This window comes from Nicotiana sylvestris, chromosome 2, assembly GCF_000393655.2.
Source record: "Nicotiana sylvestris chromosome 2, ASM39365v2, whole genome shotgun sequence".
Taxonomy (NCBI): domain Eukaryota; kingdom Viridiplantae; phylum Streptophyta; class Magnoliopsida; order Solanales; family Solanaceae; genus Nicotiana; species Nicotiana sylvestris.
Genome location: NC_091058.1, coordinates 87,099,806 through 87,159,122, shown reverse-complemented (window position 1 = coordinate 87,159,122; position 59,317 = coordinate 87,099,806). Strand labels below are relative to the sequence as shown.

The 59,317-nt window shown below is 37.3% G+C and overlaps 2 protein-coding genes across 2 annotated transcripts; one reads left to right on the top strand and one right to left on the bottom strand.

The window, feature by feature from the left end:
* Positions 1 to 42,249: 42,249 nt before the first annotated feature.
* LOC104227315 (uncharacterized) lies at positions 42,250 to 43,558 on the bottom strand. The gene is made up of 2 exons (XM_009779540.2): positions 43,442 to 43,558; positions 42,250 to 42,690 (listed from the first exon to the last, which is right to left on the bottom strand). The coding sequence occupies exons 1-2, from the start codon at positions 43,556 to 43,558 to the stop codon at positions 42,250 to 42,252; spliced, it is 558 nt and encodes a 185-aa protein (XP_009777842.2).
* A 6,659-nt stretch (positions 43,559 to 50,217) lies between these two features.
* LOC138885195 (uncharacterized) lies at positions 50,218 to 51,860 on the top strand. Its single transcript, XM_070166105.1, has 2 exons — positions 50,218 to 50,825; positions 51,431 to 51,860. The coding sequence occupies exons 1-2, from the start codon at positions 50,218 to 50,220 to the stop codon at positions 51,858 to 51,860; spliced, it is 1,038 nt and encodes a 345-aa protein (XP_070022206.1).
* Positions 51,861 to 59,317: the final 7,457 nt, after the last annotated feature.

Sequence of the window (59,317 nt, the reverse complement as noted above, 5' to 3'; positions counted from 1 at the left end):
TATTATTACCTCAATTGCCATCACAAAATTTTGTAAATAAAAGAAGGAAATTTTATACCCTATAGAAAACCTTAGTTCCCCTATTTATTTTTAATAAATACCATTTAAAATATTACATCCTATAAATACCTTTTATCCTTTATAGTAAAATATCTAATTATAATTACATTCTATATTTAAGGCACTATATATGTTAAATAATATTTCTATCTCTCCTTTTTAGTATTTTCTCTCACATAATTACCGTATATCTGCTCTAAACACGTTCTCTCTCTTTTTGCATACACTCTACTCTCTTCTCCCACAAACCCACGTTTCATAACTCTTCTCCCATACAAATTCTCTATTTCTCCGCCATTATCAATCCCATATTCAAAATATATCTTAAAATTTGGTAAGTTTTCTCCTGGTAAGTTTACTTCTTCGAACTTTGATATCATTAATTTGGTTCTCTAATTTTTATACAAATTTTTCATAAATTTCTGAAACAATAACCATTGGTATTGTTTGCTCACCAGGAAGCTTTGGTTTTTCTCTTCAATGGCGGATTCAATGCCACACAAGATGATAACCAGAGGTATACCCACCAAAATTCTCAATTTTGATGGGCCCTCTTTCTCGTTGCAAATAACTCAAGAGGAGTCGGATTTTGCAGGTAAGTCAGCAACTACAGTTTCACAAAGAAGAACTAAATTACACAATGACAAGTCGAAAGAAGTCCAAGTTGAGAAATCTTCAAAAGAAACAAAAAATCCAGTTGTTTCAAAGATGAAAAAACCTATGAATGATTCTTCATGCGTCAATGTAAAGGAAGTCGCTGCAAAAAAAAAATATCAGATACACGACACCAAAAGGTAATTGCTATTGTATCAATATGTATTCAAAGAAACTTATATGTATTCATAATTATTCAAGTTATTTTACATGTACAATGTTGTATTTGTATGTATCTGGTTGTATTTAAATATATTTAGTTTTATTCAATTTCACATTTTTGTACTATTTGGTATTACTGTATTCAGTTGTATTTATAAGTATGTATATGTATTCTTATGTATTTTGATAGTTTGCAACTGTTCAATTTTCCAGTATGTTTTTAATTGTATTCATATGTATTCATCTTAGTTATTTTTTGTTTGCAATTGTTCAATTTTCCAGTAAGTTTTTAATTGTATTCATATGTATTCTGCTTGCTTATTTTTTTATGTCATGTGTGTTGTAGCTAGTTTTTTAATATGTATTTAGCCTTGTCAATGTATTTAGTTGTATTCGTATGTATTCATGTCAGATGTACTGTAATATATTCTGTGTATTCGGTTATATCTATACTTCTAAGTGTATGTAGTTGTATTCATATATATTCATGTAAGATTTACTATGAAATATGCTTTGTATTCAATTGTATTTACATGTATTTATTCTTGTTAAATGCAGAGAATTAATTTTTTTGTGAAACACCAGCCAAAATTTGCACCCCATATCAGTGTTTATACTAATACTGATATAGTCTCCCAGCTAAAAGAGAACCTTACTCCTGATCAGTACTAACAACTTGGCAATACTTGTTTTGGCTCATTTCTTCAAATGAAGCGCTGTGAAGTTCAACATCAACTCTTCAGATGCTTCATGACTCTCCAGTTAGAAGGCACTCCTAACAATGTATTTGCATTACACGTCAATGGTACTTCATTACATTTCACATTAAGGGAGTTTGCGATTGTGACTGGCCTCAAATGTGTTGGTAATGATGAAGATTTTGAGTTTAGTGAAAAGTTTCCTAACCGACTTATTGAGACTTACTTTGGAGGTGCTAATCTTGTCAAGAATGAACAATTGATGAAATGCTTTGCTGACAAGAACTGGGGTCCCGGCAATGATGGTGATGCCTTGAAGATATCTTTGTTGTATTTCATACACACCTTTATTTTTTCATCCGAGAAGAATAATACAACTATACCAAGGCTACATTTTGACTTGGTAGAGAGTGGGCGCTATTCTGAATATCATTGTGGTTTAAAAGCATTTAAAATGCTAACAAAATCGATTAGCATGAAGATGGATGTTGAGAAGAAGTATTACAGGATAGCTGGGATGTCACTAGCTATGCAAGTGTGGTTTTATGAGTGCTGTTCAGTTGTTGATTCCAAAATTGCACTCCGAGTTGATGACGTGGTCTCCAGAATACTCAATTAGAGAACCACCGGATATCAGCCAACCTTTGCTTATCTGATGAACGACATGTTCAATGACACCGGGAACATGGTAATATATAAATTGTATCATTGATAGTTTATATTTTAGTAATAATTAATAGGCATACATTTGCATATAGAAGTATGCAGTTGCATTCAGATACATTTTTGGTGATGTAATATCTGTTGTAGTTTCAGCTGTCATATTCTCACAAATATGCTGCATACAAATGCATCCAGATTACTCATACATTTGCATACAAGAGACTGCATTCATTTTCAGGGGATGCATACAACATAATATATTTGTATACAAATACATACAGATAGAAAATATTTGTATTATCAGCTGCATACAGACACAAAATACAGTTGCATAAATTTTCAGGGGATGCATACAACAATATACATTTGTATACATATGCTTACAGATATAAATACTTGCATACAGATTCAAGATACATGTATACAAATGCATAGGGACTAATAAACAGTTGCATACACTTGTATACAAATGCATACAAAAACTGTATACATTTGAACACATCTAATGCATACAAATGCATTCATATGCATACAACAATATATAGCTGTTGTAGCCTTCATTATTAATTCTTCATACAATTGCATATTATTTCCAAATCATTAGTGCTTCCAGATCTGCATTTGTATACAATTGCATTTTATATTCAATACAAATTTCAGTTTGTATTCCAGATCTGCATTTGTATGTTTCTAGTAAGACTTTGATTGTATTTCGTTTTTCAGATTGTTTACAAGGACATCAGTCCAAGCGATATAGAGCTTGCCATTATTCAGAATCCTCATGTAGGCGCCGATGTTGAGAAGAGACCTTCTCCTGCTCATTCAGACAAATTGGGAGATGATTCAGATGACTTTTCTCCTACACCCGAGCTTCAATGTAAGAAGAAACATGTTGCAAGTGTTGGTCCATCTTCATCACCGCCCCATAAAAAGTGCAAGGAACACGAAAGGCATCCTAACGAAACAGAATATCAACCCAAGATTCCTCCTGTTTGTGTATCCAAATTTGGACATAAAGTTTTGCATGACAATCAGCTGCAAGATTCCCAAAATGACGAAGTATCTTCTTTGAGGAAAGACCTAAATTCATTCAAAGAATACGTGAGTATTTAACTACAAATTAAACATTACAGTTTAATGAATAACATTCATATATTTTTGGCGTAATCTTATAATTATTTTTGTATTGTTAAGGTTGTGGGAGAGTTCAAGTCTCCAAGAACATTGATCAATGATAACTTCAAGAATCTTTCTGACCATCTTCAACAAAATCAGCAAACTGAAAGTTTACACCAGAGAAAGGAACCCATAGGGAGACGTGATGATGGCATTGACACAGATGTCGGAGATAATGTTGAGGTATACCATTCTTAACATATTGAGCATTTGTTTATATCTCCTGCTTGCTGTTATAATTTAATAATTGTATTTATAAATGCTGTATGTATTCGACTAGCCTTTAACTGCCTCACTAAACTGATAAATGCATCGTCCAACACATGTATTTAGCTGTATTCATATCTGTGTTAATCTTAATATGTAAATGGAATTAACTACTGTATTTAAACATATTCAGCTGTATTTTGATGTATTCTGATTTGTATTTCTTGAATATGTGTGATGTATTTCAAACTCTCATTTCCATTACCAAAATCTATTTTCTTACTACACTTATATGTATTTAACTGTATTGTAACATTAAGTTAATACACTAACAATGATACATACAACAAACAGAAACAAGTGCTTAATGATCAATGTTTGGAGTATAGAGGAGAGGGGAAAACTACATCAGAGGTGTCGTCCAACATACCATCTACTAGTCAAGAGGGTGTATCTACAGAATTCTATGTATCTCAATTTGAGCTGGATGACAAGTTTCTTCCCAGTCAAATTCTAGAAACTAGAATTGTGATTCACAACAATGCAAAAAAAGCTGAATCAACCCCAATACCATCTCATAGGAATCGGCGACCAAGTAGATGGTACTCTTCGCCTTATGAGTCCAACTTCGACTCCGCAGGTTAGTATTTTTGTAAAGTAAAGATTCAGCTTTCCTCAAGGTTTTTAAATTTAAAAGTCTCTAATCACGAATTCAATGAACAATAGGTACCTCAGTAAAGTTGACCCCCATTTTTGAAAAAAGACACCCATTTGAGGATGATTCAATAACGGGGCCACATCCTACGTTAATCATTTAGGAATACAACAAATGGGTTCGTGATGGTCTTCTCGCTAGACATGATCAGAGGCGAGTTTTCCCCCGGTATGTGTATTAAGTTTTTATATTTTTAAAAATGTATATAATATTTTTTATACCATACTTGTAGAAGTAATTTGGAAGACCATTACAAGAAGAACAAGTCAACATTTCATATACCATTGGATTTTGGAGTTGATCAAGTTACTTCAAAAAATTGGTTTTACCTTCTATCGTTTGACGGGAACCTATGAGATGACAACGTAAGTTTTTTTCCCCTAACTGACTAATTTTCTTTGAATAACAACATGCTGTTTTATTCAGCTATATTCAGCTGCATTATTCATTTGCATTCAGCTGTATTAAGCTGTATTCAACTGTATTCAAGCTATAGTTGTCACACCTCCCTTTTCACCTACACCCCGAAAAAGGGTATATGTAAAGGGAGTTTTTCTAATTAAAGGACAATCGAAACGGGATTTATTTTAAGAAATTCAGAGTCGCCACTTGGGAGATTTATGGTGTCCCAAGTCACCGATTTAATCCCGAATCGAGGAAAATATGACTCTGTTTAACAGTCCGCGAACCAGAAATCCGAGTAAGGAATTCTGTTAACCCGGGAGAAGGTGTTAGGCATTCCCGGATTCCGTGGTTCTAGCACGGTCGCTCAACTGTAATATTCAGCTTATTTATCTGATTTTAATACATGTTGAACCTATGTGCCAATTTTAGCTTTCAACCGCTTTTATTCAATTATTTTTAGAGAGAATTAAACGTCGTTTAAAATGTGTCTTTGGATTGCATCACATGAAATGCACCCGCAATCCTGAACATATTTTATTCAATGTTTTTGGGATTTGATTTGGGTCACATGAAATGCACACCCGAGTTTAAGAAGGTAAATTATTAAAAGCGCACCTAAAGTGACTAATGTGTTATTATCTTTGGGAAGGGCTGTGAAATTCGCTAAACGGCCCATCTCGAATTCTAAGTATTTTATTATAGACATTTAAGAGGACCCCGCAATTTATGCATTTTTGTTTAGCAGGGCTCGCCTCATTTATTATTTAAAGGCCAACCTAAAGCAATCTACAATTTTTTACTTAGTTTGTCTCTAATAATAACAGAAAAAGCTCTAATTAGTTAGTATTGTTCAAGAACTAATATACTTACGTCCTTGACTTTTATTCAAAATTTCAGTAATTACCTTGGGCTTCAAGTTCAGCCCAGTAAGAATAAAACACAGTCAAAACTCAAGTTGGGCTTCGGACAGACTTCATTCAGGCCCACCCTTGACATTCAGGCTTATTAACTTGCAAATGATGGAGCTATTTGACATTTATTCAAATCAACACTTGACATACTCATATGCTCATCTCAATAAAATTCAAAACAGCTAGACGTCTAAACCGACTGGATTGGATTTATATTCTAAAATTCAGATTTTTCTTATCTATTTACCTACTAGTGAACTTCTGGATATTACTAAAGGCAAAACAAACTGGGAAACGTGAATTGAATTTTAACAAAAATAGTCATGAATATAAACCTCAGATGAGCAGGCTAAGCAACTTAATTACGAGATTTTACTTACACTAACACGAACAGGTTAATAGCCTAACTTCACACTTTATTCACATCTAATCATCATACAGCTAAACTAAACTACTTAATGAAACGCAGATGTTGATATGAGTAACTAATCTACTGATCTTAGCTACTGCAATACAAAGTTGTTTGAGACGTCTCTTCAGCTTGAAATTAAAATTAATGTGGATATCATACGCTGATCTCAAAATCAATTGCAACACCCAAACTATTTCTGATTTTTTTTATTTTTTAAAACAAAACCGTTAAACTAAAGCAAGTTCTAAGCTATACTAAGGCTACAACTGGATAACCACAAATTAACAGTCCCAAACAGTCCAATTAGGTACAAATTACGCAGTCGAGTTTCATGTGAATATAAATCCAATTAGACTACACTACACAGTTACATATCATTAATATCTACTTAACTACAGATGTATAGTCATCCAAACATGCATCATCCAGTAAATAAATGTTTGAGTACTTTCATTTCATGTTCATCTCAAATCTACATCAATTTGAGTTCAAGTGTGCACCTGGAAATGAAAGAAGGAAGCAGAAAAATGAGGTATCAGCAGTAACCAACAGCAGCAGTAGTATTCAACACCTGAAAATGAACCAGCAGACTAATTTTGAAACCAAGGGATGTGATACGATAGTTAGACCCTAATTTCAATCTTAGTGAATCAGCAGATCTCAAACCCGACTCGACTTAAACCCTTTTTATTATCAGCTAACGAGAAATTGCTTCCATACTAGAAGAAAACTTCAGAAAATACCAAATGACTCAATGAAACAGTGTATTTTTCTGAAATTCTGCAATCGTTTTTGATTTGTTTTTTTCCTATATCTATTTCTGTGTATCTCTCTTCCTATATCTCTCTTAGAATCCCTTCCAAGTTTTCTTAGCTCTCTGCCCCTGTATATCCAGTGTATCCAGAGTGTATATCGAGTGTACACCGCTCTCTCCGCCCCTTCTTTTTTTTCCTCTCCGAATTTCCTAGCCTTCTACCCTCTTTGAATGTTCTCCCTCTCTCAGAATCTCTTCCAAGTTTTCTTAGCTCTCTGCCTCGGTATATCCAGTGTATCCAGAGTGTATATTGAGCGTATACCGTTCTCTCCGCCCCCTTTTTTTTTTCTCTCTAATCTGATTTTCAGCTCCCTTAAATGGGCATTCAATTAGTGTATTTTCCACTACCAATTCAACTTTTTATTTCTTTAATCATCCACTTAATTGTCCACTCAATTAGTGCTTTTAGTTAATTTGATAATGCAAATACTACCCTACCACTATTAGAAGCTTCTCAATTAGTAAATTGGCCCAACCAGATTTTCCTCTTCTTATTCTCAATGGGTTTGGCTGAGTTTTGGTTTTGGGCCTGGCTAAATTGGCCCAACCAGATTTTCCTCTTCTTATTCTCTTTTCCTTTTCAATTTTCTTTTCCTTTTTCTTTTCAACAATTAAAACTAAAATCCTAATTAATTATAAAACACCAAATTAACTTAAAAATACTAATTAATTCTAACTAATAATTATCACAAATAATTAAATGCCAAATTAAAAGAAAATCACACAATTTGACTAAAATTACAAAAATATGTTATATTTTTTTTTTTTCATTTTTGTAAAACATCTAATTATTAATTAATTCCAAAAAATGTAAAAATCAAATCTCAAATAAAAATGCTATATTTTTGTATTTTTAATGCATTAACAAAATTAAACATGCACACAAATATATGCAAACAATCAGGGAAATTACACAATAATTCCTAAAAATAACACATAATTAAAGAAAAGACCTTATTTTGGAAATTCTTTTGGAGTAATTCGTATGAGGCAAAAAATCGCGTGCTCACAGCTGCCCCTCTTTGTCCGGAAACATGAAGAGTTTTCGTGCAAAAATAAAGTGAGCGGATACGAGCGATTTTTGCCTGTTTGAATACTCCGTGGGGAAGCATTTTTGAAAGATTTGACCGAACCTCTGCTTCAAAGGTTTCCTACATATCCTTGGCTATAAAGGAATCAGGTCAATGTAGTTCGGGAAGTTTTGGTAGCTGGGACTACCATGAAGCTGCGGTTTTGTTGTTACTGCTGCTGCTGCTGCTAATACTGCCTACTGACCTCCTTATTACACCATGACAAAAATGAAGAAGCTAGACTAAGCTATAATCTATGTTTTACAAAGATTTATTTCCAAACTTGATCTTGTGACTGATGTTGCCTTGTCGATTTGTGCTTCCTCCGCTGTTTCTTTACTTCTGGCTCGACTTGTGGTCTTCCTTCTGATTTCTGCTGGGGATTTTTGTTGTAACCCTCCACTTTACTGACTTCAAACTTCAATGTATTCCTCTGTTATATGGGCGGGCTCCCAACTTCAAAACTTGAAAAATGTAAAGACTGAAATGTATTCCCTGCTCTCCAGGTGGGCTCCTGACTGCTAAACTTGAACTGCTTCTCCCTATTCTCCAAGCGGGTACCTGATTGCTAGACTTGAAATGTATTCCTTGCTCTCCAGGCAGGCTCCTGACTGCTAACTTGAAATGTATTCCCTGCTCTTTAGGCGGGCTCCTGAATTCAACCAAAATAGACGAAAACAAAGGAAATTTTTCTGCCCTAGTTTGAGTATCTGGGAACATATGTAAGTGTAAAACGAATCACATTACCAAATATCAATAAGAACTTGAAACCTAAAACTTGAATTGTACTCCCTTGTTCTCCAGGCGGGCTCCTGACTGCTGAACTTGAATGTATTCCCTGCTCTCCAGGCGGGCTCCTGACTGCTAACTTGAAATGTATTCCCTGCTCTTCAGGCGGGCTCCTGACTGCTGAACTTGAATGTATTACCTGCTCTCCAGGTGGGCTCATGACTGCTGCACTTGAAAGTATTCCCTGATCTCCAGGTGGGCTCCTTACTTCAATGAAACAGATAAAATAAAGAAAACTTCCTGCCCTCGTTTGGAGGTTGGGCACATATGTGAGTGTTAAACTGAATTATATTACCAAATATTACTAAGAATTTGAAAGCTAGGTCCTATTATCTAGGGTGTCCTGACAATTCTTACCTAAACGATAATTTTAAATCTAAGTTATATCTTCTAAAGGTATGACTTCCGCTAAATCTTGTTATCTAAGAGGGTCTTAAAGCTATCCCATTATCCAGGAGGGTCTTGAAAACTCCTAATTACATCCTATCTTAGACATGCAAACTTTGAAACCAACTTATATTCCCTAGGGTATATTCATGCTACTTATGATTGTTTTGATTTTTTTTTTTAAAACTAGGTCCCATTTTACATGAGGGTCCTGAAAATTTCCGACTAAATTTGGAAAAGGCGGAAAAAGATGGCGTTTCTACTTGGGGAAAATGTTGAGGAAACAGAAAATCATAATCATTAATCTGGGAAAGAAGAGAAGTCAGAATCTTTGTTCTCATTGGGTAATGTCCAAAGTGTATCTCAAACATACAAACTTCAAAGTTCCACTTATAATCTTCTAGGGTGCACTCATGCCAAATTCCGCTACTCATGATTATTTTGAATTTTAAACTAAGTCCTATTTTCCAGGAGGGTCCTAAGAATTTCCGCGATCAATTCTGCCTGGTACTTACTCTTCCTACGGATGATTTCGCAAAACAAATGCCATTTTTGCCCCTGTTTCAAATCAAAGAAAATTTCGTCAGTTTAAAACGTGGTGGTTCATCGTGGCATTCTTGCTGGAAGTGATTTTCTCTTTGCCATTCTTTGCTTCGTCCAACTGCCTTGAACTGATCGAAAAGATTGTTTTGACTCTGACTGATCCTTAACTGCAAGATCCCCAACTGCTATTTTCCACTCCTGACCTTTCTGCCTGAAACCGTACATCTCCCATGACATTACTGAACCATTCCACAGTTTTAACTTTTGCTTACGCCATAGGTCCCATTTTTCATCATATCATCTTTGGCATGTTCTAGCTGCATTTTGCTTTGTGCAATTCGAAACTGGTAGTAAGCTTTGAAATTCCTTCTTACAAGGCTAAACTTGGTAGAGCTTTAGAGAAGTAAAGTTAACAGTAATGAAATGCTAGGATTTTGAGAATAAAGAAAAGAATCCAAATTTGGATGACTATTGGAGACAGGAAAAGGGACTTATCTGAGCGGAATCACCGGCACCAATGATCATGGTATGCATTTGGATTAATCAGCCCAGTCTATTTAACCAATCTCCTTTCCAATTGTTTTACTTTGTTCTCCAAGATTTCCACAACCCAATTTTACTTTCTGCCAACTTACGGACCTCGTTCGACTTGCAGTGCCCTGAAGGGTTTTCACCGACAAACCTCTCTCATTTGTTGATTCCTCAATTACTTGTCGCCTGATGGTGCCCGTGAAGGTTTTCACCAATAAGACTCTCTCATTTTTATTTTCTCTCAGCTTTCGTCGCCTCATGGTGCCCATGAGGGTTTTCACCAATAAGACTCTCTCATTTTTTAATTTTTCTTACTTAAACTGGAGTGTTGCCCCTGATATGAATTCTCTGTACATTTCTCGACTTGGCATCTCTCAGAGAATGATCGGAAGGTCTTTATTTGGACCGTAATGTGGGCTTTTGGATGGGGTTATAAAGAAAGGGTATCAAAGCCTCAAAGCAATTTCGACTCGGGTTTAAAATTACAACTCTTGGAATCACATTTCTTATTACAAGTACAACTTCTGCCCCAGTTTCTTGCTTGGGGATCTTTGGATATTTTATTTTACTATGACCGAGCCGGGAAGCTGCCTACGTATCCTTAACAGGAATCAGGTCAAACGTAGTTCACACGTGAATTTCCTTGTTGTTATACTTTTCACTTCTTTTCTCTTCTCTTTTTCTTTTCTTTCTTTTTCTCTCTTTCTCGTTATTGATTCCAAAAGAGGGGTATGAAAGAAATAAATAAGGCTCAAAAAGGGGGAACAAAGGGTGAAGTGTTTAGATAGCAGAACAAATTGCCTTCGTCATTCCAATCTTCGAAATAATGCCAAATACAAACAATCAACAGTTATAACAAAGAAATCATACATAATATCTTTTTACTGCATCAGAATTGATAGTCATGTCTATGCATTTTCCTTCGATATCTGTTAAACATAGAGCGCCATTGGATTTGGTCACAATGAATGGCCCTTGCCAATTCGGGGCGAACTTGCCTTTTGCTTCAACCTGATGTGGAAGAATACGTTTCAGCACCTGCTGGCCCACTTCAAACTTCCTGGGACGTACCTTTTTGTTGTATGCTCTTGCCATTCTCTTTTGATACAACTGGTCATGACACACTACTGCTAATCTTTTTTCATCAATCAAATTCAACAGCTCCAAATGGGTCTTGACCCACTCATTATCATCGATTTCAGCCTCATCGACAATCCGAAGGGACAGAATTTCAACTTTCGCAGGTATCACTGCTTCAGTTCCATATACCAACAAATAAGGAGTCGCACCTACTGAAGTACGGACAGTAGTGCGATAGCCCAGCAACGCAAACGGTAATATTTCATGCCATTGCCTGGAACTTTCTACCATTTTCCGAATTATCTTCTTTATGTTTTTGTTGGCGGCCTCAACTGCTCCATTCGCCTTGGGACGATATGGGGTAGAATTGCGATGTGTAATTTTAAACTGTTGGCACACCTCTTCCATCAATTTACTGTTAAGATTAGCACCATTATCCGTGATGATCACCTTTGGGATGCTGAATCGATAGATGATATTTGAGTGGACAAAATCGACCACTGCTTTCTTGGTCACTGATTTGAAAGTTTTGGCCTCAACCCACTTGGTGAAATAATCAATGGCTACCAGAATGAATCTATGCCCGTTGGATGCTGCTGGCTCAATTGGTCCAATGATATCCATGCCCCAAGCAATGAAGGGCAATGGTGCCGACATCGTGTGCAATTCCGATGGTGGAGAATGAATCAAATCTCCGTGTATCTGGCATTGATGACATTTGCGCACAAAACTGATACAATCTCGCTCCATGGTGATCCATGTAGCAACCCCTTGGAGAGGGTACTACTTAGGAAAACAAATCTAATTTCCTACTTACAAATATTAAAAGAGATATTAATAAAAATATTTAGAATAATTTTAGCAGCGGAAGTAGGCCCATGCGAAAAGGTTGAAAGTGCAATATATATATTTTAAAATACACCATAATTTTATTTTAAATGAAATACAATGTCAAAACATTAACAAATTAAAGCAACTTCCTAACTGATTTATACAATCATTCAAAATCACCGCAAGTTTATATTGTACATAAATTTTAAACTATCGGGTATATATAAAAAACAAAGGAAACTAGTTTTCTCCTTTTCTACATATTTACAAGAGAAAGTGTAAATTCAGCATATTACAAGACTTGAGTTATTAAAACACCCTAATACAATAAAATAGGTTACAAATTCAAGCTACAAGATTTTGGTCTTTAAAATCCAACAAGCCTCCAAATAACATAAGTGTGACATATATATATATATATATATATATATATATATATATATATATATATATATAATGTATATCATGTATATCATGTACACGTCCCAAAACTATGCAAACCAAGGTGCATATGCAAATGTGATCTCCATAAATTCTCCCAAAGAGACTACTTCACCCTGGCCATCTTCAGATTTCATCCCGAACATTTCCTACGATAGAAAACAACTATCGCTAAGCATAAAGCTTAGTGGTGTATAAACTTTAGGCTTGGAGTCATTAAATTCTCCAATTCCCCTTTTCAGTCATAGTTAGCTCAATTTAACATAATTTAAAACAAGTGAACAAATATATCAAACATACCAATATCAAACTTTGAAGTGTTTCCAAATATCAATAACAATGTTCAAGAGTCTAGAAAGTGTATACTATCAATTTAAGGAAGTACACCAAATATCCATTTTTCGCCCAATATGTACGTCATGCCATCACACTAAGCATAATCAGATATCAAGATGGACCGAAGCCCCAAATCAAGTAGGGTCAAAACCCAATAGACAAGAGAATCAAGAACCATATTAAAAATGGCTTCCTAGTTCGTACTTAACACGGACAAGTTCCATAATTCAAGACGAACTACAAATTCAAAGTCAAGATGGCAAAAGATCCGAATCAAGAGGCATGTCAAGTGAGTGACCAAGTCACTGCCACAATAAGGACAAAGTCCTAACAAGAATGCAAAATGATCAAACAATCCGTACGAATGGGCGATTTAGCAAATTTCTTACAAGACTTGATATAATCTGAATATAACAATATAATTCGAAGACAAGAAAAATAAAATATCAGGTTATTTCAACATATTTCCAGCAAGCAAAAAGAGTACAAGTTTATACACAAACCTTGGTGTTTTACCACAAAACAGTTCAATCACAACTTGGGGACGTTCGAATCGTCTACGCCATAAACAAACCAAATCTGTCCACTTCCTCAAACACTTCCCCTTTGATTTTTTTCAAGGGTTTATATACCTTAAATACATAATCAAATATCTAAATAAGTTCAGTGATTTAACAAGTCAACTAAACATGATATAGGTGAAAATTACCCAAAAACGTTTGAAACAGAAATTCTGGACAGTATCACTGTTCCGAGTTGTGACTCAGTTTTGAAGATCTATACGGACAAACTAGACTTTATAGTCTTCACAAAAGTTGTATATCTATGTCTTACCGTTTCAGAACATCTTGAATAACCACCATATCAATTTTGAACAAAACGTTATGCTACAATTACTAACAGCAGTACATGGAGTATTTCAAGAACTGAAAATCTGGGCAGCACCTGTCCTGTACTTTTTAACCCCTTTTCAGGTATATACAAACAAAACTAGATTTTTCTTCCTTCATAAAAATTATAGATTTATGAAATACCTTTTCAGAAAGTCCTGGATCACTTAAATCGGAGCTCTGTACAAAAATATATGTAGAAAATACTAGTAGATGTCTAGTATAAAAACGAGTTTAGAAACTTACCAAAAGGAGCAACTTGATCTTCACCAAAAACGAATTTTGTGCGTTGATTTAGTAGAAATCCATGGTTTTTTTTTTATGAAACTTCAGCTTCTTGTTCTTACGGAGGAGAAAGAGAGATAGAGATAGAAAGATAGAGATAGAAAGAGAGAGAGGTAGATAGTTATTCTTCTTTGTTTCTGAAGAGTAGAAGTATAGGGAGTTTATGGACAGATATGAAATAAAATGGTTCCCCAGCTACTAAATATTCTTAGATAAATACAAAAGGTTGGAAACCCAAAACTTAATTATATACTATATTTACTAACAACTAGTCAAAATAATATTAAGTGTTACATATAGAAACACCATGGAACTTCATTGCCAATAGTAACACAACCTAAAGTAAGAAATTTTCATATATTGACCATTCTATATTTAGGAAGGGCAAAGTAAAATATTTCCTCGTTATAAAAAAGAAATGCTCAATCAAGAATGCAAATATTGTAAAAAAAATTTGAGGCGTTACAACTCTCTCTCCCTAAAAAAAATTTCGTTTCGAAATTTACCTTGTACTAGTCCCGAAAAAAATGTAGATATTGAACTCGCATATCCTCTTCTCGCTCCCAGGTAGCTTCTTTGCCTGAATGATTTCTCCAAAGAACCTTCACTAATGGGATTCTCTTATTTCTAGGCTCTTTTATCTCATGCGCTAAGATTTGGATTGGTTCTTCTTCATATGTCAAATCAGGATTAACCACAAAAGACTCAATAGGAAGAACATGAGATGGATCTGAGCGGTATTTTCGAAGCATAGAAACATGAAAGACGTTGTGGATCTTACCTAATTCAGGTGGCAAAGCTAGCTTATATGCAACCGGACCAATTCTTTCAAGTATTTCATAAGGTCCAATGAATCGAGGACTAAGTTTACCTTTTTGGCCAAATCTCATAATCTTCTTCCATGGAGAAACCTTTAAAAATACTTTATCGCCCACCTGATGCTCAATTTCACACCTTTTAAGATCAACATAGGACTTTTGTCCGTCTGAAGAAATTTTCAAACGATCCTTGATGATTTTTACCTTATCTTCAGTTTGTTGCACAAACTCAGGACCCACAAATTTTCTTTCACCAATCTCATTCCAACAAAGAGCCGTTCTACATTTTCTCCCATATAAAGCTTCATAAGGAGGCATGCCTATACTTGATTGGTAGCTATTATTATAAGCAAATTCTATTAGGGCCAAATGTTTGTCCCAACTACCCTTAAACTCAATAATGCAGGCTCGAAGCATATCCTCCAAGATTTGTATTACCCTTTCAGACTGGCCGTCTGTTTGTGGATGGAAAGCGGTACTAAAATTCACCTTAGAACCCAAAGCTTCTTGCAAGCTAGACCAAAATCTGGATGTAAACCTCGGATCTCTATCAGACACAATAGAAACAGGGATTCCATGCAACTTCACAATCTCATTAATGTACAATTCTGCTAAACGTTCCAGTGAGTAGTCCATTCTGATTGCCAAGAAATGAACACTCTTAGTCAGTCTATCTACAATGACCCAAATTGCATCATGATTTCTTTGAGTGCGTGGAAGTCCAGAAACAAAGTCCATCGTTATCCTTTCCCATTTCCATTCAGGTATTGACAAAGGTTGTAGGAGACCAGCTGGGACTTGATGTTCAGCCTTTATTTGTTGACATACCAAGCATTTAGAAATGAACTCTGCAATGTCTTTCTTCATACCACTCCACCAATAGTGCTCCTTAATGGTCCGATACATTTTAGTACCTCCAGGATGCATTGCATAAGGTGAACTATGTGCTTCAATTAAGATCTGCTTTCTCAATTCATCATCATTAGGAACACACAACCTATTTTTATAAAATAAGGTACCATCTTTCCTTAATGAAAAATTTGATTCTCTTCCATTTTGGACTTCTTCAACCCGTTTCACCAGCTTCTCATCTAACTTCTGTGCTTCTTGGACTTGCTCAAGTAAGACTGGCTTGACTTTCAAATTAGCAATGATAGAACCATTAGAATTAAATGAAAGGCAAACATTCATGGCTCTTAATTCAAGAAGCAAAGGCAAAGGACTTAGAGTTAAACTTGCAAGAAAATTGCGACTCAACGCATCTGCAACCACATTGGCTTTACCAGGATGATAATCAATCGTGCAATCATAATCTTTGATGAGTTCAAGCCATCTACGCTGTCTCAAGTTCAACTCTTTTTGTGTACCCAAGTACTTCAAACTCTTGTGATCAGTAAATATGTGACACTTCTCTCCGTATAAGTAATGCCTCCAAATTTTTAAGGCAAAAACAATGGCAGCAAGTTCAAGATCGTGAGTGGGATAATTCAACTCATGTGATTTCAACTTTCGAGAGGCATAAGCAATTACTTTCCCTTCTTGCATCAAAACACAACCCAAGCCACGATGAGATGCATCACTGTATACCACATAATCTTTTCCTTCAGCTGGCAAAGAAAGTATTGGAGTTTGTGTCAATAAGGATTTGAGCTTTTCAAAGCTCTCTTGACACTTGTCATCCCATACAAATTTGGCGTCTTTCCCCAAAAGTTTGGTCAAGGGAGAAGCTATAATAGAGAAGCCCTTCACAAACCTTCTGTAGTATCCTGCTAATCCCAAGAAACTTCTTATCTCAGTTGGAGTTTTAGGGAGTTTCCAATAAACAATAGCTTGAATCTTACTAGGATCAACCTTCACACCTTCAGATGATACAATGTGCCCTAAAAAAGCCACTTCATTCGGCCAGAATTCACATTTGGATAGCTTCGCGTAGAGTTGACTCTCTTTCAGAATTTGCATGACAATTCGGATATGCTTATCATGATCTTCTCTATTCTTGGAATAGACTAAAATGTCATCAATAAACACCACCACAAATTGATCGAGATAAGGCTTGAATACACGGTTCATTAGATCCATAAATGCAGCAGGAGCATTTGTCAAACCAAATGGCATTACCAAAAATTCATAATGGCCATACCTGGTCCTAAAAGCAGTTTTAGGAACATCTTGCTCCCTCACACGCAACTGATAATATCCAGACCTCAAGTCCATTTTTGATAATAAGCTGGCACCCTTCAGTTGGTCAAACAAGTCATCGATTCTAGGCAGTGGGTATTTTTTCTTGATTGTTACCTTGTTCAGCTGTCGGTAATCAATACAAAGCCTAAGAATGCCATCTTTCTTTTTCACAAATAAAACAGGAGCTCCCCAAGGTGAAATACTGGGACAGATGAAACCTTTCTCAAGATGTTCTTGCAATTGAGCCTTCAACTCTTTTAATTCAGCTGGAGCCATTCTATAGGGAGCGATTGAAATAAGAGTAGTTCCAGGGACAAGATCTATAGGAAATTCAATCTCCCTTTCTGGAGGCAACCCAGGAAAATCATCAAGAAATACATCAGGAAAGTCGCACACAGTTGGTATGTCCTTAAGACTTGGACTCCCCAATCGTGTATCGACTATATGAGCAAGATAGGCATCACAACCTTGATAAATCATCTTCCTTGCCAAGACCGCAGAAATAATATTAGATGTCAATGATCTTTCTCCTTGAACTACCATGTGTGAATATGCAGGAGTTTTAAATGTCACTTGCTTCAACCTACAATCAACCAATGCATGGTGCCTATGGAGCCAATCCATGCCAACAATAACATCATAGTCTCGGAAGGGCATTTCAAGCAAGTCGACAGGGAATACCAGATTTTGAATCATGAATGGACAATCTCGGTAAATCCTATTAACAATGGCCTGATGACCTAATGGACTCGTGACCAGCACATCAAAGTCAAGTCTCACAGATTTAACAGTGTCGGGAAATGCAAGTGATGAGCAAACATAAGAGTGCGAAGATCCAGGATCAAATAATGTAACAACAGATATGCCAAATAAGTGAAATTTACCAGCAACTACGTCTGGACCATCCTGGTCATTCTTCTGTCTCATAGCATAAACTCGTGCAACAGCTCTCGACCCACCAGCCTGATTAGCTACACTCGAACCCGCTGCTTGCATATTTCGAGGTCTAGCACTACTATTAGCTTGAGAATGAGTAGTGACAGGCTTTTGAACTGATCCTTCTGTATGTGTATAAGAAAGAGGATTAGGATTAGGACAATCCTTCACTTTATGATCCATACTTCCACAATTAAAACAAGCACCAGAAGCTCGTCTACATGCACCATAATGATTCTTCCCGCACTGTGCACAAGTAGGTGTATGAGTTTTGCCTTGGCCATAACTTGGAGTACTGGTAGTAGAAAAATTTGACTTATTCTGCTTATGATGTAATGATTTATGTGTACTCTCAGTCTTGGAATAGTCAAACTTTTCCTTTTTGGATGGACCGCCATATTCTGAATTACCCTTCCTAAACTTGTTTTCTCTCCTACTAGCTTCTTCCTTGTCAATTCTTTCCCAAGTAAGTGCAGCTGAAATCAGCTTGGAAAAATCATCAAGTTGTAAGATTGCCACTGATTTTCGAATGTAACCATTCAAACCTTCTTCAAATCTTCTGCACTTGTCTCTTTCACCATCAATAATACCTTTAGCATACCGAGAAAGCCTGAGAAAGTTTTGTTGATATTCTGCAATAGACATACTCCCTTGTCTTAAATTCAGAAACTCTTTCTTTTTAGCATCACAATAGACAGGGGGAACATATTTTGCACGAAATGATTTCACAAAGTCATCCCAAGTCAGCACCGGAGGTTTTGCTTTTGCATTTGGCACACTCACCCACCAATCATAGGCATCTTTTTGTAAAAGAGAGATAGCATACTTAAATTTGGCAGCATTAGTACACTCTAGTTGTTCAAAGACCCTCTCCATGCGCTCGAGCCATTGTTCAGCTACCGTGGGATCTGTAGTGCCTTCAAATTCAACTCCGCCCATTTTTCTCATCTTCTCAAAATTCATTTCACTAGGTTCTGACATTGTCCCAGCTAAGTGACGAAAGAATTCAGCCATCTGCTGGAATGGGGGAGTCATAAATGGAGTATTATGACTCATTGCTCTTGGATTACTGCCCATTTCATTTCCACTAACACGAGGATGATTTAGGTCAGGCAAGGGTTCCTCATTTCCTCCCTGAAGGTGAGGCATGGCATTATACTGGGTCTGACTTTCATCAACGGATTCAACAGCTCTATTCGAAGAAGAGGCCATATTAAAAATCCTATAAAAGATAAGATCACACTGCATTAGGGACATGTACATGATGCATATGCACACAAAATACAATAAATTAAATTAAACAAGTATGCAAAAATTTATAAACTCCAAGTCATTTTAAAGAAAGGAAATAACAACAAATACTAGGTACTATCACAACAAAACAAATCCTAGAATCACAAACCGTGGCTCTGATACCAAAACTTGTAGCAACCCCTTGGGGAGGGTACTACTTAGGAAAACAAATCTAATTTTCTACTTACAAAATATTAAAAGAGATATTAATAAAAATATTTAGAATAATTTTAGTAGCGGAAGTAGGCCCATGCGAAAAGGTTGAAAGGGCAATAGGCCCATGCGAAAAGGTTGAAAGTGCAATATATATATATTTAAAATACACCATAATTTTATTTTAAATGAAATACAATGTCAAAACATTAATAGATTAAAGCAACTTCCTAACTGATTTATACAATCATTCAAAATCACCGCAAGTTTATATTGTACATAAATTTTAAACTATCGGGTATATATAAAAAACAAAGGAAACTAGTTTTCTCCTTTTCTACATATTTACAAGAGAAAGTGTAAATTCAGCATATTACAAGACTTGAGTTATTAAAACACCCTAATACAATAAAATAGGTTACAAATTCAAGCTACAAGATTTTGGTCTTTAAAATCCAACAAGCCTCCAAATAACATAAGTGTGACATATATATATATATATATATATCATGTATATCATGTATATCATGTATATCATGTATATCATGTACACGTCCCAAAACTATGCAAACCAAGGTGCATATGCAAATGTGATCTCCATAAATTCTGCCAAAGAGACTACTTCACCCTGGCCATCTTCAGATTTCATCTCGAATATTTTCTACGATAGAAAACAACTATCGTTAAGCATAAAGCTTAGTGGTGTATAAACTTTAGGCTTGAAGTCATTAAATTCTCCAATTACCCTTTTCAGTCATAGTTAGCTCAATTTAACATAATTTAAAACAAATGAACAAATATATCAAACATACCAATATTAAACTTTGAAGTGTTTCCAAATATCAATAACAATGTTCAAGAGTCTAGAAAGTGTATACTATCAATTTAAGGAAGTATGCCAAAAATTCATTTTTCGCCCAATATGTACGTCATGCCATCACACTAAGCATAATCAGATATCAAGATGGACCGAAGCCCCAAATCAAGTGGGGTCAAAACCCAATAGACAAGAGAATCAAGAACCATATTAAAAATGGCTTCCTAGTTCGTACTTAACACGGACAAGTTCCATAATTCAAGACGAACTACAAATCCAAAGTCAAGATGGCAAAAGATCCGAATCAAGAGGCATGCCAAGTGAGTGACCAAGTCACTGCCACAAGAAGGAAAAAGTCCCAACAAGAATGCAAAATGATCAAGCAATCCGTACGAATGAGCGATTTAGCAAATTTCTTACAAGACTTGATATAATCCGAATATAACAATATAATTCGAAGACAAGAAAAATAAAATATCAGGTTATTTCAACATATTTCCAGCAAGCAAAAAGAGTACAAGTTTATACACAAACCTTGGTGTTTTACCACAAAACAGTTCAATCACAACTTGGGGACGTTCGAATCGTCTACGCCGTAAACAAACCAAATCTGTCCACTTCCTCAAACACTTCCCCTTTGATTTTTTTCAAGAGTTTATATACCTTAAATACATAATCAAATATCTAAATAAGTTCAGTGATTTAACAAGTCAACTAAATATGATATTGGTAAAAATTACCCAAAAACGTTTGAAACAGAAATTCTGGACAGTATCACTGTTACGAGTTGTGACTCAGTTTTGAAGATCTATACGGACAAACTAGACTTTATAGTATTCACAAAAGTTGTAGATCTATGTATTACCGTTTCAGAATATCTTGAATCACCACCATATCAATTTTAAACAAAACGTTATGCTAAAATTACTAACAGCAGTACATGGAGTATTTCAAGAACTGAAAATCTGGGCAGCACCTGTCCTGTACTTTTTGACCCTTTTTTAGGTATATACAGACAAAACTAAATTTTGCTTCCTTCATAAAAATTATAGATTTATGAAATACCTTTCCAGAAAGTTATAGATCACTTAAATTGGAGCTCTGTACAAAAAGATATGTAGAAAATACTAGTAGGTATCTAGTATAAAAACGAGTTTAGAAACTTACCAAGAGGAGCAACTTGATCTTCACCAAAAACGAATTTTGTGCGTTGATTTAGTAGAAATCCATGATTTTTTTTTGATGAAACTTCAGCTTCTTGTTCTTACGGAGGAGAGTGAGAGATAAAGATAGAGAGATAGAGATAGAAAGATAGAGATAGAAAGATAGAGATAGAAAGAGAGAGAGGTAGATAGTTATTCTTCTTTGTTTCTGAAGAGTAGAAGAATAGGGAGTTTATGGACATATATGAAATAAAATGGTTCCCCAACTACTAAATATTCTTAGATAAAACAATAGGTTGGATACCCAAAACTTAATTATATACTATACTTACTAACAACTCGTCAAAATAATATTAAGTGTTACATATAGCAACACCATGGAACTTCATTGCCAATATTAACACAACCTAAAGTAAGAAATTTTCATATATTGACCATTCTATATTTAGGAAGTGCAAAGTAAAATATTTCCTCGTTATAAAAAAAATGCTCAATCAAGAATGCAAATATTGTAAAAAAATTTTGGGGTGTTACAATCCAATAATAACCTGCTCGGAGAATTTTCTTTGCCAGCACATACCCGCTCATATGTGGTCCGCAAATTCCTGAATGTTGTTCGGACATGACAGTCGTAGCTTGTCTAGCATCTATGCATCTTAACAATCCAAGGTCTAGTGTTCTTTTATACAAAACTCCTCCACTTAAGAAGAATCCACTTGCCAGCCGTCGAATTGTTCTCTTCTGATCCCCCGTGGCCTACACTAGATATATCCCCATTCTGATGTACTCCTGGATATCATGAAACCACGGTTCGCCATCAAGTTCTTCTTCAATCATGTTGCAGTAAGCATGCTGATCTCGTACTTGAATATGCAGAGGATCGACATAAGCTTTGACCGGATGGTGCAACATTGACGCCAGGGTAGCCAAAGCATCGACGACCTCATTATGGACCCTCGGAATATGCCTGAACTCCACTGATCGAAACCGTTGACAAAGATCATGTAAACATTGTCGGTACGGTATGAGCTTCAAATCTCGTGTTTCCCATTCTCTTTGAATTTGGTGTACTAGAAGATCCGAGTCTCCCAAGACCAAGACTTCCTGGACATCCATGTCTGCAGCTAGCCTTAAACCCAAAATGCATGCTTCGTACTCAGCCATATTGTTGGTACAATAGAAACGAAGTTGAGCTGTAACACGATAGTGATGCCCTGCTTCAGAAATAAGCACGACTCCTATCCCCACTCCTTTCATGTTAGCAGCCCCATCAAAGAAAAGTTTTTAACCTGGTTTTTTGGCCTGTTCTAGTTCATCGACATGCATCACTTCTTCATCGGGAAAATAAGTTCTCAATGGCTCGTAATCTTCATCGACCGGGGTTTCGGCCAAATGATCAGCCAATGCTTGGGCTTTCATCGCGGTCCGAGTCACATAGATGATGTCAAACTCTGTGAGCAATATCTTCCACTTCGCAAGTCTCCCTGTCGGCATAGGCTTCTGAAAGATATACTTCAATGGATCCAAGCGCGAAATGAGGTAAGTAGTGTAGGATGACAAATAATGTTTCAATTTCTGTGCCACCCAAGTTAGGGCGCAACATGTCCTTTCCAGGTGAGTGTACTTAACCTCATAAGTCGTGAACTTATTGCTAAGATAGTAGATGGCCTGTTCTTTCCTGCCGGTGACGTCATGCTTCCCCAGTACACAGCCAAATGAATTTTCCAGGATAGTCAAGTAAAGAATCAAAGGTCTCCCTGGTTCTGGCGGTACCAGCACAGGCGGGTTAGACAAGTATCCCTTTATCTCATTGAATGCTTCTTGACACTCATCAGTCCACTTGATCGCAGCGTCCTTCTTCAGCAACTTGAAAATAGGCTCACAAGTTGTCGTGAGCTGAGCAATAAATCTGCTGATATAGTTCAACCTTCCTAATAGACTCATCACTTCAGTCTTGTTCCTCGGAGGGGGCAATTCTTATATGGCTTTGATCTTCGATGGGTCCAATTCGATGCCTCGCCGACTGACTATGAATCCCAACAGTTTTCCGGATGGAACACCAAATGCACACTTGGCGGGGTTAAGTTTGAGGTTGTACCTGCGAAGCCTCTGGAAGAATTTCCTCAAATCCTCGACGTGGTCGTCCTGATGCTTTGATTTTATGATTGTGAGCACGTGATTTTTGCCTCATACGAATTACTCCAAAATAATTCCCAAAATTAGGTCTTTTCTTTAATTATGTGTTATTTTTAGGAAATATTGTGCGATTTTCCTGTTTGTTTGCATAGATCTGTGTGCATGTTTAATTTTATTAATGCATTAAAAATACAAAAAAAATATAGCATTTGCATTTAGGATTGGATTTTTATATTTTTGGAATTAATTAATAATTAGGTGTTTTACAAAATGGGAAAGTCACAAAAAGTATTTACTTTGCATCTTTTGCATTTAGTGTCCGAATTGTGTGATTTTTATCGTTATTGATGTTTAATTTCGTGTAATAGTTATTATTAAGTGTCAATATTTTTAGTTAATTGCCAATTTTACAATTTAATTAGGATTTTTAGTTTTATTGTTGAAAAGAAAAAAATTGAAAAATAATAATAATAAGAGTTAAATTCAGTTGGGCCAATTTGGCCAAGCCCAAACCCTTACAGCCAAACCAGGCCAAAAACCAACCCATACCTGCCCCAAATCCAGTCCACCTGTGACTCAACCAAACGACGCCGTTTCAAGCGTCTCAATTTGGACCGTTGATCTCAACTGATCAAACGGTCCCAAAGCCTTGACCAAACCCGACCCCCGACCCGTCACTCCAATACCCGGACCGCCCCAGTACTACTCCAAACGACACCGTTTGAGTTAAGTGAACTAATCCGGACCCTCGATCTCTCTTGATCGAACGGCCAAGATCAAACCACCCCCCACTATATAAACGAAACCTCATACCCAGCCCCCAGTACAAACCCCTGTTCATCATCGTCTCTCAGAGACGAAGCCCTTCCCCCAAACCCTAGCCGCCATGGCATTCCTTTGCCTGAAACCCGACGGCAATGACGCCGCCGGCCACCAAAATAACACCCCTAAACCTCCTAACCACCCCCAATCCAAATCCCTTACCCGTTTTGCTCGAATCAACCTACAACTTCTCGAATCTTCAATCGAAGATTCGAGCAAAACCTGGACCTACCCCAATCCACCTTGAACTCACACCAAGGCACCCCCTGACCACCCCCGTTACGGATCTGTTGACTGTTTGCCTCGAATCAACCTCCAACTTCTCGAATCTTCAATCGAAGATTCGAGCAGGACCTAGATCTACCCCAACCAGTCCCAAACTCATACCGGACATGTCCATGACCTCCCTCATCACCAAACCACCATTGGGTTGGTTCGAATCTGGCTAGAAACACTCGAACCCCAAATCAAAACGTAAAAACCTTAGAAAAACCAAAACTGGTTTCTGTCTGAATTTCAAGAGGTTTTGAGTGTTTAACTGACCTTAGTCAAAGTGTTCTCAGTTGAGAACACTCGATTAAGGTCCGTTTGACCTCAAAAAAGTTCAAATTCGAGTCGATTCGAGTCCGTCTGTTCTTTGTTCCATTTAAGGTATTTTTCCTTTTTTCTTTTATTCTATTTTCTGTTGTTTTAAGTGTCTGTTTATGTGTTTAGTATTGTTATATTAATTTTTCAGTTTTGTTGATTGTTCTGTTCTTCTCCCTCAGACCTTTTTATTTGGTCGAATTTGTTTCTGTTCTTTATTGTGTATAATTATAGGCTGTATAATCAATTCAAATAAGTTTCGTCGATTAGTTAAGCTTTATTACAAATCCATGTTCTTGTCATTGTTACTTGAATGGCCTGATTATCTCTTTCTGAGTAATTGCTGTCAATTGTTGTAGACAATCGGTTAATTAGTTTTCGTCGATTAATTCGTTCTTGTTTGTAGACCAATAAGTTCGTCAAATGGTTATTGTGTATGCTTGATCTGTGGACACTTAGCTTCAGGGCATTATCAATAGGCTGACAATGAACCTGCATTCATGTTACCTGCATTCATGTTCATTTTGTTTCAATTTTCAGTTTCAGTTATAATGATTCTGTTGAGTTCTGTGTTGTGATTTAAATTCAGTCCATGGGATTCAATGGGAACTCAACCTTAGTCATTCAGTTGTTAGGAGAATTGGCTATAGTTGTTAATCAGAATTAGTTTTAGATAATTGTTAGTTTGAACAAGATTTTAGAGTTAAAGGTGTTAATGCAGATGAATGGTTTGTATTGAGACAATAATATTAAGGGGTTTCAGGGGTGATTTGGGAATGAAATAGTTAGGATAATATTTTAATGTTAGTGTTTTGTTAGTGGGATATTAGTGTCTTTAAATTAATATGGTAATGGGGAACAAAAGGGAATGGGGGCTGAAAATAAGGAAAAGTTTTCCTTAGTGGGTTTTAAGTGGAAAAATTTAGATTTTAGTGGGAAAAAGGGGTCGGGCAGTAGGTTTGAAAGGTAAGGCAGATCTGTATAAGAGGGTAGAATTAGGATTTTTTTTGGGGATATTCAGAGAGAGAGGGGAGCATTCTGAAAAAAAAAGGCTAGGACATTCTAAGGGAACATTCTGAGAGGGAGGGAGATAGAAAAAAGATACAGAGATAGAGCTAGGAGGTATTGGGAAAAGACAAAGAAAAACATTCAGGAAAATACGGGAAAGAATACAAAATATTACTGTTCCATTAAAATTTCTGAAATTCTTAAGGCTTTTCATTTCTGAAATAATTCCTGAATAATCAGATGTTAAAAAATGATTTGAACTTGTCGGTTTTCAAGTGTTTGGTTCAAGTGTTGGCTGTATTTTTGATTACTGATCATCATTTGATCTTTCTACTGGTTTGAATTTGGCTCAAAAATTGGTTTTCCTTGGTGTATTTCTGCTGCTGGGTCTTGCTGTTGCTACTGCTGAATCTTACCCCTTTTTACTCCCATTTCCAGGTATATGTTTTTAGACTTATCTCACACAAGGTTTCGATATCGCAATGAAATGAAATCCGGAGTTCCAAATATGTCTTCTGCCCATTTAAATCTATTAGTTTAAGTTTCAGTTTTGTTTTTTTAGTTAATTAACATATCATATGCTCAACATGGGAGCTATTAGTCAACTTGCCTCTGTTGAAGTTAGTGTAAGCTCTACAGTAAATTTACTTATTTCTGAAGCTCATTGGTTATAGCTGCTTTTGAACTGCTGAGATGGGGAACTTGGTAGAATATTGACCATTAGTTAAATTTTTTGTTTAAGCCCTGTTAGCTAAGTGCATGGTAGTATGGAAATATCAAGGAACCACAATAGTATATTTCGTCAAACATCGGAATTTTGTTTTAATTCTTGTTGAGATAAGTGTTCTTGTTTGTATGTAATCTTGTATGATAACAGCTACTGGGATAACCATAAGTTAGAGGTAAATTGATATAATCCATTATGCTTAAAGTATTAGAGTATTCTGAAAGGTTCAGTTGTGTATTCGTGGTATATGTAGTGTGAATTTGTCCATCAAATCAATTTGTAAACTAGTTTTCTTTCTTAACAATAAATTGCCTATTTTAACTTAGGAGTGCAATTAGCCCATTTCTTATAACAAAAATAATGTCAACATTATTGCAAGGTATAGATTTGGTAGTTGTAGATAGTTTTCATAAGTTTGGACAATAATTGGTTTGATTTTGTTCGTCTAAAACCCAATCGTCATAAGCAAATTAATAGAATAATTAGGACTTGTACTAAAAATAAAATGCATAGAAGAGGATTGGGTTTATGAGTACTGATTTTGGCATTTTAAGTAGAGCATATACAAAGTTGAGTTTGCTCCGGGTGGAGTGACAGTTATTTCATAAAACAAATGGTATGCATATCAGCTAAAATTTCTTCCAACTTTACACGTAAACCATTTTGCAAGTTTTAAACACATACAATTGGTCTCAAGCATAGGAAGAGAACAAACAACTTATGAATATGGTGATCAAGCTCTAGGCACATAATTAAATCACGGGTACTGTTTTCGCGGTGTGGTTGTGATTTTTAATTTCAAATTAGATTTAATTATCTCCTTAATTCTTCTAGTTGAATAGTTTTGAGGCGTGCCATTCACACATTTAAATCATATAACCTATGACCATCACTTAATGAATCTTGATTCTTTGGAAATCGAGGCGCGCCATTCAACGAATTCCCATGGCTCTCGTATTAATGTAGATATAAAAATAATAAACATTCGTAGAGAAACCTTTAGGGCCATTTAAAATATTATCGTGATTGTGGACATGTCCGAGTGACACGGTTACGATTTCTTGAAAGAAAAAAAATCGGAGTATGCGTTCGCGCAACTTCGAGCAAATCTTCTCAATAAAAAATGGGTTTTCGGAGGTTATTAAATTAAATTATCTCATATAGTCCGAGGCGCGCCGCCTACCATTTAATCATACAAAAAAATGACAAATGTTCGTAGTTTGTTTTAAGCACGCGCAACTTCGGCCAAATTCATTTTTTATAACAAAAAATATTATTAATTTAATTATGTACACGTACGCGTGACATGATTCCTTACATACAAAAAAATGAAACGGATATACGTACGCGAGATTCGTTTAAAAACAATTCTATAATTACAAATAATCAAGCTAAAAGTGGTAATAAAAGCTAAAAATACACAATAAGTTTAAAATGTATAATAAGTCAGATAATTAGGCCAAGTATAAATTGTTAAGCGACCGTGCTAGAACCACGGAATTCGGGAGTGCCTAACACCTTCTCCCGGGTTAACAGAATTCCTTACCCAGATTTCTGGTTCGCAGGCTACAATACAGAGTCAATCTTTTCCTCGATTTGGGATTCGAACCGGTGACTTGGGACACCATAAATTATCCCAAGTGGCGACTCTGAATCTTTACATAAACGAATCCCGTTTCGATTGTCCTTTAATTGAAAAAACTCCACTTACACCCCTACCTTCGGGTGTAGGAAAAAAGGAGGTGTGACAATGATCACATCATCTACGTATACCTCAATCTCCTTGTGTATCATATCGTGAAACACAGTATTCATTTCCCTCATATAAGTTGCCCCAGCATTCTTCAAACCAAATGGCATTACCCGATAGCAATAAGTTCCCCAGGGTGTGATGAATGTCGTCTTTTCTGCATCTTCTTCATCCATTAGAATCTGATGATACCCGGCATAACAATCCACAAAAGATCCAATCTCACGCTTGGCACAATTATCAATCAAAATGTGGATATTGGGTAGTGGGAAGTTATCTTTCGGACTTTCTTTGTTGAGATTGCGGTAATCGACGCACACTCTGATCTTGCCATCCTTCTTCGGTACAGGCACAACATTAGCCAACCAAACAGGATATCGAGTGACCCGAATAACCTTTGCATCCAACTGCTTGGTAACTTCTTCTTTAATCTTTACACTCATATCAGTTTTGAATTTCCTCAACTTTTATTTGATGGGAGGGAATGCTGGATAAGTGGACAATTTGTGGACCACTAAATCAGTGCTTAAACCCGGCATGTCGTCATATGACCACGAAAAAACATCTTTGTACTCGATGAGTATTTTGATTAACTCCTCCCGGATTTTCGACTTGAGGTGGACACTTATTTTAGTTTCTCGGACATTGTCTGTGTCCCCTAAATTGACGGCTTCTGTGTCATTTATGAATGTTTGGGTTTGGGTTTTTCTTCGAAGTGAATTAACTCCTTACTAATTTCTTCGAAGGCTTCATCCTCATCATCGTATTCTGATTCGTAATCACAATCTACTTCTTGAACTAACATTTCAGAATCAGATTGATTTTTAAGACTGGGTTGAGGATTCCTTATGCATACCATGTCATTAGAACCAGCGTAAAAAGAACTGTATAGAAAAGAAAGCAAAACAAAAAGGAAAACCATCAGGAATGATGAAGAAAGGGAAATTGTATTTTATTGAATGATAAAAGATAACAAGGTTTGCACACTCAAACAGACTAAAAAAAAATGAAATCCGGATTATAACCCTGAATAATCCGTACAAACTTAAAGGAAAATCAAAGCAAACTACCAAGACTCCTTCCGAGTAGGGAGAGGAGTAGCCTTCCAATTATTAAGCTTTGTTGTTGGCCCGACAAATTGCACTTCCGCGTTGCTAGAACCTTCTCCAATTTCCACCATGTTCACACTGTCGAACAACTTCTCAAATCTTTCCATTAACTCTTAGTCTGGATCAATCACAGAACTAGGAATTGCTGTCGCTGGGCGACTCCTCGTACCGGACTTGACAAATGATCTGGAAAGATGTGGGACCGGCTTTGGAAGGACCCATGTCCTCTGTTTCAATTTCTTGGCTCTTTTTATGTCTGCGGATGTGGGCTTGAATCCCAGACCAAATGTTCCCAAGTTTTCAGGAAGAGACACGGGCTGTATGATGCCTTGCAGATCTGACCCCAAACCCTTTCCTGGTACAAAACCATTCTTCAGCATTTCATATGCTACCATGACTGATGCGGCAGTTATCTTTGGATTTGGGATACACTTCCCTTCTGGAACTTTCTCGACTGATATTGTGTCAGAAACTTAGTAGACCCATGGTCCCTTGTCATCTTCCACCTCAATGAATGGCATAATGGTGTTGCTGTGAGTGCACAAATTATCTTCGCAGTGCACAACTATTTCCTGTCTGTCCCATTCGAACTTGACCATCTGATGGAGTGTTGATGGTACTGCTTTAGCGGCGTGGATCCATGGTCTTCCTAATAGCAAATTGTAGGAAACAACTATATCCAACACTTGGAATTCCATTGTGAATTCTACTGGACCTATAGTCAGCTCCAACATTATGTCCCCGACTGAGTCTTTGCCTCCGCCGTCAAATCCTCGCACACAGATACTGTTCTTATGGATCCTCTCATCTTCTACTTTCAGCTTGCTTAGAGGGGAGAGTGGACAGATGTTCGCATTTGAACCATTGTCAACCAATACCCGGGTAACCACGGAATCCTCGCATTTTACTGTCAGGTAAAGGGCTTTGTTGTGCTCAGTACCCTCTATGGACAATTCATCATCAGAAAAAGTGACTATGTTTACTTCAAAAATCTTACTGGATATCTTTTCCAGATGGTTCACCGAGATCTTGTCGGGAACATGGGCCTCATTCAGGATTTTCATCAATGATCGGCGGTGCTCATCTGAATGGATTAGGAATGAGAGCAATGAGATCTGAGAGGGCGTTTTCCTCAACTGCTCTACAACAGAATAGTCATGCGGTTTCATTTTCCTCAAAAATTCCTCTGCCTCTTCTTTAGTTACAACTTTCTTCACCGGCGTTGGATCATCCTTAGTTCTTCTTAACTCCTCGGGAGTAAAACACCTTCCTGAGCGAGTCAAACCTTGTGCTTCACAAACTTCTTCCTTGATTTCTTTTCCTTTGTAAATAACCGTCACCCGTTCATAATTCCAAGGAACAACTTTGCTGTTGATCATTGGAAGCTGAGTTACTGGTTTTATAATAACAGGCTCTGTGCGAGCCCCCTTCACGACCACAACAGGTTCACTTGCAACCCCTGGTACTACCACTTTAGCTTTCTCGAGTTTCACTACAACAATGCTTGACGACCCTTTCTCGGCTACCACAGCTGGCTTATTGTTTACCCCTTTCAACTGGACCATTGATTTCCCATTAGTTACCTTTTCCTTTGAGCTGGTTTCACTGGAACGGACCATCATTACCGTCTGCGAGGGCTTCTTGGGATCCCCTCCTTTATGTATCAACTCAATCATATGGGTCTCATGGTGAGCTAGCAATGGGTTCTGATTGATATTTGGTGCTTATGGGGCCTGAACCTCGATCCGATGAGTATCAATAAGCTCTTGCACAACTGTTTTTAGTTTCCAACATTTCTCTGTATCATGCCCCGGGGCTCCTGAACAGTACTCACAACTCACCGAGTGGTCAAGATTTCTAGGATGAGGATTTGGCATTTTAGGTTCAATTGGATTTAGCATGCCCAACTGCCTCAACCTATGGAAAAGACTGGTATATGATTCCCCCAGTGGAGTGAAAGTCTTTTGCTCTCATTCTTGAAGGCTTAGTTTCGTCGGAAACCCGTTCCGGGGGGGAGGGGGAGGATTTCTGTAGGCTCTTGGGGGTGGATATGTATTTTGTAGAGCTGGGTATGGATTTGGTGGAGCCGGCTCACGCCATTGTGCGTGTGCCGGAGTTTGGGTATAGGTTTGTGCATGATGGACGAAAAAATGGGGATCTGGTGGTGGGTAGTAATGTTGTGGAGGGCTATATGGAGTGTGGGGGTAATTTCGGTGGTAGGGTCGTGGTTGGCTATAGTAGGGTGATGGGCCTCTAAATTCAACAGTCGTGACATCTTCTTTCTTCTTCTTCCCTAGTACACTCTAGTGCCGCTTTGAATGGCCTGAGTGGTTGCCTTGATCGCTGAATAACTCATGATTTTGTTGGACTTAAGCCTCTCCTCAACCATGACTCCCATTTTTACAACCTCATTAAAAGACTTTCCAATTGCAGACACCAAATGACCAAAGTAAGTTGGCTCCAAAGCCTGCAAAAAGTAATTAACCATCTCGCTCTCTTTCATTGGGGGATCTACCCTTGCTGCTTGCTCCCTCCACCGGAAACCATATTTTCTAAAGCTTTCACTGTGCTTTTCTCTAGCTTAGTCAAAGATAGTCGGTCTGGAATGATCTCAAGATTATAATGAAAGTGACAAGCGAATGCTTGTGCCAAGTCATCCCATGTGTACCATCTTCCGTGATCTTGGCGGGTGTACCACTCCAATGCTGCTCCGCTCAAACTCTAACTGAAGTAAGCCATTAGCAATTCATCCTTTCCTCCGGCTCCCCTCATCTTACTGCAAAAATCTCTCAAATGAGCCACCGGATCACCGTGCCCATTATACAAGTCGAATTTGGGAATTTGAACCCTACCGGTAGTTGTACATTTGGGAATAAACACACGTCTTTGTAAGCCACTCTTACCTGACCTCCTAGACCTCTCATATCCCTGAAGGATTGTTCTATGCTTTTCATTTTTCTGAACATCTCCTCATGTTCGGGATTTTTGGCTGGTCTCTCAGCTTCTCTCGGGAGATCAGAACGTGGATCGCAAGGGTAGGTTTCGGGAGCTTTGAAGGTGGGTTCCGGGGGATAATACTGGTTGTCCTGAGCTTGGAACACTGGTTCACTCAGGGATCTATGGAGTGCAGCTGGTGGAGATGCCACAAAGACAGGGGTGACTGGCGGAGGAGGGCATGGAATCGATTTTGGTGGTGGAGCTTGCGGCATATGAGAAGTAGTGCCATGGTAGTGTTGATAAATGGGAAAACCTGGATTGGTGGCGGGATGATCCTGAGACTGAGCTAATGGTGGGGTAAAAGCCGGGTTGTCTGGGTAAGACGGTGGTGATTGCCCTTGGGACCAGGCCTGGTACATTTCGGGCATCTGTTGCTTAAGCTTGAACATCTCCTCTTTCATTTTTTTGACGTCCAACTCTTCTACCTCAACACTAGTGTCGACCTCCGGGAAAGACATGATTTCTAGTATTGGTCCCTTTGATCTGGTTTGGTAATGATAATGTGCCAGTATCCTTTAAATAAACAAACGGCTTGAACTCTCTGGAAAACAACAAACTTGTTAGCTCTTAGAGTTTAACACATATGTAATTACACGTTGGGATGCAATGCACCTAGGCAATTAACCATTTTCTATCATGCATTTTCTTCGGTTGTGTGCGTCATCCCAGCCTCTCATAATTGTGCCCCTTCTTTTAGCCTTCTTTATTTCCCCTTTTTCTTTTTAGTGGTGGTCGAATCCTATAGAGATTGCCTACGTATAATGTCCCCGCATGAATCAGACCATGCGTAGTTCTATCAAAATAAGTGCGAAAAGCAAAGAGACAATTTTTTGGAAACTTTCGATTTTTCATTAATAAACATTCTATTACAAACTAGACGCTTTCGGAAAGGAAAATAACAGACTCGAAACCAAACCAAGTACAAACTCAAGAACTTCTGACAGACTCTGATGTGAAAGGAAAAACAGACTCTAACAAACAACAAACTCTAAGGAAAAAAGAAAATGCAGACTCGAACTACGAATACATTAAAGTTTTAAATTTTGGTGCCCGCGGGGCATCATTCGGCCTTGCCACATGCTTAGGTGTAAGGCCCCTTTCCAGTTGTTCCAATTCATATATGATTTGCTCCACAAATATCATCACTGCCGAGAAGAAAGTAGTGCGGGCCATGTTTTTACACACCCGCCATTTCCTGGTAATAGCATGAGCAATAGTCAAAATCTTGTCCCTGGTTCGGTCTTTCTCTAGGAGTAGGTGTTCTATATGATCCCCTCTAGCCTTCAAAACCCGAGAATCACGCAGATATTGTTTCTGTAACTGCTGTATTTCATCTTCCATAAAGGCTATTAGATCATAGCAGTGTTCACTTTCGATTTCAAAAGCCTTGGCTTGTTTAGCCGCCTCGCTCTCTAAGGTGGTCACCTTCCTTTTTAGACTGACAATGGTCTTTTCATAATCTTTCCTCGCCTGCTGTAAGTACTGTGTGCGCTCTTTTGTTCTTTTTGCCCATTGTGCCTGGAGTTGTGCTATGGTACCCTCAAATTTCTTCAAATCATCCCGGCACTCACTGATTTCCTTTTTCAACCCTTTTATTAACCGCTCATCCGACCGACTCCTTTGTTGGTTGTCAGCATCTATCCTCATTTGTCGAATTTAGGCTTTCAGCGCCTCATTTTCTTGGGCCAATTTGTTCTTTTCTCCCTGATCGGCATCAATTTGCAGACTATTTTCAAATTCCAGGTCTTTAATCTGTTGCTTCAGCTTGCCTATTTCTGCCCTGTAACTCTCTTCTTTTGCTAACCAACCCCATTGCTCTTGTGAATCATTAGTAAACTGTTGGGCATAGGCTCTTTTGGCGGGCCTTTGGAGAATCTGGAACCTTTTCCCAAACCATGCATTATACTTCGGGTCTACCTCACCTTTAGCCAGATCTCGAACCACAGTCTTAGGCTCGAGGAACCGGCATTCGTTCTACAATTTGTGAATTGTATCTTCCGGGAATGTGGCTCTCGGACTTAACTCAATGGCGTGCTTACTCAAGTCTTCATCTTTGGGGATGACTTGAAACCTTCCCAGTTGGCGTAGTACCCGATGGGGAGCATACGGTTGGATACTTCGAACACCTATTAAAAGAATATGATACTCTCCTGCTGACATATATAGCACCTCGGTAACGGGAAACCACCCAAATGCCCATTCAATTTGATCGGCAGTCAACGACCTCAGTCGTATGAGCCAAGCTTCGGTACCCTCAGGAAATGCAATACCCCTTACGCGCTTTTCAAATTCTTCGATACAACTTAACCCAGTCAGCCCATAGTTCATGTACCCCTCCCGGTGGCACAGATGTTCTTGCATCCACAATTGAAATAATAAATTGCAACCTTGGAAAAAATGTCCACCCTCCCTGCAAACAGTCAATGCTCGGTAAATTTCTGATAAAATCAGGGGAACTATAGTGCTATCTGCCCTTTTAATTGCAACATCAACCATCCCCACGAGACTTGTCTCTATTTTCTTATCTACTCGTGGAAAAATCACGATTCCCAAGAATGCCGTTATGAACGCCAAGGTTTGTCTTGCTTCCCATTTACTTCTGTTCCCAGCATGGGTTAGTCCCAGATTTGGTTCTTTGAAACCCCGAGGATTACCATAACACTGATACAGGAACTGAAGAGTGCAACATCCTCCTGACAAATCATCATTCTGAACACTCCGACTGATGTTTAGCAAATCCAAAAATTTGTGCGGAGATACCGGTCTTGGTGACAGCAAATATTGACCCCTCAGATTTCCATTCACACCCGCATAACTCGCGACTTCCTCCAGCGTGGGTGTAAGCTCAAAACCCCCAAAGCGAAACACATTGCGGGTCGGGCTCCAAAATGATATTAAGGCCTCGATGACATCCGACTTTGGCTTGACATTTAGTAGACCGACAAGACCTTCCAGGATTCTAGCCACTATTTCTTTGTTGCCTTCTCCCAGATTATTCCACCACATGTGGAGCTTGAGGGGGACCTCATTAAGTATGGTGAAAGATTCATTTGCATTTGTCCTCATCCTGCACATTTATTAAGGTGATTAAGAAAAAGGTAAATTTATTTGATTCTAAACAAAACTACTATTTTTTTTCCCAAACTAAAATGAAAGACCCGGTTTTTCAAACACGACCTTTCAGCATTTCGGAGACGAAGATTTTAAGGCTGTGTGGATAAACCGATCGAAATCTTAAAAATGACCAAAGGTGGTTATTCATGCAAAATTGGCCTTCCGGCGTCCCTTTTGGGGACATTCGGCTATTTTTGACAAAAACGGCATCACCCGACTTATTTATGACGAAAATTTAAATTTGACATTTTTGGCTATTTTTGCAAAAGGGGAGGTTGGACCCGATGAGAGTTGCCTACGTATCTCACATCCGGTGAGAATCAAACTTGCGTAGTTCGGGCAGAGAAACTAGATATTTTTGAAAACAAGATTCTTTTTCCTTTGTTCCTTTTATAACAAACGAACAAACTATTTTTCTTCTCCGTTTTTTAAAACAAGACAAACTAAAATAAAAGACTCTTTTTCACGCATTTTTGCTTTTTGAGTAAAACAAATAATTTTAAAAACATAAAATATTTTCTTTTTATTTTCTCAAAATTTCGGCAGAGTTTCGACAGTATTTGGGCATTGGTTTTATTCTAAAAATAGGTAATTAACTCTCTACACTGTTATTTCCTCTCTCTCTTTTTTTTCTTTTTCTCTAATTTCTAATATTCCTGAGTTTCAGAAGCCGGTCAGCATTCAAGTTCGAACAAATAAATGCACAGAAAAAAAATAGAATGCATCAGGATGGTCTTTTTCATTTCAGGTTGCTTGTCCTAGACGAACCCAACCCCTGTGTTGAGTCCCCTAAGTCAAATGCACATGATGCAAATAAGCGTTCCTACTAGGGATCCGACATGAAGTTGAGTTATTCTAGGTTCAGAACCTGGGTGTTTGTTCTAGACCTAGCTTACCCGAGCGGACAGCTCGGGCCAAGGGGGGCAGCGTAGCAGCGTACCGGGAATACAGAAGCTTCGCCAGCTTTGCAACTTGTCCGAACCTCGTTCTAAATTTGGGATATGACTCTAACAGAAAAGAAGTCACACGAAGTGCACACTTCTTCATGATTTAGAAGACTCAGAGAGAAGAGGGATTTCACAACAGTTTATATATAGTTCACGGAATATCAAAGCGGTAAAAGCAATCAATTAGCACATTAGGCCCAAATCATGTAACAAAATCAGATAATGGATAAAGCCAACTATAACAATTATTCTAAGCTCGAATTCTTGAACCCTGAACCAGAGATTCTGGGTTCTGTCCCCAGCAGAGTCGCCAGAGCTGTCACACCTCCTTTTTCAACTACACCCTGGAAAAGGGTATATGTAAAGGGAGTTTTTCTAATTAAAGGACAATCGAAACGAGATTTATTTTAAGAAATTCAGAGTCGCCACTTGGGAGATTTATGGTGTCCCAAGTCACCAATTGAATCCCGAATCGAGGAAAATATGACTCTGTTTAACGGTCTGCGAACCAAAAATCCGAGTAAGGAATTCTGTTAACCCGGGAGAAGGTGTTAGGCATTCCCGGATTCCGTGGTTCTAGCACGGTCGCTCAACTGTCATATTCAGCTTATTTATCTGATATACATGTGGAACCTATGTGCCAAATTTAGCTTTCAACCCTTTTATTCAATTGTTTTTAGAGAAAATTGAACGTCGTTTAAAACGTGTCTTTGGATTGCGTCACATGAAATGCACCCGCAATCCTGAACACATTTTATTCAACATTTTTGGGATTTGATTTGGGTCACATGAAATGCACACCCGAGTTTAAGAAGGTAAATTATTAAAAGCGCACCTAAACTGACTAATGTGTTATTATCTTTGGAGAGGGCTGTGAAATTCGCTAAACGGCTCATCTCGAATTCTAAGTATTTTATTATAGACATTTAAGAGGACCCCGCAATTTATGCATTTTTGTTTAGCAGGGCTCGCCTCATTTATTATTTAAAGACCAACCTAAAGCAAACTACAATTTTCTACTTAGTTTGTCTCTAATAATAACAGAAAAAGCCCTAATTAATTAGTATTGTTCAAGAACTAATATACTTACGTCCTTGACTTTTATTCAAAATTTCAGTAATTCCCTGGGGCTTCAAGCTCAGCCCAGTAAGAATAAGACACAGTCAAAACTCAAGTTGGGCTTCGGACAGACTTCATTCAGGCCCACCCTTGACATTCAGGCTTATTAACTTGCAAATGATGGAGCTATTTGACATTTATTCAAATCAACACTTGACATACTCATATGCTCATCTCAATAAAATTCAAAACAGCTAGACGTCTAAACCGACTGGATTGGAATTATATTCTAAAATTCAGATTTTTCTTATCTATTTACCTACTAGTGAACTTCTGGATATTACTAAAGACAAAACAAACTGGGAAACGTGAATTGAATTTTAACAAAAATAGTCATGAATATAAACCTCAGATGAGCAGGCTAAGCAACTTAATTATGAGATTTTACTTACACTAACACGAACAGGTTAATAGCCTAACTTCACACTATATTCACATCTAATCATCATACAACTAAACTAAACCACTTGATGAAATGTAGATGTTGATATGAGTAACTAATCTACTGATCTTAGCTACTGCAATAAAAAGTTGTTTGAGACGTCTCTTCAACTTGAAATTAAAATTAATGTGGATATCATGCGCTGATCTCAAAATCAATTGCAACACCCAAACTATTTCTGATTTTTTTTTATTTTTTAAAACAAAACCGTTAAACTAAAGCAAGTTCTAAGCTATACTAAGGCTACAACTGGATAACCACAAATTAACAGTCCCAAACAGTCCAATTAGGTACAAATTACGCAGTCCGAGTTTCATGTGAATATAAATCCAATTAGACTACACTACACAGTTACATATCATTAATATCTACTTAACTACAGATGTATAGTCGTCCAAACATGCATCATCCAGTAAACAAATGTCTGAGTACTTTCATTTCATGTTCATCACAAAGCTACATCAATTTGAGTTCAAGTGTGCACCTGGAAATGAAAGAAGGAAGCAGAAAAATGAGGTATCAGCAGTAACCAACAACAACAGTAGTATTCAACACCTGAAAATGAACCAGCAGACTAATTTTGAAACCAAGGGATGTGATACGATAGTCAGACCCTAATTTCAATCTTAGTGAATCAGCAGACCTCAAACCCTACTCGACTAAACTCTTTTTATTATCAGTTAACCAGGAATTGCTTCCATACTAGAAGAAAACTTCAGAAAATACCAAATAACTCAATGAAACAGTGTATTTTTCTGAAATTCTGCAATCGTTTTTGATTTTTTTCTGTATCTATTTATGTGTATCTTTCTTCCTATATCTCTCTTAGAATCCCTTCCAAGTTTTCTTAGCTCTCTGCCCCTGTATATCCAGTGTATCCATAGTGTATATCAGGTGTATACCGCTCTCTCCGCCCCTTATTTTTTTTCCTCTCCGAATTTCCTAGCCTTCTACCCTCTTTGAATATTCTCCCTCTCTCAGAATCTCTTCCAAGTTTTCTTAGCTCTCTACCCCTGTATATCCAGTGTATCCAGAGTGTATATTGAGTGTATACCACTCTCTCCGCCCCCTCTTTTTTCTCTCTAATCTGATTTTCAACTCCGTTAAATGGGCATTCAATTAGTGCATTTGCCACTACCAATTCAACTTTTCATTTCTTTAATCATCCACTTAATTGTCCACTCAATTAGTGCTTTTAGTTAATTTGACAATACAAATACTACCCTACCACTATTATAGCTTCTCAATTAGTAAATTGGCCCAACCATATTTTCTTCTTCTTATTCTCAATGGGTTTGGCTGAGTTTTGGTTTTGGGCCTGGCTAAATTGGCTCAACCAGATTTTCCTCTTCTTATTCTCTTTTCCTTTGCAATTTTCTTTTCCTTTTTCTTTTCAACAATTAAAACTAAAATCCTAATTAATTATAAAACACCAAATTAACTTAAAAATACTAATTAATTCTAACTAATAATTATCACAAATAATTAAATGCCAAATTAAAAGAAAATCACACAATTTGACTAAAATTACAAAAATATGTTATATTTTTTTGAATTTTCATTTTTGTAAAACATCTAATTATTAATTAATTCCAAAAAATGTAAAAATCAAATATCAAATGAAAATTCTATATTTTTGTATTTTTAATGCATTAACAAAATTAAACATGCACACAAATACATGCGAACAATCAGGGAAATCACACAATAATTCCTAAAAATAATACATAATTAAAGAAAAGACCCAATTTTGGGAATTCTTTTGGAGTAATTCGTATGAGGCAAAAAATCGCGTGCTCACAATAGTCAGTTTAATTGAATTGTATTAATCAACTATAGTCAGCTGAATTCAATTGCTATATTCACCTTTATTCAACTTCTGCATTCAGTTGTATTCAGCTGTATTTTGGTGTATTCAGATGTATTTAGTTATAGTTAGTTGAATTGAACTGTATTAATCGACTATAGTTAGCTGTATTCAATTGTTATATTCAGCTTTATTAAACATCTTTATTCAGCTGTATTCAGCTAATTTCAATTAAATTCAACTATTTTAATCAGCTGTAGTCAGATGTATTCAAGTGCATTTCTCTGTATTCAGTTGTATTCAACTGTAGACAGTCATATTGAAGTCTTTAAATCATAAGTAGTCAATTGTATTATTCAGCTATATTCAGTTGTTTTCAATTATTTTAATCAGATGTAGTAAGCTATAGTCAGTTGTAGTCAACAGTTTTATTCACATACAATCTGTTGTATTCAACTGTATTTTTCATATGTATTTCTCTGTATTCAGCTATATTCTTTAATAGTTTGATTAATTGGACTCACACCATGTACTTAACTTTGTGTATAGCATATTGACGTCATATTCTACTATTTGAGAAAGAAGGGAAAGTACAATCAAACAAGCAACTTCAAGTATACAACTGTTGATTGTATATTCAAGACAAGAATCGCTGAAATATTCGACAGGTATGCTGATACAAATAGTAATGCTAATGTAGCCAAAGAAGAGGATGTGGTATGTGAGTACATAAGAGGCTACAGATTGCATGCAAATGTACCTTGGCATACTGTGGATAATGTCATGATACCAGTCAACTTGAAGGACAAACTACACTGGGTATTGGCTATTGTCTCATTCAAGGATAGATGTATTAAAGTGTATGACTCGTACAGATCTGCAGGTCATGATGCTTATGTAGTTTCTGAGATTGATAAGCTAGATAAGCTTGTACCTCTATATCTATCAATCAGTGGCTTTTACAGAGATAGTCAAGGCATAGATTGGTCTACTTACTCAGCATACACTGGCAAGTCACATAATGATCCCTTTGAAGTTTTTTTTTATTTCAGATCTGCCTCAACAGAAAGTTGGTAGCATGTAAGTATTCAAGCATCATTATTGTATGCTATATACAAATCTAATTGTATGCATTATTTTTAATTGTTTCAATCAATTATTTTTTAGGGATTGTGGGGTGCATGTTGCAGCATACGCAGAGTTATTGAGCACTCTTGGAGAGATTACACAAATAACATTTGATTCCTCTCTACTTCATCAAAGATATGGTGCTCTCCTCTAGGACTATGCTATGCGGAAGATAGACGTTGATGCCATAAGCGAGAATGAAGCACCTTCAAAGATTGCTAGGCAAATTACGGAGTCAGATTCAAGGATGCAGATAGTATTAGAGTAGCTTTAGGTTATTGTAGTTTTGGAGTGTAGTTTCAAGATGAATACTATTTTGAGTAGTTTTTGGTGTAAATGGTATTTAGTTTGAAAAACTTATCACTTTATCAACAGTGTTCGTGTATGACAATTGCAACTTTTCAATCATTGTTTCACTGATTTGTTCATAAGTATTCATGCTTATTCTTCAGTTTGGATACATATTTATCTTACAGGATTCACGTATGTGTTAATACCAAGCAACTTTACTTGAACACGTTTTAGTTAATGAACATGTTAATGTCAAAGTCAGAAACTTTATGTATGCTGATGGTAGGTTATATAAAAGAATTCAGATGTATTTTTTTCTGGATTCAGTTATATTCAGTTGTATTTAACTGTCAAGTTCAGTTGTATTCAGTTGTATTCAGTAGCATCTATTTAGATGTATCTTCCAAGTTCAGATAACACATATTAAAGAACACAATTTCAGATGTATTAAACAGATTTTACGTAATCAGTTGTATTCAGATGTACTCAGTTGTATTCAACTTGTTTTATTCAGTAGTAGTTAGTTGTATTTAAGTGTATTATTCAGTTGTATTCAATTGTATTTTGATGTATTCATTTACATTCAGTGCTACTCAACTGTATTATTCATAAAAATACTTAGCTGTATCTAGTTGTATTTTTTAGTATTCATCCATACTGAGTTATACTCAACTGTATAGTGCATATGTATTTATCTGTATAAAAATATTTCAACTATATGTATTTAGAAACTATTCATGAAAGTCATTTCAGAATATATTACTTGACAATGAGAATTTATTACTTGACAATGTTAACATAAGTATTGACAAATCGTTGAAGCACTAATACATGTCAGAGTGTTAACTATTTATTACGTGGAGCATTTCTACACGTTCGCTTGTTATGTCCTCTCTGCCCACATATGCTACATGAATGTTGATTTTTCGGCTGCAGCAATTCACTTAATGTTTTATCGCGCTTCTTCTTTGGCCTTCCAGGAGGTCTTTTCCATTTGGGTGGTAGTACAACCTCCTCTGCAGCATGTTCTGGTATATTCCAGTCATTTCTGTCCGGTAGCGGGTACACTGGCAAATCATATGTCATTACAATTGTATTTGGTTTGTAATAGTTAGAGCAATATTCTTCTGGCATTAGAAACTTGCTCTTCAATACAGCCCAAGCATGTGGGCATGGCAATTCATCAACTTGGAACCTCCCACAAACACATTTTCTCTCTAAAAGGCAGACTGTGTAATTTCTCCCACCATCGTTAACCGTATGTAAGTATTCAGTTGATGGTACCACCTACATTTAAAAATAGAAATATAAGTTTTGAGCACATATATCTGAATTACCAAATGTATAATGCTGAATTAATAAGTTACATACAACTGAAATTTTTGCATATAGATGAATACATCAAATATTTAGACCAGCACAATACCAACTGCTGTTAGTGCAGAACTTATCAGAATTCTGTTGTACTTTAGGCAACATGATACTAACAAAAGCATTAGAATCATACTTTAGAAGCATTTGAATTGAACTGTATTAATCAGCTATAGTTAGCTGTATTCAATTTTTATATTCAGCTTTATTCAACATCTTTATTCAGCTGTATTCAGCTAATTTCAATTGTTTTAATCTGCTGTAGTCAGATATATTCAACTGCATTTGTATTCAAGATGTATTCAGCTGTATTCAGTTGTATTCAATTAATCAACTGTTTTAATCTGCTGTACTTTAGGCAACAGGATGCTAACAAAAGCATTAGAATCATACGTATTGACAATACATATTAAAATTACATATAATACAACTTTGTTAATTATATTCTGATGTATTCCAATAGTTTTTGCAGCATGTTTTTAGTTATATTCAGTTCTATTCATATCAGATCTACGAAAAAATATATCTTTTATGAGTTTGAATATAGTTGTATTCATATGTATTAATGGTAGTTCTACTTAAAAAATCATTGTATTCAGTTGTATTCATTCCATTAATTCAGTAACAATTAAGCTATATACAACAATGATGTTAAAATATATCTTACAGTCATACGTGTAGACATTTCCTCATTCAAAGTCAGCATCCCCTGGTATTTTTTTCCAAGTGTCGTGTATGTCTGTGTAGCTTCTTTGCGGTTACTATAATTCCAACGTCCAAACATCTTCCTAACTTCTTCGAGGAAGTCGTATATTGGCAATTCCCTTGCTGAAACTAGTGCGACATTGATTGACTAAGCAATATTTGACGTCATTGTCCATCCCCTGTTAACAAGTGCATACAACCTAGTCCACTTTTCGTAACCAGCTAACTCTAAGTATTCTTTCACCCTAATATCAACCTTCTCCACCTTCTCCATCAGACTGTCAAATTCAGCTTGCATGTATGCTTTTGCCATAGAGAAGTATATCTCGCTCAACTTGGCATGGCTCTTTTTGAATTTCTTATATACGTTGTTCCATAGATTCCATATACAAGCAAAATGCGGTACATCTGGATACACTCTCGATACAGATTTAATAATACTCTCATTTCTATCTGAAACGATGCACATGTTTTCCCTTTCACCGTATGCTATCTTGAATTGCTCAAAGAACCACGTCCAAGCAACATCGTTCTCTGAATCAATAACACCATATGCTAGTGGCAATATATGACCTGTAAATACAATTGAGTATAATTATTTTTAAAAAATGTATTTCAATATTTAAAAATATTAACAGATTGTATTATAATTCAGATACTCACCTGCACCATCCAACGTGCTTGCCGAAACGAATGTCCCGGTGTAGTAAGATTTTAGGTGACTTCCATCCACAACAACAATGGGTCTACAATGATCAAACCCCCTTATAAAGGCATACAAGGATATATACACGTACATGAATTTATTTTTTGGCGATTTTACCATTCTTATGTGGGAACCTGGATATGTCATATCCATTGTGTATAAGTATCCTGGTAATTTTTTGTATGAACCAACCGGTTCACCTCTCAGAAAATTCATTGCATTTTTTTAGCCCTCCACGCCAACATGTAGCTAACATATACACCTAAATCTAATTTCACATCATCAATAATATCCCTTGGAGTGTATTTCCTCTTATGGTTTGTAAGATTAGGCCTTATCATACCACCTATAAGGCTGCTACTAGCCTGCCGCTGCTCATACACCTTGTCCTTCAGCGGACATGTATGGTTATCATTGAATTCTCTCACTTTGAATAGTTCTGATTTGTTAATACTTGAAGCCTTAAACCTCCATTCACAATCTTCTGAAATGCATAAGAATGCATAGCTGCAAAGAATTAATTATTTTACATTTGATTAGCATAAGTGTTTACAAAAAATGCAGCTCATATACAGATAAATATAATCTGACATAGATACATCCTGACATCTATATATATAAATTTTTATACTACTGAATTCCATTATAGTTATATGCGTTTGAATACAATGAATACAACTGAATACACTTAATACCACAATAGACATAATAAGAAAATAATTAGAGCCACTGTTGTGTATTTATACCAGTAAAATACATATGAATACATGTATTTAAATGCCCTAAACAAACATATGTTTACTTCATCTGTGATCATCTAGATGAAATACACAAATACGCATAAATACAACGACGTTAAACTTACAGCTCGAACAAATAATCGAAAATACAATGGAAAAAAAATTTAAATACATGCAAACCTGACAGCATTAGACCTATCAACCCGGAATTGAAACCTTTGAGCTATAGCATAATTCTCCATCACCTCTTTCAATGTAGCCTTATCCTTATAAACTTGTCCAGCCATAACCTCCTTTTGATTAGTTTTTGAAATTATCAAATCCTTGTGGAGTTCGAACACTCCAATCGCTTCTCCTGAATTGACAAAATCTAGAGCCAGTGTATCATATGTAGCGGAATCGTACCTTTGAACTCCTTCGTCTATTTGCACAATGTCGCCTTGATTTAAACTACCTTCGGATATAAGATCTTTTTCGATAATTGTTATGCACAAAGGATACATCCCAAATTCTCTGTTCTCTTTTTTCAATTCTACATAAACTCTGTAACCCATATCATTGTGTATTTCCATTGGTGTGCAATTTCCTTCTACTTTGTATTGTATTTTAATGGTCTTGGAGCTCAAATCGATACCCAATTGATTTGAAATTGAAACAACCAGATCATTAAAGGAGGCATACTCCTTTATCAGTATTCCCTCAATTGAAAAATCGATGTAATTGCCCTCATCGTTCCACTTGCCAGAATGACGCAACAAAACTGTTAAACTTGCCATATGTATAGAGGATAAATACCTTATTTTCTATATAATTTGTATCAATCGAAAAAAAAGAGAAGAGAATGGAAGAAGTTCGATCAGATGTTGCTCTGTTTTTTCGCTGTATTCACGTTTCTGAGATGCTGTCTTTGAGCAGAATACAGATTAATGTGTACTAGTTTTAGTTCGTTGAGTTAATTTAGGAGAATATCATGTGATTTGATTTCCTTCCGTTTTTAACAAGTTTAACCTTCCAGATTCTGCGCAGATACGTTACTGTATTTCACGTTAAAGCCGCTTAAATACAGTTAAATACATATCAGATTTAGCTGGAATTCCTGTTTTTACGCCTATTTTTTTGATTGTATTAATGAATACAACATCTCAAATACATGAAATACATTGTATAAAAACATAAAAGATATCTATAACACGAATATAGCAAAGAGTATCTATAAAGGGCTAATTAGACCTAAAAGATGTGCTTTATGAAAAATTCTCATAAAAGAAACTTCTTAGGCATTCTTAGGCCCATATTGTCAGCCCCATTTGTGCTGTATTTGATATGTCTGCTTTACAGAAAATATCTTTGCCCCTGCTTTTGTATATTACTACTTCTATTGCTATAGTATATTTTAGTAAATAAAGAAAATATTTGAGGCATTTTTAAGGCCCAAATTGTCGACCCCAGTTGTATTGTATGTAGAGATTTTATTCCAGTTGAAACCAGACATTTGCTCCATATTTTTGAAGCTTTACTTAAGCAAAAACAAGAATAGAAAGATCCTTAAACTTTGTTTGAAATGAAAAATAATGCCGAGAACCTGGTGGTAACCATTGAAAGACTTATTAATACTTTACCATTGTTTTTACTCTTCAGTCATTAGTTCTTAATTATAATATCAAGCAAAATTAATAAAAAGGGAAAAAGATGATTCATTCTTAATTTGGTATGCTTTTATACTTTATCGTATTAACTTTTATATACTCAAGCTTAATTATTTATTCAACATGTTTACTATTAAACTTAAAAATAGTCATCTATTAGTTCCCAATTAGCATTATTTGACAAAGCTTTTGATAGAATTGTGATACTAAAGCAACTGAGTTACACAAATAATTTTTCAGAATGATCACGTTCCAAATGGTTTCACTACCTAGCAATGAAATGATGAATTGGGTTATAATTAGTTTCCTTCTACTTTTAAAGTACCCAAAATATTTGATGAATTACTTAATGTAAGTTATTATTTTTAATATAAAAATAAAATATCTCCTTGAAATGTATCTTACACTCACTTATTATTTATAATTGTCTTTAATATCATACTCAAAAGTTAAATATAATAACTTTATCTAAAAATTTAGCTAAAATTCTTGAATCGCTAAATGATATATAGTGTTCAATCTAGAGAAAATTGACACATAAAGGATATTTCAAATAGTAAATATTCATTGCCAAATATAGACAAAGAACACCTAAGCAGTTAAATATTTTGCGAAGTTTCCCTTGATGCTTGAGAACATTGATTAATAGTTGATATCTTTTACACGATAGGTTCTATGAAAACACCAATTAAAATAGTATAATATTAGAATTTTCTTCTTTCATCACAATTTTAGTTGTAGTGTTGGGCTCGCGAACTGCTGTTATTGTTGTCATATCCAGCGATTAGCAATACCGAAATTCAAATTTTGACCATGTCGCAACATAAGGTTATCCCAAGGATAACATTAAGGACACAGGGGCGTCCTGTTGAATTTTTTAGTTCAAGAGCTTCATTTGTAGTCAGTTGGAAATTATATTACTTTCTTTGTTCATGTGAGCAACTAAGCTTCATTTGTGTTTTTCAGTTTAATTAAGCTAACAACTTTTAATTATATTTTCAATGCTAAAATTTGTGTTGTCAAAATATCCAAAGGACAAAGTAGCTACTATGGAGTTCACTGTGTGTTTTGAATATGGAAAAACTAAAGATATTTGTCCTGTTACTCATTTGCTTCATGCTCCTATGGCTAGAGGATGAATTATTAAAATCAACAACGGAATGCACATATCCATTGATTTTATCATACATAGAATTTTATAAATCTCAAAAGAAAAATACAAAGGACCATTTAGTTAAATAATCTTATATTAATGCTATTAAATAATTTTCTTAATTATATGTGTCGATATATTAAATGATACTTTTTGAATGGGAAACATCATACTAGAGAACCTATGTACGACCATTTTAAATTACAAAATATAAGTTAGGCAAAAAAATTACTTATGCTAATTAGTGAACTCGATCGTGAAGCAAACTACTTTTACAATTTGATTTTCACGTGATAGTAGGGATCAACAAAATTATGATAGTCTTTCCTTTTAAATGATTTCAAATAATATACGATTAACTCTAGGATCCTTTGAAGATGGACTTTAGTAGAAGTTTTTTCTATAACGAAAATAAATTATAATCGAGTATTTAGCATATTTAGATGTCAGAATTTGAAGTTTATAGTTATGAATTCTAAACTTTTTAATTTACTATCTAAATTAATATTTTGTACATATCCAAATACATAATTTGAATCAAAGTTATATGATTCGATCAAACCCGTAATCAACACTCTACTCCTGAGCATACTGTTAGGGCTACCCTTACTAGTTTCTATAGTAAAGATACCCCTTGATCTAACGGCAAATCTTGCTCCTACTTTAATGCGTTAGCATTAAAAATATCGAGCCATCTTCAGTTTGAATGGTAAAGATGAGAAATTTACTAATATCGAGTGCTAAGAATAAATAAAGCAAATTATTTTCTTCTGTACAAGCGGTATTATTTAAATTGATCTCCAAATTTGTTTTACTTCTGTACTTCCGATCCCAATAACTTTCGTTTCAAAACCCTTTATCTCCAAGAGATTTCTACCCCTTTTCCTTCTAACACATCTTATCAGAGCTGTAGGCAAAAAAAAGTCAGAATAACAGTAGTCCTAGTACAAAAAATGGTGAACAATTTTAATTGGCACCCATTGTAAGAGAGCGAATTCTTTTCAAATTATGAAGTGTTTCTTTATAACCGTTGGAAGTACTACAACGACTTTATATTGAACTTTTCTTATATAGTTAAATTCAACGCTGAACTAATAATTAAAAAATCACTAATTCCAATTCATGCCACTAATTCGAATTTGTAACATTACTTGAGTGACCTACAGAGTAAGCTAAAGATGAATTTCACCATATAATGACTTTGATATCAAAGTACTTGTCTGTTTGAATAAGGATTTCATTGGGCCTACGATTGTTACTCAGGTTCAAGAATTTAACGGCCCAGTTTGTTATTCCCATTTTTGGTTGAAAACACTTCAAACAAACAGTCCAATTCCTAGTAAACCATCTCTATTGCTGTATACGGTTAAAATAGGACTTGTCTAATTTTGCCATTTAATCGAAGACCAGGGGAATCACGTCGAGGGTTAGTCTCGTAATGGATCGGATCAGAGCACGAAGATAAGGTATCAAGCCCGAAAATCGAGGTGCTCGTCGAGATCGAGTTCAACAATGATGGACACCATATTTGACAGACTTTGAACGAAGCGCAATAACGAAAATGCGAGATATCCGTAACTGGTCAAAGATCGCGGCGAAAACCCCGCAACAGATCAGATCAAGGGCGGTTGTTTAGGCTAATCATGGGATTTACTTCTGCAATTAGAGTTATACCATAATTAGGATTCCGCTACTATATAAAGAGGAGTCCCCTTCGTTTGTAGACATCTTACATTCACGAATATCAAAGCAATATAATATTTCTTAGCTTACTTTCTAGTTCATCATCTTATTGCGCCTTTAACTATCTTGCATAACTACTTCGAGGGTATCCGAGCTCGAGGGCTCTGTCTAAACACTGGTTTACTTTATATTATTGTCAATTTGTATCACTTATCTTTACGTTTATTAATTGGTAGTAGGTGAAATCATATATCCTTAAAACCACATTATAAGTTTAATTGTTATCCAATTTTTAGGGTAAACAGTTTGTCGCCCACCGTGGAGCTAAGGATAATAGTGAGTGCCTAGTATTAATCCTCATAACACACTACATTTACACTTGTTCTCGTAAGTGTCTTTGATTTCAAGAATCAACATGTCAACCTCTCAAGCAGTGCCCACTCACACAGACACTGGCCTTGGTCTTCATGGCGAGAACAAGCACATAGTCGCCCCGAGAAATGGAGTACCTCCAATCGATATCAATTCTCGTGTTGTTATTCATGGAAATTTAGGCGCCGACCCTGAAGATAGAGTCCACAGAGATGTCCAGGCAGCCAATCAGAACGCACAGAGTGGTGAAGAAGGCGGGATTAGCCTTCGAATGATATTTGAAATGTTACAAACTCAGCAGACTGCGATAGCCCAACTCCAAAATCAGAATCGAGCACCAAGCAGATCGAACTCGATACATCACAGGAAGTTGTTTATAGGGTCGAACTTGTATAAGAGAAATTGAATGATAATGGATCGGGAACTAACCCCGCCATCATGACGATGCTCAAGGATCTCACAAAACGGATTGAATCAGTAGAAAGGAAAATTGAGGCTAATGATAAAAAGGTAGAAACATACAACTCATGGGTTGATCAAATATCGAGGGCACCCCCGATTCTAAAGGGTTTAGATTCGAAGAAGTTCGTGCAGAAGCCCTTCCCACCAAGTGCGGCTCCGAAGCTCATTCCGAAGAAATTCTATATGCTAGAAATTCCCAAGTACAATGGAAACACTGATCCTAATGAGCATGTCACTTCTTATACATGCACAATAAAAGGAAATGACTCAGAAGATGATGAAATTGAATCTGTTCTGTTGAAAAAATTTGGAGAGACTTTATCAAATGGGGCGATGATATGGTACCACAATTTTCCACCCAATTACATCGATTCCTTTGCCATGCTTGCTGATTCATTCGTAAAGGCTCATGCCGTGGCTATAAAGGTCGCCACTAGGAAAGCGGACCTCTTCAAAGTGAGACAAAGGGACAATGAAATGCTAAGGGAATTCGTATCTCGATTCCAGATGGAACGCATGGACCTACCACCGGTCACCGATGATTGGTTAGTCCAAGCTTTCACTCAAGGTTTGAACGAGCGAAGGTTGGTAGTGTCACGACAACTAAAGCAGAATTTGATTGAATATCTAGCTGTGACTTGGGCCAATATACATAATAGGTACCAGTCGAAGATCAGAGTCGAGGATGATCAGTTAGGATCCCCTTTCCGGTTCCACTTACCCAAAATAGATTCTAAAGAAGAGTTCAAAGAGACATCGGTAGAGAGCCCCGATCAAACAGAGATCGGTACCAACCTTACAGCTTTGATCGCAGAAATAATGGGTCAGGACATAATCCCATTCGAAATGATAGAAAGCATGATCGAGGACAAAGCTCCCGAGGGCTCATAAGTAAGAGTGGCTTCGATAAGCATGTCGAGACCAAGGAAGCGCCACGGTTATCGGAATACAACTTCAGCGTCGATGCATCAAGTATTGTGTCAGCCATTAGACGAATCAAAGATACTAGGTGGCCCAGACCCCTGCAGTCTGATCCTGCTTAAAGAAACCCTAATCAAATATACAAGTACCATGGAACCCATGGTTACAAAACTGAAGACTGTAGACAATTAAGGGATGAGATAGCTCGTTTATTCAACGAAGGTCATCTTCGAGAGTTCTTGAGTGACTGAGCAAAAAATCACTTCAGAGACAGGGATGCAAACATGAAAAACGAACAGGAAGAGCCGCATCACATGCTCCATATGATCGTCGGTGGGGTCGATATTCCTCATGGCCCGATACTCAAACGCACCAAAGTGACAATCACAAGGGAGAAACGTACCCATGACTACTTACCAGAGGATACCTTATCTTTCAACAATGAGGATGCAGAAGGGATCAAACAGCCTCACAACGATGCACTGGTAATATCTATCTTTATGAATAAAATTCAAGTTAAACGTGTGTTAGTTGATCCAGGTAGCTCGGCAAATATTATTCGATCGAGGGTCGTAGAGCAACTCGGCCTCCAGGATCAAATCGTGCCTGCAGCTCAGGTGCTCAATGGTTTCAACATGGCAAGTGAAACCACCAAAGGGGAAATCATGTTGCCAATAAACACTGCCGGAACTATCTAGGAAACAAAGTTCCACGTGATTGAAGGTGATATGAGGTACAACGCAGTGCTCGGAAGACCTTGGATTCATCACATGAGGGTGATACCTTCAATGCTTCATCAAGTCTTGAAATTCCCAACACCGGAAAGAATCAAAACGGTGTACGGTGAACAACCAGTAGCTAAAGAGATGTTTGCATTTGATGAAGTAATACTAGTATCTACGCTAACATCAACAAAGTGACCAGACTCAAAAGAAAAGTAGGAAGTCAAATAGCAACCACAGTCGCTGACCTCGACTAGATTGGAACAACATGAAACTTTTGAGGATGATGATTATCCGATACCTCGAACCTTCTTAATTCCCGATGATTCCGATGCCACGAAGTCAACGGCCAAAGAGCTGGAACAAGTCATACTAATCGAACATATGCCCGATTGAAAGTTATACCTGGGAAGGGGTTAACTTCCGAGCTCAGGGAAAAACTCATTAAATTCCTTATTAAAAATATGGATTGTTTTGCTTGGTCACACCATGACATGACAGGTATCCCACCGGAGATTATCATCGATTGAGTTTGGACCCAAAGTTTAGGCCGGTAAAGCAAAAGAGAAGGCCACGGTCTGAGGTAAAACATGCATTCATCAAGGATGAGGTAACCAAACTTCTCAAAATAGGATCCATCCGAGAAGTAAAATATCCCGAATAGTTAGTAAATGTAGTTGTAGTCCCCAAGAAGGGGAATAAACTTAGAATGTGCATAGGCTACAAAGACTTAAACAAAGCATGTACTAAGGACTCCTTTCGTCTGCCGAATATCGATCGCATGATCGATGCCGCGGCCGGCCATGAGATCCTCAGTTTTCTCGATGCCTACTCCGGGTTCAACCAAATACAAATAATCCCAGAGGATTAGGAAAAGACTTCGTTTATTACTAAGTACAATACTTATTGCTATAATGTAATGTCATTTGGGCTGAAAAATGCTGGTGCTACTTATCAACGGCTAGTAAACCAAATGTTCGAAGAACAAATAGGTAAATCAATGGAGTTTTATATTGATGACATGCTAGTTAAGTCCCTGCGTGCAGAGGACCATTTGACACATTTGCAGGAAACCTTCAGCATATTGAGAAAATACAACATGAAGCTCAACCCCGAGAAAAGTGCATTCGGGGTCGGTTTGGGAAAGTTCCTCGGTTTTATGGTGTCAAATCAAGGAATCGAAATCAACCCTGATAAAATCAAGGCAATCGAAGACATCACAGTCGTGGACAATGTTAAAGCCATACAATGATTAACAGGGCGGATAGACGCTTTAGGCCGGTTCATCTTGAGGTCTTCGGATCGAAGTCACAGCAGGTTCTTCTCACTGCTAAAAAAGAAAAACAATTTTACTTGGACTCCGGAATGCCAACAGGCATTGGAAGAATTAAAGCGGTATCTTTCGAGCCCACCATTGCTTTATACTCCAAAAGTAGACGAGCAACTCTACTTATATTTGGTAGTCTTGGAGGTCGCGATAAGTGGTGTCCTAGTTCGAGAAGAGCAAGGTACGTAATTTACTATTTACTATGTTAGCCGAACTTTAGGCGAAGCCGAGACCCGGTACCCGTACTTAGAAAAATTAGCGCTTGCTCTAATAAGCACCTTTAGGAAATTAAAACCGTATTTTCAATGTCACCCAAATATGTTGTACCCATTTACCCCCTTCACAATATTTTGCACAAGCCCGAACTCTCGGGCCGACTGGCCAAATTGGCCGTCAAAATCAGTGAGTACGATATCGAATATTAACCCCAAACGACCATCAAGTCTCAAATCTTAGTAGACTTCGTGGCCGACTTCACGTCAGCCCTCATACCCGAGGTCAAAAAAGGAACTATTTCTAAAATCAGGTACATCCTCGAGAGTGTGGACCCTTTTCACAGATGGTGCTTCAAATGTGAAGGGGTCCGAACTAGGCATCATTTTGAAGCCACCCACAGGCAATACAATTAGATAATCTATCAAAACCCCAAAGTTGACTAACAATGAGGCCGAATATGAGGCCATGATTGTAGGTCTTGAGCTAGCTAAAACTTTGGGAGCTGAGGTCATCGAGGCCAAGTGTGATTCCCTACTCGTGGTTAACCAAGTAAACAAAACCTTCGAGGTTCGAGAAGATCGAATGTAGAGGTACTTGGAAAAATTACAGGTAACCCTATACCGGTTTAAAGAATGGACCCTACAACATGTACCTCGAGAGCAGAACAATGAGGATGATGCCCTTGCAAATTTGGGGTCGTCAGTCAAAGATAACGAAATTAGCTCGAGGACTGTTATACAACTTTCAAAATCGGTAATCGAAGAAGGCCATGCGGAAATAAATTCCACAAGCCTAACTTGGGATTGGAGGAACAAATATATTGATTATCTAAAGAATGGGAAACTTCCGTCGGACCCTAAGGAATCGAGGACTCTGCAAACGAAAGCTGCACGATTCACATTGGCCGAAGATGGAATATTGTAAAGAAGGATGTTCGATGGGTCCTTGGCAATATGTTTAGGTCTGGGAGACACCGACTACGTCTTACGAAAAATTCACGAGGGTACTTGCGGGAACCATTCCGGTGCCAAATCACTGGTTCACAAAGTCATCAAAGCAGGATACTATTGGGACAATATGGAAAAAGATACTAAGGAGTTCGTTCGAAAATGCGACTAATGCAAAAGACATGCACCAATGATCCACCAGCCCGGGGAGCAACTTCATTCAGTCATATCCCCATGCCCGTTCATGAAATGAGGAATGGATATCGTCGGCCCTCTACCATCGGCCCCAGGTAAAGCTAAGTTCATTTTATTTATGACTAACTATTTCTATAAGTGGGTTGAAGCACAGGCCTTAGAGAAAGTCAGAGAAAAAGAAGTCATAGACTTCATTTGGGATCACATCATTTGCCGATTCGGGATACCCGCCGAGATCGTATGCGACAATGGGAAATAATTCGTCGGCAGCAAAATAACATAGTTCCTCGAAGATCACAAGATAAAAAGGTTCATGTCGACACCATATCATCCTGGTGGGAACGGACATGCCGAATCAACAAACAAGACCATTATTTAAAACCTAAAGAAAAGGTTGAACGATGCTAAAGGGAAATGGAGAGAAAATTTGCCCAAAGTCCTTTGGGCATATCGGACAATGACAAAATCCATTATGGGGAAAACGCCGTTCTCCTTAGTATATGGCGCCGAAGCTCTGATCCCGGTTGAATTTGGGGAACAGAGCATCAGGTTTTGATACACAACAAAAGAATTAAATCACGAGTCTATGAACACAAGCCTCGAATTTCTAGACGAAAAACGGGAAGACGCCTTCGTTCGGATGACCGCCCAAAAATAGCGAATCGAAAGATATTATAATCGAATAGCTAATATTTGACACTTCAAAATAGGGGACTTAGTTGTGAGAAAAGTCACCATCAACACTCGAGACCCAAACAAGGGAAAGCTCGGTCCAAATTGGGAAGGACCATATCATGTCCTCGACATCACCAGAAAAGGATCTTACAAACTTGGCACAATGAACGACAAACAATAGCCAAATAATTGGAACATATCACTCCTCAAACGATGTTACTGCTAAGGAATGGTTTTCTCCTTTTTCATTTGTATTTAATACTAACTTTTTGTAGGTGTTCGAGCGATGATTTTGAGAAATTCTTCAACAAAAAACCTCAGGTTTTAAAGTACGCGTTGCATTCTTTTTCCCTTAGAACGATTTTGGTCCCAAATGGGTTTTTCCGACGAGGTTTTTAATGAGGTGTGCTACCTGGGGACAATTCAGCAGTATCCGAGGCTTCTTTACAATCAACCTCAAATACTAGGGGTCATCACCCTCGGATGTAACCACTCTCGGATGTTATGTTCTCAAGGAAAATACTCCATATCAGCAAGTCTCTTTAGGTAAAATTTTGTAAAGGGCCAAACGGTCAAATGAACCTTGTCTTTGTAGATTATTTGAGCCCCAATGGCGAAACATGTACGCATGAAAAATTTATGGAAAGAAGTATTTTTTCTTTATTAGATGTTCCATGCCTTAGTGAAATTTCTACTTTGCAACTTCTACTTTCGGAAGCCGGCTCAAGTGTCGATCGCAACTAAAGCTCGAGCTATCAACCCTATACTCGGGGATTGCCATCCAAAAATCGACATGTTGAATTATTAAACTTCGAGACCATAAGATCTTGAAAAGGCAATCCTCGGTTTCATAAGCCACGACCACCCTACTCGGGGACTAACACTTTGAAGTATAATTGAGAAACAAGCCAAAAGGGCAAATCTCAAGTTAAATGCTACGGCCAAACCAATACGGTTCAGAGATGTCTGAATTTCGTAATCAAACAGGCCTTCAAATATTTTCATAAAACCGGTTAAAAAAGGCTACCCTTGGCAAATTTACATAGGGTTTTGATAACATCAACCCCCGAAAACCTTAAGAGGTACCAAATTGTTCGAACTCTCGAACAAACTTATGCTAAGGCATAACAAAGTTTTCGATAACACTGAATCCTAATGGGTACAAATTTATCTCGTGCTAAGGCATAACAATTTTTTATATGATTAAACTTTTTAAGCCGAAAAAGGGGAAAAAGCCACTCTTTTAAAGGCCATATCGGCCCGATTCAAGATCCTAAGGGTCATTATTTTGTTGAGTTTGGGGATTCACATTCGCTCAATCGGAACCTAAGGGTTTTTTCTACTCCGAGTTCGAGCACGTACTCACTCGATTATAGAGACTATACTAATCTGACTTCGGCAAACTTTCACAAGGCAACAAAGTGAGTCAAAATTCTCGTAAGTTATAAAGTAGACCAGAATTATCATTAGGCAAAAGTAAAACAAAGTTCTCACAAAACAGGAATTGGAAACAAATCGGAAAGAAAAAAAATCTCTCATATATGCAAAAATATTTACAAAGACCACTTAGGGTCCTACACAAAAAATCCAAAAAAGGAAAATAAAAGAATCCTAATTACCTAATCTTCCCTGGGAGCCTGATCTTCATCTTCTCCACTCTCGGATCCACTCGTATTCCCGAAGTTATCGTCATCAGAAGAAAGTAGCGCTCTAGCTTCGGCCTCGAGTCCTTTCGCACCCTCGATCTTGGCAACAAGGTCAAACTCACGAGCATGAATCTCCTCGAAAGTCTATCTCCAAGACTGGTATTTGGCATGCTGGGCAACACAGAATGCTCGGAACTAAGCGGCATCAAATATTTCCTTTGCTCGAGCGTGAGTAGCTTCAACATCGGCTTGGTAGATGACCATGACCTCCTCTGCATCAGCCTTTGTTTTTTCTGCCTCAGATGCGGACTTTGCGAGCTCAACAGCCAATCGGGCCTCAAACTCCTAGATTTTCTTGGTGTGGACGAAATTTTCCTCCTTTATACTTTGTAGCTGAAGCTCGGCCGACGACAATTGAGCTCGAGCATCCTCTTTCTCTGACGCAAGGCGATCCATGTTTTGTTTCCATCCTGAAGTCTTTGCCTCCTTGGCCTCCTCACGAAGCTTCTCGATCTTTTCGGCCCTCTGCTGAACCTGCAGGATTGGAGTTTTAGTCGTTGTTTCCGGATTGACATAACGATCTTCCAAAAATTTACATTACCTGCTCGATCAGGTCAATTTGCCCTTTATGAGCTGTTGCCAATTCAGCTCAGAGGTCCTTGATCTCATTTTCTTTTTGCCCAATGAGAAATTTTAGGGCATCTCTCTCCTTTGTAAGCCTTTTGAGATAGGCCTCACACTGGTTCAGCTCTGTCCGAGATTTAGAAAATGCTTCTCGATAGAGCGTCAAGGCCTATGAAGAAAGAAAGAAAATCAGACAACAGGAAATAAAGACAAAAATAATAATGATAGAGGGAGCTAAGGCTTACTTGACTTAGAAGTCGATGGGCTTCATCGAAGATACTAGATGCATAACCCTTATCGGAAGTATCTTCAACTCCCGCGAAGCAACCGTGGAAAAGGTCCTCCCCTTCGTGGGCCATTCCCACGTCGGGGGTCTCTAAAGCCTAGGCTTCCTGAATTTGCCCCTCGTAAAATGTGGATAGGGGCGGCGAATCATCAACATTTATTGCCCCAAGCGTGTCACTTAGGGCGTACTCTTTGTTTTGAAAGGCCTTAGAACTAGCCCCTTCAGGTATGACCACCGGTTGCCCATCATGACGGGATGTATCTTCGGCCTCCGATAACTCGGGGACTTTGTTCGGCCTATCTTCTGAGATCCCCTCGGTTCGAGGCTGAACCTCTTCGGTCATCACCAGCTCAGTGGCCTTTGGGACCTCGACGCTCCTCTTTCGAGTCAGCAGCTCGAAGGAGGCATCTTCATTCTCCTCTTCTTTATCTCATAGCTGCTCAACTACGTTTTCAGACAGGGCAACAACATCTTTCTTTGACTTTCGAGCCTTGCTCTTCTTGCGTTTTGGAGTATTGGAGGGCCAGACCCTTTTTCTCATCTTGTCCTTAGCCAGATTTGGGGCCTCCTCATCTTCCTTAGATGGGGGCCTCATGATAGCGTTGTCTCCGAGACTTGTATTAAAAGAAATAAAGTAGAAATAAAAAAGAGACATACCAGAAAAGAGCATCAAACACATAGAAGGAAACTTACCATGATTTTTGGCCTTCCACCGGCCTTTTGCCAAATCACGCCACGAGTACTCGGCATATGAAGAAGTCGATGCCAGTTTCCGAACCCAACCCTTAAGGTTCAGAATTTCACCAGGCACCCAAGATATCGCTGCATCATAAGAAACACCGATAAGAAAAAGCACAAATAACAAAGCAGTAAATGGAGGCCAAGAGCGGGGTTTGTACTTACACTTCATGTTCCACTCTTTGGGGAATGGCATCTTCTCGGCCTGAATTATGTCGGAAGTACTCACTCGGATAAACCGACCCATCCATCCTTGGTCATTGTCCTCATCTATGCTCGAGAACAACACCTTGGTGGCCCGACGCTGAAACCTTATTAATCCGTCTCGATAGAGACGAGGGCTGTACATTCTAATGAGATGGTCGAGGGTAAAAGGCATGCCCTCGACTTTGCTCATGAAGAATCGAAGCAAAATGACAATACGCTAGAAATAAGGGTGGATCTAGCATAAAATTATTTGGTATTAGCGGTAGAAATCGAGGATAACTGGGTCGACGAGACCCAGCATAAAGGGGTAAGTGTAAACACTTAAGAACCCTTTCACGTAAGTGGTGATGTCCTCTTCGGGGGTCGGAATCACCACCTCTTTGCCTTCCCAATGGCAATCTTTCTTCACCTGCTTAAGGTCGACCTCTGTTATCGAGCATATATATCTCGACATTGGCTTACATCGGCCAAGGACCGATGAGGGTTTCTCAACCTTGAAATCGGAAGTAAGATCGCATGCCCCGGGAACACACTCCTCGATGCGTGGCTCTACCGGCGTCTTGTCACCGGCT

Bases quoted from the DNA above. Each gene is read 5' to 3' on its own strand.
- LOC138885195 (XM_070166105.1), top strand. From the start codon at position 50,218: ATGACGATGCTCAAGGATCTCACAAAACGGATTGAATCAGTAGAAAGG. The intron at 50,826-51,430 runs GTTGGTAGTGTC...AAATCACTTCAG, and splicing joins CAAGGTTTGAACGAGCGAAG to AGACAGGGATGCAAACATGA.
- LOC104227315 (XM_009779540.2), bottom strand. From the start codon at position 43,558: ATGTTTGGACGTTGGAATTATAGTAACCGCAAAGAAGCTACACAGACA. The intron at 42,691-43,441 runs GTAAGATATATT...TTTTAAATGTAG, and splicing joins AAATGTCTACACGTATGACT to GTGGTACCATCAACTGAATA.